Source organism: Oncorhynchus clarkii, chromosome 30 (assembly GCF_045791955.1).
Source record: "Oncorhynchus clarkii lewisi isolate Uvic-CL-2024 chromosome 30, UVic_Ocla_1.0, whole genome shotgun sequence".
Classification (NCBI taxonomy): Eukaryota; Metazoa; Chordata; class Actinopteri; order Salmoniformes; family Salmonidae; genus Oncorhynchus; species Oncorhynchus clarkii.
Genome location: NC_092176.1, coordinates 13790320 through 13861613, shown reverse-complemented (window position 1 = coordinate 13861613; position 71294 = coordinate 13790320). Strand labels below are relative to the sequence as shown.

At 42.6% G+C, this 71294-nt stretch overlaps 4 protein-coding genes across 7 annotated transcripts; 2 read left to right on the top strand and 2 right to left on the bottom strand.

Annotated features, from left to right (window-relative positions):
* The first annotated feature begins 14731 nt into the window (after window positions 1-14731).
* On the top strand, window positions 14732-17119 carry LOC139389939 (rho-related GTP-binding protein RhoF-like). Its single transcript, XM_071136976.1, has 5 exons — window positions 14732-14866; window positions 15140-15227; window positions 15569-15678; window positions 16019-16153; window positions 16620-17119. Exons 1-5 carry the CDS (start codon window positions 14732-14734, stop codon window positions 16773-16775), a joined length of 624 nt encoding a protein of 207 aa, XP_070993077.1. The 3' UTR covers window positions 16776-17119.
* Window positions 17120-17220: 101 nt separating this feature from the next.
* Window positions 17221-31839, bottom strand: LOC139389790 (calcium release-activated calcium channel protein 1-like). Its single transcript, XM_071136737.1, has 2 exons — window positions 31588-31839; window positions 17221-20107 (listed from the first exon to the last, which is right to left on the bottom strand). Exons 1-2 carry the CDS (start codon window positions 31699-31701, stop codon window positions 19550-19552), a joined length of 672 nt encoding a protein of 223 aa, XP_070992838.1. The 5' UTR covers window positions 31702-31839; the 3' UTR covers window positions 17221-19549.
* Window positions 31840-34129: 2290 nt separating this feature from the next.
* Window positions 34130-57207, top strand: LOC139389271 (lysine-specific demethylase 2B-like). 3 transcript variants are annotated; one of them, XM_071135842.1, is made up of 10 exons: window positions 34130-34299; window positions 50208-50432; window positions 50917-51060; window positions 51875-51961; window positions 52392-52682; window positions 52860-53659; window positions 53811-53974; window positions 54110-54271; window positions 54522-54740; window positions 55004-57207. In XM_071135842.1, the coding sequence occupies exons 1-10, from the start codon at window positions 34246-34248 to the stop codon at window positions 55183-55185; spliced, it is 2328 nt and encodes a 775-aa protein (XP_070991943.1). In that variant the 5' UTR covers window positions 34130-34245; the 3' UTR covers window positions 55186-57207. The 3 variants fall into 3 exon arrangements, with proteins under 3 accessions (XP_070991943.1, XP_070991944.1, XP_070991942.1); XM_071135843.1 differs by having other exon boundaries at window positions 51875-51963; window positions 52385-52670; XM_071135841.1 differs by having other exon boundaries at window positions 51875-51963; window positions 52385-52682.
* Window positions 57208-57600: 393 nt separating this feature from the next.
* Window positions 57601-70332, bottom strand: LOC139389270 (E3 ubiquitin-protein ligase RNF34-like). 2 transcript variants are annotated; one of them, XM_071135839.1, is made up of 8 exons: window positions 70177-70332; window positions 67685-67903; window positions 65868-66245; window positions 61692-61754; window positions 61316-61517; window positions 61148-61177; window positions 60807-60851; window positions 57601-60088 (listed from the first exon to the last, which is right to left on the bottom strand). In XM_071135839.1, exons 1-8 carry the CDS (start codon window positions 70180-70182, stop codon window positions 59901-59903), a joined length of 1131 nt encoding a protein of 376 aa, XP_070991940.1. In that variant the 5' UTR covers window positions 70183-70332; the 3' UTR covers window positions 57601-59900. The 2 variants fall into 2 exon arrangements, with proteins under 2 accessions (XP_070991940.1, XP_070991941.1); XM_071135840.1 differs by lacking the exon at window positions 60807-60851 and having other exon boundaries at window positions 70177-70311.
* Window positions 70333-71294: the final 962 nt, after the last annotated feature.

Here is a 71294-nt window from a genome sequence, read left to right as displayed (position 1 = left end):
TTAGGAGTCTCTGCTGATTACAGAGAGGCGGCTAGGAGAGGAAGCTAGAAAAGAGGAGCACCACTGTCCTCTGTGAAGAGGCCACACTAAGAAAAAATGGTTCCAAAAGGGTTCTTTGGCTGTCCTCGTAGGAGAACCCTTTTGGGTTTCATATAGAACCCTTTTTGGTTCCCAGTAGATCCCCTTTGGGTTTCATGTATAACCATCTGTGGATAAGGTTCTACATAGAACCCCAAAGAGTTCTTTTTGAAATTATTTTTTATAATTTTACCCCTTTGTCTCCCCAATTTCGTGATATCCAATTGGTTGTTACAGTCTTGTCCCATTGCTGCATCTCCCGTACAGACTCGGGAGAGGCGAAGGTTGAGAGCCATGAGAAAATAGCCCTGCCAAGCCGCACTGCTCGCTTAACCTGTAAGCCAGCCGCACCAATGGGTCGGAGGAAACACTGTACAACTGACGAACGCAGTCAGCTTGCAGGTGCCCGGCCCGCCACAAGGAGTCGCTAGAGCGCGATGGGACAAGAAAATCCTGACCGGCCAAACCCTCCCCTAAAGCAGACAATTCTCCCGGCCGGCTGTGACACAGTCTGGGATCGAACCCAGGGTTGTAGTGACACCTCAAGCACTGTGAAGCAAGGCCGCAGACCGCTGTGCCACTTGGGAGGCCTAACCCCAAAGAGTTCTACCTGAAACCAAAAGGGTTCTACCTGGAACCCAAAAGGATTCTTCAGAGGGTTTTTCTGTGGGAACAGCCGCATAACTCTTTCAGGTTCTAGATAGCGCTTTAGAAAAAAAGGTGCTATCTAGGGGGAATTTCTTGTGTTCTCTTGGTCGGGATTAAGTCCCTCCCGGGTGTCCGTGGGGTCTAGGGAGCAAGAAGGATATCAAAACATTTCTGCAGCATTGAAGGTCCCCAAGAACACAAAGGAACTCTGGAGCTTTGTAAGAGTGAGCATCGGGTTCTTGGTCACCTCCCTGACAAAGGCCCTTCTCCCCCGATTGCTCAGTTTGGCCGGGCGACCAGCTCTATGACGAGGCTTGGTGGTTCCAAACTTCTTCCATTTAAGATTGATGGAGGCTACTGTGTTCTTGGGAACCTTCAATGTTTTGGTAGCCTTCCCCAGATCTGTCAACTGTGGGCCCTTATATAGACCGGTGTGTGCCTTTCCAAATCATGTCCAATCAATTGAATTTACCACAGGTGGACTCCAGTCAAGGATGATAAATGGAAACAGGATGCACCTAAGCTCAATTTCGAGTCTCATAGCAAAGTGTCTGAATACTTATGTACGTAAGGTATTTCTGTTTTCTTTTTAATAAATGTGCAACAAAAAAATATATGTTTTCACTTTGTAATTGTGGAGTATTGTGTGTAGATTGATGAGGAAAAGATTTCATGTAATACATTTTAGAACAAGAGTTACATAACAAAATGTGGAAAAAGGGAAGGGGACTGGAATACTTTCCGAATGCACTGTACCTTGTCAATTATGAACTCCCATCAGTCAGTCTCTGCAGAGGATTGGTGTCCTGAATGTAGAGACACAATATGTGTATTAAACAATGTCTCTTGTTTCATAAACACAAGATTGAATTCTCTGTTGGAAAAATACTAATGAACATAGTAGTAGAGATGTATCATTTGCAGACTCTCAGTTTTGGAGGGTGTGCTCATCACTGCCCACTGGCAATGTCCAAGGGCTGTAAAGTCCACCAACAAGGAGCCGGAAGTACAACATTTTGTTTTCTCCTGAGCATAAGAGTCAGATGGAGCAACCTCCTGGTGAATAAACACTCCAGGGTTCCCGTAATGTAGGATACATAAAAAGTCAATTGAAAATCCTAAATCCTAATCTTTTATCACATTTATTGATAGTAGTTACCAATCAATCAATCAAATGTATTTATAAAGCCCTTTTTACATCAGCAGATGTCACAAAGTGTTAGGTATGCATAACTGGCTGTAAGGGAGTCAGGAGCAGGAGAGCAGAAGTTGGGTAGCCAAAGGAGCCTTTTATTTCGGCGAACAAAACACACGGCACTAAGAACATTAAACACAACATGGGTTGACATAACCCAGCGCAAACCAGTCTAGCGTGCACATACACGAAACAACAAACAATTCCACCTACAGACATGGGGGGGAACAGAGGGTTATATACTGTACATGTCTAATACTGAGGGAATTCAAACCAGGTATGTAGGAAGACAAGACAAGACAAATGGAAAAATGAAAGGTGGATCGGCGATGGCTAGAAAGCCGGTGACGCCGAACAAGGAGAGGCACCGACTTCAGCGGAAGTCGTGACAGTACCCCCCCTCCCACCTTGAAGCGCAGCTGCAGCACGCGGACCACCCAGAGGGCAAGGTGCAGGGAGGTCCGGACGGAGACGGTGGAACTCCTCCCAACACGTCCTCCACCGGAACCCAGCATCTCTCCTCCGGACCGTACCCTTCCCACTCTACGAGGTACTGAAGGCTCCCGCACCTCAGACTCCTGGAGTGGGCCAGCCACCACCGGCCTGAGGAGAGACGCATGGAACGAGGGGTTAATACGGTAATCGGGGGCGGTAACCTGTAACACACCTCGTTCAGTCTCCTCAGGACTTTGAAAGGCCCCACAAACAGACCCAGAATCCGACAGGGCAGGCGGAGGGACAGGTTTCGGGTCGAGAGCCAGACCCGGTCCCCTGGTGCGAACACCGGGGCCTCACTGCGGTGACGGTCTGCACTGACTTTCTGGCGCAGCACGGCACACTGAAGGTGAACATGGGCGGCGTCCCATGTCTCCTCAGCGCGCTGGAACCAGTCGTCCACCGCAGGAGCTTCGGTCTAACTCTGATGCCAAGGAGCCAGAACCGGTTGGTACCCCAGTACGCACTGGAAGGGGGAGAGGTTAGTGGAGGAGTGGCGAAGCGAGTTCTGGGCAATCTCTGCCCAGGGCATGAACGCCGCCCACTCCCCTGGCCGGTCCTGGCAATAAGACCACAGAAACCTACCCACATCCTGGTTAACTCTCTCCACCTGCCCGTTACTGTCCGGGTGAAAACCATGAATGCCCTCCAGACCCTCGAAGTGAACTGGGGACCCAGATCAGACACTATGTCCTCAGGCACCCCGTAGTGCCGGAAGACGTGCGTTAACAAGGCCTCCGCAGTCTGTAGGACCGTAGGGAGACCGGGCAGAGGAAGGAGACGGCAGGACTTAAAGAAACGATCCACAACAACCAGGATCGTGGTGTGAAGAATACGGATGTGGAGGTCCTAGGCTGGCGTGGTTACACGTGGTTTGCAGTTATGAGGCCGGTTGGACATACTGCCAAATTCTCTAAAACGATGTTAGAGGTGGCTTATCGTAGAAAAATGAACATTACATTCTCTGGCAACAGCTCTGGTGGACATTCCTCAATTCAGCATGCCAATTGCATGCTCACTCAAAACTCTGTGGCAATGTGTTGTGTGACAAAACTGCACATTTTAGAGTGGCCTTTTATTGTCCCCAGCACAAGGTACACCAGAAATGCTCACTAACAGGGATTTTAAACAAATTTGTGCACAACATTTGAGAGAAGTAAGCTTTTTGTTCTCATGGAACATTTCTGTGATCTTTTATTTCAGCTCATGAAACATGGGACCAACACTTTACATGTTGCAATAATATTTTTGTTCTGTGAATTTTCTAATTGCCCGAGATTGACATAGCCTATTTATTGTGGTGTTGAAAACAAAGGGCCCGAAGTCGGTATGCTTTGTTTGTTGGTTGTGTGGTGCATTGGCATAGAAACCTGTTGGTGGAAAATTTGTTGCAAATATTTTATATAATTATAAATATGGCCTCAAAATGTTGGAAATCGGATTTCCCCCTAGCTGATCATTGTCTGCAGCCGGCTCTGATCTGTAGTAAAACAGACAGGAAGAGTGAGTTTGTCTGTGGTGGTCGGCGAACCCTCAACCTTCTGGCCTGTAGCCTCATGTGGCATCAACTGTTCCACAAAAGCATGCTGAAGGGTCAAATTCGATGTCCACGTTTATAAACGCTGGGTCTGTACAGTTATTTATGTGTGGTCTTAAACATTATTTTGAGTTAATTATTTGAGGGGGAGGGTGTTCAATTTATTTTACAGTACCAGGGGATGGTCATGTGAACATATTTTTAACAGTGTGGAGGCGGGGGAATTATCGATCTGTCCTTTACCTGGCTGGTCTTGACCATTCCCATATCTACTACCTCAGTTGAAAAGACATTCTCCGTCCTGAAACATATTAGGACCGACTGTCAGCCTTGGCTTTGATCTCAATTGAGAAAATAAGCCTCAGTATTTTTTCTGTTGCTATTTGCTAATAATCTTTTTGATATAATGCGTGTGAAACATTGTTGCATTTAAACTTTAGATCTCAGGTTATTTTGTGTGCTGATCTACTGGTTTATTATTTGGTGCTGAAATAGCGGAGGCAGCGCGCCTGTTTCCTTTGCTCTGGCTCGCAGTTAGTGGTCCTGAATCAATAGTTAGGCCTACGTGTGGTTGAATTTATTCTGCCACTGTGTGAGTGTGACTGTTGTCTTCTGGAACTGTGAAACAATGTATGGCATTTCGGCCTCATATCACAGTGGCTTATGAATGCATTTCTAATGGGATTATAGAGTAGTCTAAACAACACAATTATCACAACATAACACATTGTAATATGGCTTTTTTTCCTGACTTGGTTCCCCGGTGATCTACACGCACCGCTACTGTTGATGTGTCACTGTTGTGTCTGTGTGCTGTCTCTGTGTGAGCTGCAGCCCGAAGCACAGCTCAGGCCTGTTTGATTTTGTCATCAAAAAGCATTGTTTCTAAACTGAAGGCCAAGGTCTAAACTGAAGGCCAAGGTCACAGTTTGCCACTGCAGGTTAACATTCACAAGGCCGCTGCGCCAGATGGATTACCAGGACACATACTCGGAGCATGCGCTGATCAGCTGGCAACTGTCCTCACTGATATTTTCAACCTCTCCCTGACCCAGTATGTAAGACCTACATGTTTCAACCAGACCACCATAGTCCCTGTGTCCAAAAACACCTAGGTAACCTGTCTAAATGAATATCCCCCCGTAGCACTCTGTACACATCTGTAGCCATGAAATGCTTTGAAAGGCTGTTCATGGCTCACATCAACATCATCATCCCAGACACCCTGGACCCACTACAATTTGCATACCACCCCAACAGATCCACAGATGACGCAATCTCTATTGCACTCCACACTGCAAACTTCCAACTGGACAAGAGGAACACCTATGTGAGAATACTGTTCATTGACTATAGCTCAGCATTCAACACCATAGTGCCCTCCAAGCTCATCACTAAGCTCAGGACCCTGGGACTGAACACCTCCCTCTGCAACTGGATCCTGGACTTCCTGACGGCCGGCCCCAGGTGTTGAGGGTAGGCAACAACACATCCACCACATGGACCCTCAACACTGGGGCCCCTCCGTGTTGTGTACTTAGTCCCCTCCTGTACTCCCTGTTCACCCACGACTGCATGGCTCCAACACCATCCTTACGTTTGCTGATGATACGACGGTGGCCTGATCCCCTAAGACGATAACATAGCCTATAGGAAGGAAGTCAGTGACCTGGCAGTGTGGTACCAGGGCTACAACCTCTCCCTCAACTCAACAAGACAAAGGAGCTAATTGTGGACTAATAGAAATGGAGGGCGGAGCACGCCCCCATCCACATTGACAGGGCTGTAGTGGTGTGGCTCGAGAGCTCTTTTGATTCATCACATACGCTGCTGCTACTGTTTATTATCTATCCTGTTGCCTAGTCACTTTAACCCTACCTATACAGTGCCTTCAGAAAGTATTTACACCCCTTTACTTTTTCCACATTTAGTTGTGATACAGCCTGAATTTAAAATGGATTCAATTGAGATTTTTTTGTCACACAATACCCCACAATGTCAAAGTGGAATTATGTTTTTGAAATGTTTGCTAATTAAATAAAAAGGAAAAGCTGAAATGTCTCAACCCCTTTGTTATGGCGAGCATAAAAAAGTTTGGGAGTAAAAAGGTGCTTAACAAATCATATGATAAGTTGCATGGACTCTGTGTGCAATAATAGTGTTGAACATGATTTTTGGAGGACTATCTCTGTACCCCAAACATACAATTATCTGTAAGTTTCCTTAATCGAGCATTGAATTTCAAACGCAGAGACAGAGTTTTCCAACCAATGCCTTGCAAAGAAGGGCATCTATTGGTAGATGAATGATACCATTCCACTTATACCAGTCCATCCATTACCATAAGCCCGTTCTCCCCAATTAAGGTGCCACCAGCCTCCTGTGGCAATACACCCAGTCACTACAAAGATACAGGCGTCCTTCCTAACTCAGTTGCCGGAGAGGATAGAAACCGTTGAGGGATTTCACCATGAGGCCAATGGTAACTTTCAAACAGTTACAGAGTTTAATGGCTACTCATAATTACAGGAGGCCTGTACAGAATAAAACATATTCCAAATACAGCATAACACATCCATATTTTCAAGCACAGTGGAGGTTACATCATATTATGGGTATGCTTGTAATCATTAAGGACAGGGGAGTTTTTCAGAATAAAGTTAAGCAGAGGTAAAATCCTAGAGGAAAACCTGGTTCAGTCTGCTTTCAACCAGACACTGGGAAATTAATTCACCTTTCAGCGGGACAATAATTTAAAACACAAAGCCAAATCTACACTGAGATGCTTACCAAGAAGACAGTAAATGTTCCTGAGTGGCCGAGTTAAAGTTTTGATTTAAATCTACTTGTAAATCTATGGCAAGACCTGAAAACGGTTGTCTAGAAATTATCAACAATCAATTTGATTGGCAAACGTTGCACAATCCAGGTGTGGAAAGATTTTAGAGACTCACCCAGAAAGACTCAGCTGTAATTGCTGCCAAAAAGCGTTTTTACAAAGTATTGGGAGTGTGAATATTTATGTAAATATTTTATGTATTTCATTTTCAATACATTTTCCAACATTTCTAACAACAAATGTTCACTTCGTCATTATAGGCTATAGAGTGTACATGGGTGAGAAAAATGTCTCCCATTTTGAATTCAGGCTGTAAAAACAAAACATGGAGTAAGTCAAGCACAGGAGGTTGGTGGCACCTTAATTGGGGAGGATGGGCTCATGGTAGTGGCTGAAGCAGAATGGTATTGTAACAAGTGCGCTAAGAGTCGGGAAGATAGTTCAGGGAGTGAGTGTTTCAATAAATAAACCGCAACTAAATACAAAACAAGAACCACAAACATTTTTTTACCTTTATTAAACCAGGCAAGTCAGTTAAGAACAAATTGTTATTTTCAATGACGGCCTAGGGTTAACTGCCTGCTCAGGGGCAGAACGACAGATTTGTACCTTGTCAGCTCGGGGGTTTGAACTTGCAACCTTCCGGTTACTAGTCCAACGCTCTAACCACTAGGCTACACTTCCACATGACACTGGAACAGAAGCAGTGATGCCTGGGAAAGGAACCAAAGGGAGTGACATATATAGGGAAGGTAATCAGGGAAGTGATTGAGTCCAGGTGAGTCAGATTTTTTTCCCCACCTTTATTTAACCAGGTAGGCCAGTTGAGAACAAGTTCTCATTTACAACCACGACCTGGCCAAGATAAAGCAAAGCAGTGCGACACAAACAACAACACAGAGTTACACATGGAATAAACCAACGTACAGTCAATAACACAACAGAAAAGTCTATATGCAGTGTGTGCAAATGAGGTAAGATTAGGGAGGTAAGGCAATAACGTATTGGCGAAGTAATTACAATTTAGCAATTAAGCACTGGAGTGATAGATGGTGATGATGATGCGCAGGTGTGCGTAACGATGGTGACAGGTGTGGGCCATAACGAGCATCCTGGTGACGTAGAGGCCGGAGAGGGAGCACACGTGACAGGTATCAAATACATTCCATTCGCTCCATTCCAGCATTTTATTATGAGCCTTTCACCCCTCAGCAGCCTCCACTGAAGTCACGGGGTAAGAATACTTTCTGAAGGCACTGTATTAACTATCAACTATTAGGTGGTTAATGTATCAACTATTAGGTGGTTTTCTGAGCTCTCCTTGCTGTGCTGTTGAGGAACTAAAGAAAACACTTTTTTTCTTTTAAACACAGCTCTGCATCCCTGCCTTTTACACAATTACTGTTGAAAAAAACAGTCCATTAGAAATTGCAATCTGGATCAGGGCATAGTTTGAAAGCTCGTTCTATTGCCAACATCCCAGAAAACGTGTCCTGAGGACATTCGGCAATGTTCCCATTAGGTCCCTTAAGGGTTTTGACGCAAAGTTATCCCACTGACGTTCTGAAAACATTCTAAGAACGTTGCATGATGGTCCCAAGGGAATGTTCACTGTGGCACCTTATAGAAATTTCCTGTAAATTACCAGGATGTTACTGAGGACCCTGTCATGACCTTTTTATAGGACATTCTCAGGACTTTAATTTTACTAGTCCTCCAGACGTCGCGTGATGGTCCCAGGGGAGCGTTCTTTGGGAGACCTTTGTCTAGTTCCCTGTACATTTCCTGGACATCACTGAAGACCACGCCAGGACCTTTTTAGGGACGTTCTCAGGACTTTCATTTTACTATTCCTTGGGACGTCACGTGATGGTCCTAAGGGAACGTTCTCTGGGAGACCTTTTTATAGTTCCCGCTTTGTCCCCTGAACATTCTTGTGACGTTGTGTCATGGTCCCCTGGAGGTTTTGTCTCTTTCCTGGTTTGTCCCGGGGGTGACTAGAGGACGTTCTTGGGATGTTGTTTAATGGTCCCCTGAATGGTCTTGGGCCTTTTCATGGTCACCTCAAGGTTTTGTGTAGTTCACGGTTTGTCCCTGTGACGTCCCCAATGATGGTTTTAGGATGCTCTTGGGACATTGTGTAATGTTCCCCTGGAGGTTTTTGTCATGTGGTGGTCCTAGGTGTCCCCTACAATTTTATAAGTAATGAAATGGTATGGGGGGGTTTAACGTTAGTGGTACGCTGTTCAACTAAAATAGAGTTCATCTTTCATCAATGACAGTATGAATACATGATCACTTAGTACTGATTTTTCAATATGACCACACCTGGGATTTGAACTCATAACCTGTGGATTTGGGGTATGCTTTTCTTAGTGCTGTGCCACAAAGTCTGTAAAATTTCAGAAGTCCCCTACATCATTACCTATAATACGTCTCTGCACTTAGCACTCTTTTGCTACACTACATGACCAAAGGTATGTGGAAACCTGCTTGTTGAACATCTCATTCCAAAATCATCAGCTTATGGAGTTGGTCCCTCCCTTTTGCTGCTATAACAGCCTTCTGGGAAGGCTTTCCACTACATGTTGGAACATTGCTGAGCGGACTCACTTCCATTCAGCCACAAGCGCATTAGTGAGGTCTGATGTTGGATGATTAGGCCTGGCTCGCAGTCTGCGTTCCTATTTATCCCAAACGTATTCGATGGAGTTGAGGTCAGGGCTCTGTGCATTGCAGTCAAGTTCTTCCACACTGATCTTGACAAACCATTTCTGTATTCCTGTGCATTGTCATGCTGAAATAGGAAAGGGCCTTCCACAAAGTTAGAAGCACAGAATTGTCAAGAATGTAACTGTATGCTGTAGCATTAAGATTTGTCTTCACTGGAACTAGCCCAAACCATGAAACAGCCCCAGACCATTATTCCTCCTGCACCAAACTTTACAGTTGGCACTATGCATTCGAGCAGGTAACATTCTCCTGGCATCCGCCAAACCAAGATTCGTCCGTCGGACTGCCAGATGGTGAAGCTTGATTCATCACTCCAGAGAACGGGTTTCCACTGCTCCAGAGTCCAATGGTGGCGAGCTTTATACCACTCCAGTCGACACTTGGCATTGTGCATGGTGATCTTAGGCTGCTCGACCATGGAAAATAATTTCATAAAGCTCCCGACGAACAGTTATTGTGCTGACGTTGCTTCTAGAGGCAGTTTGGAACTTGGTTGTGAGTGTTGTGTGGCCTACCACTTTGTGGCTGAGCTGTTGTTGCTCCTAGAGGTTTCTACTTCACAGGGCAGAAATTTGACGAACTGTTGGAAAGGTGGCATCCTATGACTGTGCCACAGTGAAAGTCACTGAGCTCTTCAGTAAGGCCATTCTACTGCCAATGTTTGTCTATGGAGATTGCCTGGCGGTGTGCTCAATTTTATACACCTGTAAGCAACGATGTGTCTGAAATAGCCAAATCCAAAAATATAAGGGGTGTCCACATACTTTTGTGTGTGTATATATTTATTTATGTTAGTAATCTGACTATTCTCTCATTTGCTTTCATTAATGTATGTCAGCTGTGGTGTAAAGTACTTCAGTACAAATACTTTAAAGCACTACTTATGCAGTTTTTTTGGGGTATCTGTACTTTACTATTTAGATTTTTGACTACTTTTACTTCACTACATCCCGAAGGAAAATAGTGTACTTTTTAATCCACACATTTTCCCTGACACCCAAAAGTACTCGTTACATTTTGAATGGCTAGCAGGACAGGAAAATGGTCAAATTCATGCACTTATCAAGAGACCATCCCTGGTCATCCCTATTGCCTCTGATGTGGTGGATTCACAAAACACAAATGCTTTGTTTGTAAATTATGTTGGAGTGTGCCCTTGGCTATCCATAAATGAAAAAGCTAGAAAATGGTGCTGTCTGGTTTGCTTAATATAGAGCATTTTTAATTATTTTTACTTTCAATACTTAAGTATATTTTTTTAGCTATTACATTTTGATACTTAAGTAGTTTTAAAACCAAATACTTTTAGACTTTTAGACTTTTACTCAAGTAGTATTTTACTGGGTGACTCACTTTTTACTTGAGTAATTTTCTATTAAGGTATCTTTACTCAAGTATGACAATTGGGTACTTTTTCCACCACTATATTTCAGTTAGTTTTCAGCATATTTGTCTACTGTTGGTGGGGCATATTATTCTCTTTTAATGATACTCCTGAAACACTGTCTATGATACATTTATTTGTTTTTATTCAGTGTGTTTTAACAGAGCTGAGATTTACTTTGAAATGCAAAGTGTAGGAATAGGCCTATAGGTGAAATCTGTCAGTGATGGACATGGTGGTGTAGCAGGAAGATTGCCATGCTGTGAACCAAGAGATTGTGAGTTCAAATCCCAGGTAAGGACATGTAAACAAAGCTGATTCAGTGGTTCACCAATCAGGGCCTTGATAGTCTTGATGACAGTAACGAGGGGTGATGTGTACTAGGATGTGCGTGCCCTGGTTATAACTTTTTTTAATTTTTTTTGGTGGGGGGGGAGAATGTTTCTTTGTAACCATCAGGTGACGTCCCTGGGACAAATCGAGAACTAGACAAAAACCTCCAGGGGGTCATGACAAAACATCCCAAGAATGTTCAGGGGTCATGATGACATAACATCCCAAGAAAGTCCTAAAAACCTCCCCAAGACAAACCAGGAACTATACAGAACCTCCAGGGGACTGAGACACAACATCCTGATGACTTTAGGTGACCATTTAGTGACGTCCCGGGGACATCCTGACTCATTATTGTTTGCAGGGAAGACGAGCTAAATTCAAAAATACGATTTTAAAGTGCTAGGCTTTCACAAGGCAATTCAGAGAAGCAGTTCATAATTTAGGTGCAAATAGAATGGAGTCATGAGAGAATTCAGATGCGTGGAAGTGGCGTAGGTGCGTATCAGTGTCCAAGTCTGAAATTTTCAAACCACATGGGCTACAGAATAGGACTAAATCAAATTTTCTTCACCATACTACAAACAGGCTCATTCTGTTCAGGGAAACCTAGGGTATAACCCCACGTCATCTTGTAACTGTACATCAAACATAAGCGATCATAAACGTTGATATGCATTGTCGGAACTAGAAGCACAAGCATTTCGCTACACTCGCATTAACATCTGCTAACCATGTGTATGTGACAAATAAAATTTGATTTGATTTGGGACGTGCACATTTGGACTCGCAGGGGTTTGGCTTGCTTGTATGACATCAAAGTGGTATTTATTATAATCGTCAACGTCATCTTTCAAAATACATAGATTCCTCATAATTTACAACATTTTTCCTCACTCAGACAGCAAACATTTAGCAAAAGTTGGCCAATTAACGGGAGGGATGGTAACTTCTTGTCATGAACGGTGCTCAAATTCAGAACTGCTGTCAGTCAAAAAGAGTACAGAACTGTGAAGCGCAGAGCCTGAGCTCTGGCATTACATATAGCATGTTACTGTGCTCCAATTTAGGAGCGAATTAGTGTCCAAGTCTGCCATTTTCAACCCATATATGGGTATGAGTGTAAAGGGCTACAGAATAGGAGTAAATAAAGTTTGACTTGATCCGGTCCTATTCTTTAACTTTGATTCTAGGTTGAGATGGCGACGTGAATCCAACATAAATTAATAATTTGTAGACAAACTGGATTTTGTTGACAACCAAACACAATTCAAAATCACTTTTGCAATAGAGTAAATAGCCTATTAACTTGTTGACAAGTTAACAAATGACAGGCTGTTGGATTCAGGTCTCCAACTAAACCAAACATAAAAGTTGAAGAATAGGATCAAGCCAGTGGCTCAGATGAAACTATCCAAGCATTAGATATCCTTTAAAGGTCCATTGCAGTCAAAAAATTTGATGTATCTTTCCACACTATGAGGTTGGAATAATAGTGTGAAATTATGAAAAGGATTCATGATAATACCCTTTTAGTGTAAGAGCTGTTTGAAATTACATCTTGAAATTTTAGCCTGTTTTGGTGGACAATAATAGCACATTTTTAGTTTGCCCCTCTCCACTCAGACCACTCCCATACAATCCTAACAAAATTATTGATTGAGAAATTGCTTTCTTTCTATGAAGATATTTTTGTTTCTTTTTGACCATTTTAATTGTTTTAAATCGCAGTAAGGTACTTAATTGTTACCAATAAATTATTTTATATTGAGATAAAAACAGCTACATTGAGCCTTTAAATGTTTATTTGATTGTGTTGTCAACCAAAATAATATTTTTGTAATATATTTTAGAAGCTAATGTAACATTAATTACTCAACCTTAAAATAAGTAACACATCCACAGCTACATTGAGGCCTACTGTCTTTAAATATATTTTTATGTAGTCATTGACAGCATGCTTGTTCAAGATAGCATGCAAAGGTCACAGGTCTGTCGATCTTCCCAACTGCTGTAATAATCTGAACAGCATTGATCACTTGCCCCATGTACTTTTAATTTAATCTCAACTGCAATCCAGGTAATTTGGTTGTGCTATTAGATGAAGCACAGTGATAACACTAAGTTGTTGTATAAATAGAAAATATCTCACATTGTATTCCAATTTGAATGTTGTTGTGTTTTAAAATGGTTGAAAGCTCAGTGGTAACACATTTAGATGACAACTAAACCAAAAACAGACATTTTTATTCCGTTGAATATCAACCAAATACTACCCAAATTTCCAAGTTGAAATTGCCCAGTGGGTCGATACTTTAAACAGAATAAAATAATATCATGATTCTGTCCATATAGGCCTACATTAAAATGTATACAGCTAGGCTAGATGGAAAGTAATATAACATTAGAAAGTGTAGGATCTAGATAGTTGGAGAAAGTACATAAATCGACTATCAAGTCAAACTTTATTTGTCACATGCACTGAATAGAACAAGTGTAGACTTTACCGTGAAATGCTTACTTAAAAGCCCTAATCCAACAGTGCAGAAAATATTTACCAAATAAACTAAAGTAAAAAGTAACACAGTAAAATAACAATAACAAGGCTATATACAGGGGGGTACCTGTACCGAGTCAATGTGTGGGGTACAGGTTAGTTGAGGTAATCTGTACATGTTGGTGGGGTAAAGTGACTATGCATAGATAATAAACAGCGAGTAGCAGCTGTGTACAAAACAAATGGGGGGGGGGGGGGGGGGGGTCGTCAATGTAAATGGTCCGGTAGCCATTTGATTAATTGTTCAGGAGTCTTATGGCTTGGGGGTAGAAGCTGTTAAGGAGCCTTTTGGTCCTAGACTTGGCGCTCCGTGCAGTAGCAGGGAGTAGCAAAGTTTGGATTATTGGATTCTACAAACAAGTACACTATGCATTAGACATTAGCACATAAAGGATCTACTATCTGAATAATGTACGTCATCCTTTAACATTTGATCCACTAGGTGACATAAATTCAATCTGTTTTGAAAGGGAGGAACAGTGCCAATTCTACCATATAGCCATAATGCTACTTGGCTGGTTTCCAGGACATAGATTAAGCGTTTCCATTTGTTCACTCTCCTGCTAACAGTTGATTTAGTTCTGCAACTAATGAATAAGAGATTGTCAGGTAGATAGGATAATCTTCTTTTTAATTAAATCTTTTCTGGCTTTTGTGTTCCTTGATGAGGTGTTGGTAATGTGTCCATTCAGGAAGGGGGGTTTCTTTTATAGGAGGGGTAGGTACTCAATCAAGAGGAGCCTCCTTAAAACCACTGGTAGAAGGTGACAATGGACCGGTAGTCCAGTGCTAGTAACTCACTAGGTTAAGCTAGTTTTCTTACTCAGTTTTTTTGTGCCATTTATTGTTATCTGAAGTGTCTGCCTCCATTATCTCCTTCAACAAGTGGAGGCTCTTTTGCCACATTTTCATCTAGCTTCTCAGAGAGAAGCATGCTACAGAACATGTCAGGGGTGAGCAGTGGGCATACCAGGAGGCGAGAGGAGTTTAAGGTTGTGATAGTAGGTGATGGTGGATGTGGGAAAACCTCCCTACTCCAGGTTTGCACTAAAGGAGACTTTCCAGAGGTAAGACAACTGACAAAGCCAGCTCATCAGCTGGCTGCTTCTCTTCTCTACACTTTTCAGGGAAAAGGCCATCTATTTACATTATTTATTCAGGTACTGTTATTACTCTGCATGTAGACAAATTACTGTGAGGAATGTAAGTGACAACACAATTTATATATGCACATGATGACAAAAAGAGCAAAGTTAAGTTCAACCTTTTTAGCTACCATCTCTGAAATAACATTTTTTTTTAAAACTGGACTTGAAACTCAATTTTTGTCTATCTTTCAGAAATATGTACCATCTGTGTTTGAAAAATGTGTCGCCAACGTGAGGTACAGAGGCGCTGAGTTTCGTCTGAACATCTACGATACTGCAGGTCAGGTCTTACATATCCATGCTTTTGAGAGCACCAGTGCACTAACACTTGGCTGAACAGGTATCCTGAGTCTTTAGTGGGCGTGTGGTGCTCATAAGTAGTCAGATCTACAGTATCTTAGAAATGCAGTAACAGACACGCTCTGGTTGTTAAAGAATCATCATAATGTACTTTAAGTGAGAGTGACTCAGGAGAGTCATAGTAGATTTTAAATCAAGATAAAGGAATAACAGATGAGGCTGGCATTGATTTAAGTAGCCAACTAGTTTTTATTTTATTATTAAATTTTTTGGCTATGCGATTTTCATGACAGATTAATAATACACATCCATCTATTTCAGGTCAAGAGGACTATGACCGATTACGCCCTCTGTCCTATCAGAGTGCCAACCTGATATTGATCTGCTATGATGTCACTTGCCCCTCAAGTTATGACAATTTGCTAATCAAGGTACTGCACTCTCTTCATACTTTACTGCTCTTCTGTCTGTTTCAGTCCACAGGAGGAAGAAACATTAACATACAGTGCCTTAAGTTTCATGACATCTACAACATAATTAATGTACCTGAAGATGGGTGACAATGTCAGCTGACAATCAGAAATATATTTGAATACTTGCTCAAGCAAGTATTTATCAGGTTCATGGTAAATTTGTTTTGCAAAGTAGATGCAGTCACCCTCACAGGGATTATTCTATGGACTGTACAAAGATCCCACTCACTATGCATGTATTTTCACTGCATGACATAGAATGTTTAGAATATCTAACTCTGTTTAGCATATCTTTCAGTGGTTCCCCGAGGTGCATCACTTCTGCCGTGGCGTGCCCATTATACTGGTAGGATGCAAAACAGACCTGCGGAAAGACAAGCTCTTGGCAAAGAAACTGTGGTCTTCAGGCGAGAACCCCATCACATACATCCAGGTAGAGATTTCCTACATAGCCTTATGTATAATTTATAGACATTGAATATACTGTATATCTGCCGTACAATTTACATATGTTATTAGTATTGGGTTTATTGAAAATGCAATACAAGTGGTTGAATTAGGGTGGTTTGTTGGGAAAGGTAGACTTTGATCAGAAGGGTTGAACCAAAAACACCTTCAAAAGATCAATAGCAGTGATGAGATTATGTTACTGACCGTAATGGCAATGCAAATCCCCACTCACCCCAAATCTGTGAGTGATAATCACAATTCTGAATCACCCTTTCTCCTGGACTAAATGTATTTATCTGACATTTTATTTTTGGCTAGTTTGTGTCAGGCAGGGAACCTTTTCATGTCATGCAATATATTCCATTTGAAATCAGAAACTCAATAGTTATGTAATGTCTTGTTGGCGCCTCTCAATTAAAAATATCACTTTTCTTTTTTCCTCTGAGCAGGGTGAAGAGACCAAAAGGAAGATCAACGCTGACCTCTACTTGGAGTGTTCAGCCAAATACAAGGAGAATGTGGAGGACATATTCAGAGAGGCTATCAAACGAGCCATTGCAGCAACAAGGAAGGCAAAATGGAAAGGATTCTGTGCCTTTCTGTGACCCAAGAGATAATGCTATCCCCCACCGTGAGCTCCTGATACAGTGCTCTAGCCCTATACTCTCAGGGAAAACACAGATGACTCCTCCCTACGACAAGTCCTCTTACACTTTTGATGCGTGTCCACTTCATTTTACTCTGTGCTAACCCCACTTCCTTTGTGTGGTTTTCCTTCCTGCTAACTCTTGACATATCTTCTAAATGTATTTCTTTAAAAGAAATGGACAATGCCTTCAAGTTATAGACCCACAAATAAGGAAATTCGGTCTTCAACAATTTGAGCAGACATGAGCAGGACATTGCAAATAATTGAAGGTACCATTGTTTTCCATATTGATTCATTCAAAAGAAGGTTGACTCTTAACAGTAATTCAAAGTACATCTCGTATAAGTATTTAAAAAAAATAAATAATAATAATATGAATAAATTAAGCAACATAAGATGGATTTTCTTATATTATTCTTTATTCAGTAGGCATAGGGTTGTTATGCATAACGATTGTCTAATAAAGAGGTCATATCAATCCAATCCTCTGCCCTTTGGAGTCTCACCACAATGTAACAAATTTACAGTATAAGACAATGATTTGGCACCAGACAATGCAGTGTAAACATAATTGTGTGGGGTTTCATAAGCCCCAGCCACTCAAAGACCTCTTACAAATATTGGCCTCAAATGGCATTTAAGGGGGATGTTACAATCATCATACAGTATACACAGTGTACAAAACATTAAGGACTCCTTCCTAATATTGAATAGCCCCCCCCCCCCTTTTGCCCTCAGAACAGCCTCAATTTGTTGGGGCATGGATTCTACAAGGTGTCGAAAGAGTTGCGGGTTGACTCCAATATTTCCCACAGTTGTGTCAAGTTGGCTGGATGTCCTTTGGTTGGTGGACCATACGAAAGAGAACACTTCACAATTGACTCATAAATAATAAAAACAGAAGATCATGTGCCATTATTTGATGAAAGTAAATATGTGCACTTGGATCACATTAAAAGGTCGAAGACAGATCTGAATATATTGCCTCCATAAAAATATATTTATTAATTTGCCCTCTAGTTTAGAAGAAGCTACTTGTGATTTGTCATAAATGCAAAACAAACAGCTTTACAATCTCTAAGAAAAGTACTTTACATTGAAGGTGGTATTCCAGCCTGACATGAGGAACTGGGAACCATATCCCAACCAACCTGTCTAATAATTACATAATGTAGAGGAAAAGCTTAAACAAATACACTACCGTTCAAAAGTTTGGGGTCACTTAGAAATGTCCTTGTTTTTGAAAGAAAAGCACATTTTTGGTCCGTTAAAATAACATTAAAAAGATCAGAAATACAGTGTAGTGTAGGCCAGCATCCCGGAGTCACCTCTTCGCAGTTGAGGCTGGTGTTTTGCGGGTACTATTTAATGAAGTTGCCAGTTGAGGACATCTGTTTCTCAAACTAGACACTAATGTATTTGTCCTCTTGCTCAGTTGTGCACCCACTCTTCTATTCTGATTAGACAATTTGCGCTGTTCTGTGATGGGAGTAGTACACAGCATTGTACAAGATCTTCAGTTCCTTGGCAATTTCTCACATGGAATAGCCTTCATTTCTCAGAATAAGAATAGACTGACGAGTATCAGAAGAAAGTTATTTGTTTCCGGCCATTTTGAGCCTGTAATCGAACCCACAACTGCTGATGCTCCAGATACTCAACTAGTCTACAGAAGGCCAGTTTTATTGCTTCTTTAATTAGCACAAGTGTTCAGCTGTGCTAACATAATTGCAAAAGGATTTTCTAATGATCAATTAGCCTTTTAAAATGATAAACTTGGATTAGCTAACACAATGTGCCATTGGAGATAATGGGCCTTTGTACGCCTATGTAGATATTCTATAAAAAATCTGACGTTTCCAAGTCATTTACAATGTCTACACTGTATTTCTGATTAATTTGATGTTCTATTTAAAATGGACAAATTAGCTTTTCTTTCATAAATAAGGACATTTCTAAGTGACCCCAAACTTTTGTACGGTAGTGTACATTTCAAATTCCACACTTGTATTTGTCTATGTAACAGTAGCGTGCTTAAAATACATTAACTCATCAAATGACCATCAGAGCAAATCTGATCAATTGTACTGACTTTGAAATGTTAAAATATGAGGTATATATTCCAGACGGACTAAAAATCTAAATTCTGCTTTTCCCTTGCACCAGCACTATTTCAGCAGTTATTACATTATGCTCTGACCAGTTTTCCTTTCATGGAAATTGGCCGGTTATCATTTTGTTAAATTAAAATCCAACTACTTCACAAAATTACAGTATGTTCGTCCCACACTTTGTGTTTCCCAGCCACCTTAGACAGAACTTAGTGTAGTTGTATGTGACATAACTACAAATATCATCTATGTAATGAAGATGTACAAAACATTTAAAAACCAATTTCACACAGATGCTCACTCACATTCAGCTATTCAGATCTGTTTCTGAAGCCATAAGACAATAGACATGCAGCAAAGTAAAAAAAAAAGTGGCTTGAGTCCAAACTCGAACAATACAAAGCAAATTCTTCTGACCTCTCCCCAACTATTTACACAAGTAGAAAAATGCCTAAAGCAAAGTCCAAATCCCAATACAAAACATCTGAAGAAATATGATATTACTATATAAAGTATCCTTTCTCATGGTGCTCATGCAAATAGATACAAAAAAAACAAGTCAATAATACATTTCTTACAGCTGTGTACTGCTCCAACTCCCTACTTGTGTGTGCTCCCGTTAGGGGAAGTCGACGGAGGCGGGTTGCAGGCTGGTTGTCTCCGCCCTGTAGTCCAGCTGGTTCTGCAGCCGGGTGATATTGGACAGCTCCTCCAGCTCCTGAAACTGACGGTCAGTTTTGTGACTCACTAGAGAGCGGTAGAAGTGCACAGCGAACACAATAAAAACCAGTCCAAACGGCACCATAATGGAGGTGGAGACAATTGCTGCCGCCCTTCCATAATTGTCGGTGCTATTTTTAGCAGTTGAGGGACTGAGGGGCAGGAACTTGACCCAGCACAGCAGAACCACCTCGGCCAGGAAGAGAAGGGTGCCGATGACAGTGGAGAAGGCCCAGGCCAGCTCAATGTAGCAGTGCATGCGCTCATGGGGCGACTCGTTGATCGAGTTCAAGTTGTGAACATTGCTGACGGCCTCCAGGTTTGGCAGGATGCAGGTGCTGATCATCAGGGCGAAAAGGTGCACTGCCACAAGGACAGTGGTGCAGGCGCTGAAGGCTATCAGCAGACCTTGGGGATACACATGATCTTGTTCCAGCTGCACCTCCACCATAGCCACCTGAAAGAGACACGATTTCACACGGTTATAGCTTGACTGAAAGAGCGACGTGCAAACAGGATGAGGAATCAAAACAATCTGAACAAAGACAATGATGTAATTTAAAGCTCAACCACTGCATGTGACAATTCCATGTTTCTCCTCTATAGAGAGGTTGCAGTTGTTACAAATCACGTAGCAACCACACAGGGCACCATGTTGGAAGACCAGTCAATCTGGTGGAACTTTGTTGCCCTGTGTCCCCCAATCGTCCACATGGCTGGCTGTGTTTTGCTACCACCGAAAAGCAATTCAGGAAGATTTCCCATTAGTTTTTTTTCCTAAGCACCCAGAATACAGAGGCAGTGGAAGAACCTATTCACTTTAGTAAATATATTTAGAAAATTATTAAAAAAATGTATATTATTAGCTAGTTAATTTATCATACTGAATAGCTAGCTAGCTAAGTGAATTAAATATCGCCACCCAGCTAGCTAGCTAAATTCGTATTAGCTAGCTATCTTGTAGCCAACCTTTGCCTTGACAGCTTTGCACACTCTTGGAATTCTCTCAACCAGCTTCACCTGGAATGCTTTTCCAACAGTCTTGAAGGAGTTCCCACATATGCTGAGGACTTGTTGGCTGCTTTTCATTCACTCCGCAGTCCAACTCATCCCAAACCATCTCAATTGGGTTGAGGTCGGGTGATTGTGGAGGCCAAGTCATCTGATGCAGCACTCCATCACTCTCCTTCTAGGTCAAATAGCCCTTACACAGCCTGGAGGTGTGTTTTGGGTCATTCATTTTTGGGAAAAACAAATTATTGTCCCACTAAACGCAATGGCATACGCGGGATGGCATATCGCTGCAGAATGTTGTGGTAGCCATGCTGGTTAAGTGTGCCTTGAATTCTAAATAAATCAGTGTCAACAGCAAAGCGTCACGTGGGAACCACACATGCAGAGATCATCAACTCACCTACTCTGCGTCTCACAAAGACACGGCGGTTGGAATCAAAAATGTCAAATTTGGACTCATCAGACTAAATGACACATTTTCACTGTTCTAATGTCCATTGCTTGTGTTCTTGGCCCAAGCAAGTCTCTTCTTATTATTGATGTCCTTTAGTAGTGGTTTCTTTTCTGCAATTCAACCATTAAGGCCTGCTTCACACAGTCTCCTCTGAACAGTTGATGTTGAGATGTCTTATTTAACTCTGAAGCATTTATTTGGGCTGCAGCAGAGGAAACTGGGTCTTCCTTTCCTGTTGAGGTCCTCATGAGAGCCAGTTTCATCATAGCTCTTGATGTTTTTTTGCGACTGCACTTGAAGAAACGTTCAAAGATTGACATTTTCCGGATTGACTGACTTCATGTCTTAAAGTAATTATGGACTGTCATCTCTTTGCTTATTTGAGCTGTTCTTGCCATAATATGGACTTAGCCCTATTTGGTAAAAGACTATCTTCTGTATACCACCCCTACACAACCGATTGGCTGAAATGCATTAAGGAAAGAAATTCCACAAATGACTCACCACCTGGTTTCGGTCTTATGTAGCAGAATTTGTTGTATTTTTTACATTGGATAAAAGTAGACTCAGAATTACAAAATGGTATTTTAGACATAGCATGCTTTTTGGAACAATGGGAAAGTAATTTTGCTTTGAATGTTGATACATTTGTTAACTCACTTTTGAGAAAAGGGCCCTTGAATGTTTTGGTACCTACTGAGAGCTCTCCTTTGTCTACGCCCATTCAGCATTGTTCACACCCTCTTAAGCAAGCTCCGCCCATCTCTTTAAGGATTCACAAGAGGTAATGTGCTAAACAGTGAGTAGTGTAGTAAAGATTAAGACTAAAAATGGTGGTAGCCTACAAGGAAAAATTCCAGGTAAACATTAAGTGTCCAGATAAAAATAGTTTAAATATTAGATGATGCTTACCCAGACACACTTGTCTGAATTGATGGGTCATGTGAAAGAAATGCTGTAACACCCAGCCACATCCTGGTGGAAAAAGTACTAAATTGTCATACTTTAGTAAAAGTATAAATCATTTCAAATTCCTTATATTAAACAAGATGGCACAATCTCTTTTTTTTTATAAAAAAAAAATGTTTATTGAAGGATAGCCAAGGGCACACTCCAAAATTGACAAACAAAGCATGTGTTTAGTGAGTCTGCCAGATCAGATGCCGTAGGGATGTTGTCTTGATAAGTGTGTGAATTGTACAATTTTCCTGTCAAAATATAACAAGTACTTTTGGGTGTCAGAGAAAATGTATGGAGTAAAAAGTACATTTTCTTTCTGAATGCAGTAAGTAAAAGTTGCCAAAAATATAAATAAGGTACAGATAGTAGTTTTACCTAACTACTTTTGGCCACTGCCCAAATGCCTTCACACCAGTACATTAGCATACTGTTACACATGCACTTATCACATAGTATCCCATACATAAGTGAAGGCCATGCAAACTGAGTTGAAACCTGAGTGAGGTGCACATGTACAGTACATAAACAGATGCATGCGCCATATTTATGTGGATGTGCCATGTGTGTGTGGTGGACACTTGATACCGCAACGATACGTGACCGTATGTCACAAAATCATGTTACGACTACATAACAATATTCATTTTTATATATACAGTTGAAGTCGGAAGTTTACACACTTAGGTTGGAGTCATTAAAACTCGTTTTTCAACCACACCACCAAAACTATAGTTTTGGCAAGTCGGTTAAGACATCTACTTTGTGCATGACACAATACATTTTTCCAACAATTGTTTACAGACTTATTCACTGTATCACAATTCCAGTGAGTCAGAAGTTTACATGCACAGTCAACTTAGTGTCTTTAAACCTCATTGGAAAATTCCAGAAAATTATGTCATGGCTTTAGGAGCTTCTGATCATTTGAGTCAATTGGAGGTGTACCTGTGGATGTATTTCAAGGCCTACCTTCAAACCAAGTGCCTCTTTGCTTGACATCATGGGAAAATCAGCCAAGAACTGAGAAAAAAACAATTGTAGACCTCCACAAGTCTGCTTCATCCTTGGGAGAAATGTCCAAAATCTTGAAGGTACCACATTCATCTACAAACAATAGTACACAAGTATAAACACCATGGGACCACGCAGCCTTCATACCGCTCAGGAAGGAGACGCGTTCTGTCTCTTAGAGATGAACACACTTGTGGGAAAAGTGCAAATCAATCCCAGAACAGCAAAGGACCTTGTGAAGATGCTGGATGAAACAGGTACAAAAGTATCTATATCCATAGTAAAACGAGCCCTATATCGACATAACCTGAAAGGCCGCTCAGCAAGGAAGAAGCCACTGCTCCAAAACCGCCATAAAAAAGCCAGACTACGGTTTGCAACTGCACATGGAGACAAACATCATACTTTTTGGAGAAATGTCCTCCGGTCTGATGAAACAAAAAAAGAACTGTTTGCCCATAATGACCATCGTTATGTTTGGAGGAAAAAGGGGAGGCTTGCAAGCCAAAGAACACCATCCCAAACGTGAAGCATGGGGGTGGTAGAATCATGTTGTGGGGGTCCTTTGCTGCAGGAGGGACCCCCACACACTTCACAAAATAGATGGTATCATGAGGAAAGGAAAATTATGTGGATATATTGAAGCAACATCAAGACATCAGTCAGGAAGTTTAAAGCTTGGGTTTTCCAAATGGGCATACTTCTAAAGTTGTGGAAAAATGGCCTAAGGACAACAAAGTCAAGGTATTGAGTGGCCATCACAAAGCACTGACCTCAATCCTATAGAAAAATTGTGGGCAGAACTGAAAAATCATGGGCGAGCAAGGAGGCCTTGCTCGCACTGCGCCCGGCCCGCCACAGGAGTCGCTAGTGCGCGATGAGACAAGGAGATCCCTACCGACAAATCCCTCCCTAACCCGGACGACGCTAGGCCAATTGTGCGTCGCCCCACAGACCTCCCGGTCGCGGCCGGTTACGGCAGAGCCTGGGCGCGAACCCAGGGACTCTGATGGCGCAGCTGGCGCTGCACAGCACCCTTCACCATGTATGTATAATTCTGACCCACTAGGAATGTGATGAAAGAAATAAAAGCTGAAAGAAATAAAAGCTGAAATAAAGCATTCTCTACTATTATTCTTAAATTTCACATTCTTAAAATAAAGTGATGATCCTAACTGACCTAAGACAGGACATTTTTACTAGGATTAAATGTCAGGAATTGTGAAACTGAGTTTAAAACGGCTAAGGTGTATGCAAACTTCCGACTTCAACTGTATATCAATATCAAAGTCTTGCTAAGTGGATGGGTCTCTACAGAAGGTATAAACGGTACAGCCAAATGGTTACTTGCATAGTAGCAATATCAGAAATAGATAGTCAAAAAAATATACAGTATGTACAAGAACAATATCAATAACGATATCAGTGATAGACAAGGTAGTTACACACATACAATCAGGGGTAAAGTGGTGGAGCAGCAGGATGACAAAAAAAATAGGAGCAACGTGTGTGTTAGGAGAGAGTCATGTGAATAGAGGCACTGCAGATAGTGCCGATGACTGGTCCGCCTGAATCACGCCATGAACAAGGGAATCTATAGTCGGAGAGCCTGTTTCTGTTCTGCCGTTGACTTTGGTGCAGGGCATGTGATGTCCATAGCCTCTTCGTCACAAAACTCCCTGATCTTCTCAAAAAGATAAGATTGTCTAGCTGTGTCCAGTCCAGGTGGTGCTTGTACAGGCAGACCTTCTATGGGAGGAAAGATGTCAGCGTTGCTGGTCGTGACAGTCATTGCTCTTTGGCGACAACACCAGGCTCCAGAGCATCGAAGCTGTAAAACAGGGAAATACTAAAAAAAAAAATAATAATAAAAAAAATCAGAGACATTACAACCCTTTACAACATCAATTCACCTCCCAAGAAGAATAACCTCATGCAATACAATGAAAATGACTTTCAGCTGAAGTGCTGGTACTGCTTGATCTGTGGCAGCGGCCTGAAGTACGGAGTCAGATGTTGCCAGCCATAGCTTTCCACCAGCACCGTACCGTCCTCCAGTCCAACCAGCTGTTGGATGTTGACCCGTCACAGTGCTGTCCTTCACAACACCAGCAATCTCAGACAAAGTGTTCACTGGTCTTTCTGAAGCCCTGCTTGATGAGGCCGAAGCACCAGTTAGTCGGGGGCAAACTTTGTGTGGCCCGTGATCAGGAAGTGAAGGTCCAGACTGTGATGGAGTTTGTGCATGGTCTGCCAGGCACAATTCCAGAGCACAAATGTGTTCTTGTTTTGGCCACTGCAGTTATCACAATTCAGGTCCACACGTGTTTCCCCAACTCTGTAGTTGGTGAAGAAATGGTGCATGTAGTTGATGACTGCGCTGCTGCCTTTGCTTGCTTGGGCCAGCTCTCTTTTTGATGGGAGGCATTAGACCATTCTCCTTGTGTGACTGGTGGAGGAGAGGCAGTCGTGTTCTACTTATGCTAAAAAACAAATTCCAGAAAAAAAATATTTTAGCATTATTCTACAATAGATGCGAAATGGCATTCTGATATATCACTACACACAGTTCATACACGTAATGTTAGCTAGATAGCCAGCCATCTAACATTAGCTGGCTAGCTAACAGCAAGCTTTAACTAGCAATACAAAACCGATTGTCATAGCTACCTAATGTTAACCAAATAGGTTCAATGTTAGCTAGCTAACATTAGGCTATAACTAGCAATGCGAAATGGCATTCTGGAGATCACACAATTCATACACATAAATTAATGTCTGCTAGCAAGCCAGCCAGCTAATGTTAGCTAGCTAAAAATTGAACTATAATCCCAATTCAGAGTAACATTACTAGCAAAACAAACCGATTGTCATAGCTAAAGTTAGGTTCTAGGTTCAATGTTAACATCAGCTAGCAAGCCAGCCATCAAACTCCAGCTGGCTAGCTAACAGCAAGCCTTAACTTGCAATAAAAACAACTGACAAAATTAGAAACGTATAATAGCTGAAACTGTAGCTAGATTCTTACCCATATACATGGATGAAAGCTTCATGGCAGCCTGCAACCCCTTTGATTAAATAAAAGACATCCTGTGTTTCCGTTTAGTTTGCACAGCTTGTTTGGCCCGTTGTGTTCCACGGATTTCAAAATTTGGTCAACTTCTTCCGTGACAACACTGTTGATCGCTGTTTCTTCCCCATCACCGTCATCAGAAGACTCTACAATGTCTTCAACTGAAAATGTTTTTACCTAACATCAGGGATTTCCTCATCGTCTGATTCATTTTCAGAGTCAGAATGGCACAATCGTCATCCAGAAAGTAGTCCATCACAATTTTTTCCCACTGACCTTTGTCGATAGCGCCTGATAGATTCAGGGCAGCAATGTTATTGAGAGCAGAAGCAACATATTTGCCGTTCTCCATTGCTAACGTTCTCTCTTTATAAAAAAAAACTGCAGTAGAAAGAATTATCTACGCATAACGAGCAGCTCATTTTATAGACAAGATGCTGCGCTGCTGAACAATCTGAAACTTCTCTCGGCATGTCCAGGCCACTCATTATCTCAGCCAATCATGGCTAGCGAGAAGGTTACTGTATTTTTCTTTGGCTAAACCAACTAGGCTGGTAATTTAACTTCTTTATTTGTATTTACAGATGGCATAAAAACTTGTGAACTTTCAGGTGCCTTTTAATAACATGTTCGAGAAGGCATTTCTGCCCAAAAAAACAACATTTTGATAAGAAAATATTTTTTACGTTCAAACAGCTCTCCTGTGAAGTCGTGACTTGCGACATACACCTAGTTTCCTGAAATTGGGTCACAAATGAACTTAAGGCACACCTGTTGATTGAAATCCATTCCGGGTGGCTACCTCATGAAGCTGGTTGAGAGAATGCCAAAAGTGTGCAAAGCTGTCATCAAGGCAAGGCACACAAAATGTTATAAAAGCACATTTTATTGGTCACATACACAAATTTAGCAGATGTTATTGCGGGTGTAGCGAAATACTTGTGTTCCTAGCTCCAACAGTGCAGTAGTATCTAACAATTCACAACAATACACAAATCTAAAAGTAAAATAATGGAATTAACAAATATATAAATATTAGATTGAGCAATGTTGGAGTGGCATTGACTAAAATACAGTATATTGTTATGAGATGTGTAAAGCAGTATGTAAACATTATTAAAGTGACTAGTGTTCCATTATTAAAGTAGCTGTCTATGTATATAAGGCAGCAGCCTCTAAGGTCCAGGGTTGCGTAACCGGGTGTTAGTCGGCTAGTGATGGCCATTTAAAAGTCGCCTTGAGATTGAAAAAAAGCTTCTGTCTCTCAGTCCCAGCTTTGATGCACCTGTACTGACCTCGCCTTCTGGAAGATAGAGGGGTGAACAGGCCGTGGCTCAGGTTGTTGATGTCGTTTTTGGCCTTTCTGTGACATTGGATGCTGTAGGTGTCATACAGGGCAGGTAGTTTGCCCTGTCTATACAAGGTCCCACAGTTGACAGTGCAAGTCAGAGCAAAAACCAAGCCATGAGGTCGAAGGAATTGTCCGTAGAGCTCCGAGACAGGATTGTGTTGAGGCACAGATCTGGGGAAAAGGTACCAAAACTTTTCTGCAGCATTGAAGGTCCCCAAGGACACAGTGGCCTCCATTTTTAAATGGAAGAAGTTTGGAACCACCAAAACTCTTACTAGAGCTGGCTGCATGGCCAAACTGAGCATTCAGGGGAGAAGGGCCTTGGTCAGGGAGGTGACCAAGAACCCGATGGTCACTGACAGAGCTCCAGAGTTCCTCTGTGGAGATGGTAGAATCTTCCAGAAGGACAACCATGTCTGCAGCACTCTACCAATTAGGCCTTTACGGTAGTGGCTAGACAGAAGCCACTCCTCAGTAAAAGGCACATTACAGACAACTTGGAGTTTGCCAAAAGGCACCTAAAGACTCTCAGACCATGAGAAACAAGATTCTCTGGCAAGCGTTCACATCTGGAGGAAACCTGGCACCATTCCTACGGTGAAGCATGGTGGTGGCAGCATCATGAGGTGGGGATGATTTTCAGCGGCAGGGACTGGGAGATTAGTCAGAATTTAGGGAAAAATGAACAGACCAAAGTACAGAGAAATTCTTGATGAAAACCTGCTCCAGAGCGCTCAGGACTTCAGACTGGGGTGAAGGTTCGCCTTCCAACAGGACAACAATCCTAAGCACACAGCCAAGACAACGCAGAAGTGGCTTCGGGACAAGTCTCTGAATGTCCTTGAGTGGCCCAGCCAGAGCCCGAACTTGAACATGATCAAACGGCTCTGGAGAGACCTGAAAATAGATGTGCAGTGACGCTCCCCATCCAACATGAGAGAGCTTGAGGGGATCTGCAGAGAAGAATGGGAGAAACTCCCCAAATACAGGTGTGCCAAGCTTGTAGCGTCATACCCATGAAGACCTGAGGCTGTAATCGCTGCCAAAGGTGCTTCAACAAAGTACTGACTAAAACAGGGGTGGGCAACTCCAGTGTCACAGTTTTGCCCCAGCTAACACATCTGACTCCAATAATCACCTAATCATGATCTTCAGTTTAGAATACATGCTACTATTTCTAAAAAACAGTTTTTACTTTGTCATTATGGGGTATTGTGTGTAGATTGAGGGGGGGGGGACAATGAATCAATTTTGGAATAAGGATGTATCGTAATAAAATGTGGAAAAAGTCAAGGGGTCTGAATACTTCCCGAATGCACTGTATTTATCATCATCATCATCGTTGTAAATTTTAAAAAAACTTGAAAGTCATTTGTAGCTAGCTAGCTAACAGCCATGGCATGGAAGAGGGTAAAAGGATTAACGGCACCAGCTGTCAGAGGGATAGAGAAGGCTACTCTGGATAGGGTATGTACTGTTGTAGGTGGACATTATGAAAAGATTCGAGTTCCAGTTCCTAGCGAGAGAAACTGGGGAAAGAGAGATATAGAAACATAACATTCAGTGCCGTCTTATTTGAGTATGATTAAGCCTGTTTCTTTGTGATGTTTTCTGTCGTCAGATAAAGCAAGCTGTGAAAACCTGTATGCAGATGAAGAGGTCCCAATGAATGTCCCAAGAGAATAAGGGTACATCCTTGTATACCATGTGTTGCGTGTAAATGTTGTAAATAAAGTTTCAAAAAAGTCAACAATTAATAAACCTATTACAATTGGAGCAGCCAACCCTTCTATTCCAGCCCAGCACTAATACACCTGATTCAACTTCTCAAACCAAATTAGTTGATAATCAAGTGTGCTTTTGCTGGGCTGGAATAGAAGTCTGCTCACCAAGGAGATTAGGGATCAGTGGTGTGAGGTTGGCTACCTCTGGTATTTACTTTTTTGTAAAGATGAAATTATGCTTTCATAAAAATAGCCTAGGTACTTGTTACTAAAATGTCTAAACCTTTACATACGAGTTAGCTTCCCCATACACTTTTTATTTCATATAGTCAAAGTATTGATTCTTCAAAGTGAAGTGTTTAAATGTAACTTAACTATTATACAAAATGAACTAGTGTCAGTGTTAATTAACCACAGATCACAATCCTGCAATAAAGAGGGGAAGGGAATCTGTCTCTGACTTGTCTGTGTTGCTGTGTTGTATTCTCAAATGAACATGACCTTTTTGATCAGTTGTAAGCACCCCAAATAGTTTTATTTGATTGATATCCAGAGAGAGTGACAGCCATGTGAACCCATTTTGCAGCTGATGATAATGGCTATGTCAATGCAGCCATAGGCCTACAGCAGTGTTTCCCAACTCCAGTCCTCGAGTACAACCCAACAGCACACATACCTGATTCGGACAAACATACTTGATTCAACTCATTGAGGGCCTGACGATTAGTTGACAAGTTGAATCGGGTGTGCTTGTTCAGGACATCAATAAAAAGGTGTACTTTTGGGGTTACTTGAGGACTGGAGTTGGGAACCACTGGACCATCAGTATGATGACATTAGCCTTATGGGCATTTGCAATGGCCCCTTGGCATTGTGCAACTGAAGCAGAGATTAGCTTATTCCAATGATGAAATGATCAGAGCAGCTCCTGTACTAACAGCTGTCTGAGTTCAGATGGGAAAAAGGTGTCTCTGCTTTTTGACAGTTCTTGAGTCTTATCTCCTTGGTGTTTCATGATCTGTAAAAATATTTTTTCACGTCGTCTTTCCGGCCTTGTTAGAGCAGCCAAATACTGCACAATAATTTACCATGGTGTTGAATTAAGTCGTTTTAGACACTGTTATCATGCAGCTTGGGGTAGACACTCGGCTGTTATTGTCAAAAGAACTGATGCAGTGGTCTTCCAAACATGGCCTCCAGGAGGCGTCGTACATCACCTAGCAACCCTATATTGGGTGCAGGACTGTACAGGAAGATGTAGCCTGGCCTAGCGTTTTTGACCAGCTTACAACTGGGTCCAACTTTCTGTTGGGTGAGCGACTGTCAGATATGCTGCAGTTTATTTGTGGTAGGTTAAGGTTTAGATATGACTCACTAATGCCATCCTTAATTTGCATCTGGCCTTGCATAGTGGTTTAACTTGCAGAAACACTTAAATGCACTCAACTATGCATATGCAAATCTATGCATCAAAATTGCAATGTAACCAGTTTCATACAGAAATACATTTAATTGTAGGCCTAATGCATATCGTTAAATATGTTTGCTGGTTATTTTCAATCAAAACAGTCTTGGTTTATCCAGCATTGTAGTCAAATACTGGTAGGATGCTGCAACCTGGACTCATGGGTAGACATAACATAGTAAACGTAAATCGAGGACGATCCAATTAATGTTACGTTTCATATGGTATGTATTAAAATTTGTGTCTGTCCATCATACATTTCGTATGATATCTCACAAATTACAATTAGTATAATATGTTATGAATTTGCAAACCTAAGATATGTTATTAATTCAAATGTGTTATGCTATGTTAGCCACCTGCCTAACGTTAGCCACAACAAATTGGAATAGGTGCTAATGTTAGTTAGGGTTAAGTTTAGGTGTTAAGTTAAAGGGTTAGCTAAAAAGGTTAGGGGACGGGTTAGTTAACATGCTAAGTAGTTGCAAAGTAGTAAGTAGTTCAAAAGTTCCTAATTGGCTAAAATGCTAAAGTTGTCCGTAATAAGATTTGAACTTGCGTTATACACCCACCCATCCAACAACCCTACTTTCATTTTTGCCTTAGGTAACCAGCTGTCTTATAACTATACCAAACATAACACATCATACGATTTTGAATGTCTACTATTTTACTTTGACTATATTACATCTAATCTGAGACCAGGCTGCAAATCATACTAATTGGAGTTTCTAGAATAAACGTTTACTATGTTACGTCGTCTATGAGACCGGGCTGGTAGGATAGTCTACCGGTAGGTGTAGTTTTAAGAAATAGTGCGTCATAACTACATTTTGTCAAAGTTGTCATCCGCTCCAATCCATATGACTGGGTCCTGGTACTCACCATTGCGAAACCCGACAGGAGAGCTGAAGTTCTGCTCGTAGCCTTCAGCTTTGCTCGACTCAAGTAAAGTTTTCTCCAAGACAGAGCTTGCAACGAATGCTCGTTCAAACTCATTGCTGGCTACTGGTAATAACTTTTCAAGCAGTCAACCTGTAGTTCTTCCAAGTTGAAGAGTCGATTAAAAATACACGCGCTGCGGACTCATGCGACTTGACATACAATTGTACTTCTAAACTAATTCAGGAAATGACACGATACTACCCACAATCCAATGCTGTTTCTATTTGCCTTCTTGCGGAAGTTGTAGTGCGCCTATGAACATTCCTTTGTGGGTTGTGTGTCTAGTCTAGATCTGTATGGGTGCATGTTTGAATAGCCCTCGTCAACTTCGTCTAAATAATGCAAACAATGTGTTAAATACAATGGGATGATTATATTTGTTTGTCCAGCCATAGTCTATAGAATTGCACAAATGTATAACATATATTTTCACTTCTTGCATTTCAGCCATAGAAGATTGACAAGATTCTAGTACCAGAATTCCATCTGCAACAGTTCGATGCATCTGTGACTTTGGACGTGTTGTAAACTGTCTCAATGTGCTATTGGCTTGGTCGTGTTCATTAGTGCACTTATTATTAATGTTTTATCCAATTACTGGATTTGATAGGAAACATGCTATTGAGCAGCCATCTTTGACTCCCACCTAGTGGAGGCCATATCCTATATTATGACAAATCAATGAAGCCTGAGCATGAAGGCTTAGAAATAATTTTGTAAGGACTGCTTTTTTTTCAAATACTTTTAATGTGTTTAACTCATCTTTATTGGTCTTCCTTTTTAAGCTATTTGGTGTGCACATTTATACTAGTGCAATGTGTTCTTCCCTTTTATATTGCTTTGATTGTATGTGCTCTCTCACACCCATCTTTCCCCTCACACAAGTGCTGCTGCTGCTGCTGGCTTTGAGAGTATCTGCACAGTTAAAATGATTCTAATTGGTTTTGGTGACAGGTTTATGCACTGACCAAGTACTCAAGAAAAGGTGGGTGAGGACACAATCATGTAGTATGTCCCTGATGTCAGAGAAGACATGGCTCAATTAGGCATGCAGAACAATCTTATTGTATCTGTTATTGCCTGTTGTTGGGGCCAGTCTGCAGCCAGTCAAACTCAGTGTTGAACTAAATGTCCTGGCAAAGCTCCTAGAAACAGAAAGTAGATGAAGTCCCTTGTGACCAGAAAAGGAAAACAGCATATACTGCCTCATTTTCAAGAGTTTCACATGGACTTATTCAAAGAGTGTGACTGATGGCTATGGCAGTAAATGTGTCATTTCAGTCTCCTATGACAATAAATGTTTCTCAACAAACAGATGAGAAAATCAAAGGCTCGTGAGTCTGTCTCACCTAAACTAACTCTTCAGAGGTGTGTAGAATCGTTTTCCAGTATAATGCGCATTGCGCAGTAGTTTCTATTTTGTGGGGCACTCGGTGGGAGGGGGGGGGGGGGGGGGGGCGTGTGCAGCTGTCTCTTTTAATCTAACAATTGTACTATAATATTCCATTTCATTTGTTCATATGCACAGATGCAAGAAATGAATTGAACAACAACAAAATAAGGTTATGGACATTATTAGAACAAACTTACAGTATAATGATGATGACACACTTTTGTGAAATTGGTAATACTTTTGCAGCAATTCATTTAATTATTCCAAAGAAAGTACTCAATGTCCTACATTAGTACTTACTGGAACACCAAGAAATCACGAGATAGTCAGAGGAGCAAATGGCCTGTAGACACTAAGAAAGAGCAATCAAACCCAGAGCAGCTGATGGCTTCCTGTATCTGTCACCAAGTAAAATACATCCTCAATCATTATGAAAAATATTGTCTGAGAACATGCAACCGCCCTCATCATTCCCGACGACCCAGATGTCTTACCCTTGCCCCTGTCTTCTCTAATGACCCTCGGTCTGTGCTATTCCTGACCATTCCCTCCCTACCCCCTCCAGTTCCACCACCATTTCTGACTCTGCGCGCCGGACAGTAGACAATGGACCTGATCGGACAGCTCAGAGCTTCTGCTCTTTTCTGTCCATAAGAAACAATTCGATTGGTGGAAGAGGCAGGGCAGGCCAGGAGCAAGGAAGGAGGGTGTGGTCAAGCAAGGCATCCCCGAGGCTGGATGCCCTAAGGTTTTTATCAGAACGGGTGTAGATTAGTTTCGCCTTTTTTTTCTTCCCCGAGATGAGTTTGTGGTGTTTACTTTAAAAATAAAATATAAATAAAAAACAAGAGATAAAAAAAATCATTACAATTATAGCTCACAACTGTGCAGTGGGAGAGGGGTGGGGGCGCGAAGGAGTGCATTCACATATATCTACACATTTAACCGAATGCCATCTGTCTGTCTCTCCATTGGCTTGGCCTGTTCCCCCTGACCTTCCCAACGCATATGCATGAGGCTTCCTGCCGCCTTGTGTGTGCCTATGCAGCTGCCTGTTCCTGTGTGTGAAGAGAGGGAGAGGGGGGCGACTGAGAGAGAGAGAGAGAGAGAGCGGTGAATAGAGAACAGAACAGCAGCCGGGCTGGAAGCTTCAGCCATGTCAGTTTTCTCTAAAACGCTGGACAGACGATGAGAAGAGAGGAGCTATGGCCTTGTCACTGAGTGCAGATGAAGAGGATTATGAATCAGAATCTGAACAGGTTAGACAACAGAACATTGACACTGAACACATTGGGTTTCTAATCGGCATGCTGTTGTTTTTCTTCAAGAGGGGCTTTGCTTTAGAGCTGTAATCGTGAGTAGAACGTATTTTCTCTCCCCCCACCGTCCTCTTTTCTCTCGATCTTTGCTCACTTGCCATCATGAGCAGGAATAGGGTAGTAATTTGATTAGGGGAATGGAGGGAAAAGGGAAACATTTTGTTTCGGTAACTAATCCACTGGGCAAGAGCTAGCTTAGCTATTTCACAGGTTTTAGACATACGCCTTCTCCTGTCTCTGGCTCTTGTATCCAGACGACTTGTGTCAGACAGACCCAAGAAAGAAAGGAATGAGCTACCCACCAAAGTAGTTCTTTGATCTCCATACTTGATTTTCTTATGTGATCCAGTAACCTCAGAGCTCAGTTTTTGTGTTTTAAATAAAACCTGAAGAGGACACAGTGAATATACATGGTCTCTTTGACTACTAGATGTTTTTGTCACACACTGACCTGTCAGATTGTGTTCTTGGTCAAGCTACTGTGATTATGGAAAATTATGGGCCATTGTGACTGGTATTTTTGTGTGAACAGTGAGGGTGTGGGAGAGTAGTGTAGGAGGCAGCATGGCTGTACATGTGGGGCCTTTCACTTCACTTAACCTCAGGCTTGGTTTGTTACTTAAACTAAAGTAAATCGATTACCTTACCTCAGCCCATGCCAGCTGAAGCTCCATTATGTCACATTCAGGTTTAGCTCGCTTTACACACATACATATTTCTTCCATGTCTCAACTATCTGGATCACTAAGAAAATACCTCATATCATGTGAATTGTACTCACATAACATGATTTTCTTGACCCTCATTGCTCATATAACTCAGGCCTCACCATGCTCTGTGCCTTTTAAGAGGGGTTTGGGAGAGGGAACAATGAGCAGTCAGTGTTTACCCTCTTAATTTAGCAGAGGCGCACCGCACATAAACAAAATATACATTTTCGGGACAGAAAAAATGCTTTCAGTGTAAACTTGAATGACTCAAACCACACAAAGTATGTCGAAAAGATCATTCTCAAAGTGTATTCACACCCCTTCACCTTTTCAGCATTTTGTTACGTTACAGCCTTATTATAAAATGTATTAAATTGTTTTTTTTCCTCAACAATCTACACACAATACCCTATAATTACATAGCAAAAAACGGTTTTTAGAATGTTAGCAAATTTATAAAATAAAACGGAAATATCACATTTACATAAGTATTCAAATCCTTTAATTAGTACTTTGTTGAAGCACTTTGGGCAGCGATTACAGCCTAGTCTTCTTCGGTATGACGCTACAAGCTTGGCACGCCTGTATTTGTGGAGTTTCTTCCATTTCTTCTCTGCAGATCCTCTCAAGCTCTTGTCAGGTTGGATGGGAGGTGTTGCTGCACAGCGAATTCCAGGTCTCTCCTGAGATGTTAGATTGGATTCAAGTCCGGGCCCTGGCTGGGCCACTGAAGGACATTCAGAGACTTGTCCCGAAGCCACTCCTGCGTTGACTTGGCTGTGTGCTTAGGGTTGTTGTCCTTTTGGAAGGTGAACCTTTGCCCCAGTCTGAGGTCCTGAGCGCTCTGGAGCAGGTTTTCATCAAGGATCTCTGTACTTTGGTCCGTTCATCTTTCCCTCGATCCTGACTAGTCTCCCAGTTCCTGCCGCTGAAAATCATCCCCACAGCATGATGCTGCCACCACCATGCTTCACCGTAGGGATGGTATTGGCCAGGTGATGAGCGGTGCCTGGTTTCCTCCAGATGTGATGCTTAGCATTCAGGCCAAATAGTTCAATCTTGGTTTCATCAGACCAGAGAATCTTGTTTCTCATGGTCTGAGAGTCCTTTAGGTGCCTTTTGTAAAACTCCAAGCAGGCTGTCATGTGCCTTTTACTGAGGAGTGGCTTCCATCTGGCCACTCTACCATAAAGGCCTGATTGATGGAGTGCTGCAGAGATGGTTATCCCATCGTCACAGAGGAACCCTGGAGCTCTGTCAGAGTGACCATCGGGTTCTTGGTCACCTCCCAGACCAAGGCCCACCCTTCTCCCCTGATTGCTCAGTTTGGCTGGGTGGCCAGCTCTAGAAAGAGTCTTGGTGGTTCCAAACTTCATCCATTTAAGAACGATGTACTTCGTGTACTTATGGACCTTCAGTGCTGCAGAAATATTTTTGTACCTTTCCCCAGATCTGTGCCTTGACACAAACCTGTCTCGGGAGCTCTATGGACAATTCCTTCGACCTCATGGCTGTTTTTTCTGACATGCACTAATAACCATGGGACCTTTTTATATAGACCGATGTGGGTCTTTCCAAATCATGTCCAATCAATTGAATTTACCACAGGTGGACTCCAATCAAGTTGTAGAAACATGTCAAGGATGATCAATGGCAACAGGATACACCTGAGCTGAATTTCTAGTCTTATAGCAAAGGGTCTGAATACTTGTGTAAATAAGGTATTTGCATTTTTTTTTATTTATACATTTGCTAAAATGTCTAAACCTGTTTTCACTTTGTTATTATGGGGTAGATTGAGGAAAACAACATGTACTTTAGAATAAGGCTGTAACGTAACAAAATGTGGAAAAAGTTAAGGTCTGAATACTTTACAAATGCACGGTATTTGCATGTACAATCTTTGAGAATTAGAAATCACTAAAATAAAAGCTTAACAGTCAGGGAGAATAGAAATGTCTAAAAACAAATGTAGGAGTATTTCTGGCATGACTGGATTACTGACGGGGCAAGCAGGGTACATGCCCAGGGGCCCCGATTGGGTTCCCCATTGGTTTTGTTATGTTTGAGCACAAGAACACAGAAATAGCCATGCCCAAATATGAAGAATTGCAGGAATTAGATTTCAAATGGCAAAATTCTTTAACTCCAAGGAAAATGTGTGGAGAAAAAAACAGCAATTACTTTTCTCTCTGCCGCCAATTCCGTAACCGATTTACCCCTTTTTACAGAAACTGTTAGCTCTTACAGCACTACTTGACCGCTCTTGCCTGTTTGGCTACTTTTCGTTGTAGGTTACCCCGCAAGCAGAAAATACACGCTAGACCAGTGGGATCCAGGACCTTATGGAGGAAGATGTAGGATTGTTTCACTGAGTACTGATTCAAACACAACCCAGCTTCAAACTCCTTGCTCTTTCAGCTTCAATTAAAAGACAAATGGTGGTTTCCTGGGGGGCTATGAGTTAGGAAGCACAATACATTAAAGAGAAATGTAAAGAGAATTTAACTTCATATTCATCATCTCCAGCACCACACCAACATTAACATATGTGATGTAGTAAAAACAATAAGAGGAAGATAATTATTTCCAATGACATCAACCAATTAGTAGGCAATGCCTACTTAGAATTGGTTAAAATCACATGATGCCCATCGACATCAATGGAAACATTTCTCTTCCTCCATCTTTTTTAACACAAACAGAAACGCACCCTTTTCACATGGTTGATTTTGGGGTGGTGCTGAAGATGATGATGAATATGAAGTAGAACAATTTTGACATTTCCCTTTAAACACCCACTCGCACAGTCATTGTTCATGAAGGAGATGATTTCAATCTTATACTTTTGGCACAGTTGTAGAGATGTCATAGGCTCCCCCCCCTCTTTGTGTTGTGTGGCGTCCTGTGGCCCACTGGAGCTAGGCAGATGGTGAACCATGTGACTTCCTACCATAGCACTGATATCCACAGTGAAACTGAGTCAGAGGGCCTTACTCAGACCAGGCCCCCATCTAGGCCTAGTGTTTGAGGGCCTCAACAAACTTACCTAACATTCGTAGCAAATTAGTCAGCCAAGTTACAGTAAGTGCTGGTCCGTTGTTTTGTTTCTGTTCCTTGTCTGGAACTATTAAAGCTCAAGACTCTGTAGACAAACACATTAGTCTTCATATTTTTGACTAGATTCTGTAATATTTCATACCAGCGAGACCACTTTGGTTAAAAATACTATAAAAGGGTCTTAAAAGCCAAATGCAATAAAATAATTGTTATTTTGTTTCTTGAATTAGTGGTCAAAAGGAAACAAAAATTGCTTCTTAGCCAAGAGCAATTTCTCAAGCAAGAATTTTGCTAATGTATTAAAAATAAACAAATGCCTTATCTACATAAGTATTCAGACCCTATGAGATTCAACATTGATCTCCGGTGCATCCTGTTTCCATTGAATATCCTTCAAATTTTTCTACAACTTGATTGGAGTCCATCTGATTTGGAAAGACACACCTGTCTAGTTGGTACAACAGCTGTTAGTGCATGTCAGAGCAAAAACCAAGCCATGAGGTCGAAGGAATTGTCCGTATAGCTCAGAGACAGGATTGTGTCGAGGCACAGATCTGAGAAAGGGTACCAAAAAATGTCTGCAGCATCGCAGGTCCCCAAGAACACCGTGACCTCCATCATTCTTAAATGGAAGAAGTTTGGAACTACCAAGACTCTTCCTAGAGCTGGCCACCCGGCCAAACTGAGAAATCAGGGGAGAAGGGCAACACCCACCCGTAGCACGTGCTCCAGCAGGTATAGCCAGCCGCCTTTACGTCCAGTTCTCTGCTGCCAATGACTGGAACGAATTGCAAAAATCAGAGACTTATATCTCCCGCTCTAACTTTAAGCATCAGCAGTCAGAGCAGCTTACTGATCACTGTACCTGTACACAGCCAATTTGTAAATAGCACACCAAACTACCTCATCCCCATATTATTACTTACTGGGGTGCAAGAGGGTATCTCTACTTGCACATCTATCTCTCCAGTATTAATGCTAGATTGTAATTATTTCGCCTCTATGGCCTATTTATTGCTTGCCTCCCTAGTCTTCTACATTTGCACACACTGTACATAGATTTATTTTCTATTTTTATTTTCTATTGTGTTATTGACAGTACATTTGTTTATGTGTAGCTCTGTGTTGTTTTTGTCACACTGCTTTGCTGTATCTTGGCCAGGCCACAGTTGTACATGAGAACTTGTTCTCAACTGGCCTACCTGGTTAAATACAGGTGAAGTAAAAAAAGGGACTTGGTCAGGGTGGTGACCAGGAACCCGATGGTCACTCTGACAGAGCTATAGAGTTCCTCTGTGGAGATGGGAGAACCTTCCAGAAGGACAACAATCTCTGCAGCACTCCACCAATCAGGCCTTTATGGTAGAGTGGCCAGACGGAAGCCACAATATCATTAAAAGGCACATGACAGCCCGCTTGGTGTTTGCCAAAAGGCACCTAAAAGACTCTCAGACCATGAGAAACAAGATTCTCTGGTCTGATGAAACCAACATTGAACTATTTGGCCTGAATGCCAAGCGTCACGTCTAGAGGAAACCAGGCACCGCTCATCACCTGGCCAATACCATCCCTACGGTAAAGCATGGTGGTGGCAGCATCAAGCTGGGGGGATATTTTTCAGTGGCAGGGACTGGGAGACTAGTCAGGATCGAGGGAAAGATGAACGGACCAAAGTACAGAGAGATCCTTGATAAAAACCTGCTCCAGAGCACTCAGGACCTCAGACTGGGGTGAAGGTTCAGCTTGCAACAGGACAACGACCCTAAGCACACAGCCAAGACAACGCAGAAGTGGCTTCGGGACAAGTCTCTGAATGTCCTTGAGTGGCCCAGCCAGAGCCCGGACTTGAAACCCAGTCAAACATCTCAGGAGAGACCTGAAAATAGCTCTGCAGCGACGCTCCCCATCCAACCTGACAGACCTTGAAAGGATCTGCAGAGAAGAATAGGAGAAACTCTCTAAATGCAGGTGTGCCAAGCTTGTAGCGTCACACCCAAGAAGACTCAAAGCTGTAATTGCTGCCAAAGGTGCTTCAACAGAGTAAAGGGTCTGAATACTTATGTAAATGTGAGATTTCAGTTGTTTTTTTTTTATATACATTTGTAAACATTTCTAAAATCCTGTTTTTGCTTTGTCATTATGTGGTATTGTGTGTAGATTTGATGATGGGGGGGGGGGGGTACAGTTTAATCCATTTTAGAATAAAATGTGTGAAAAGTCAAGGGGTCTGAATACTTGTCGAATGCACTATATTCGCCTATATAAACACATTGAAGAACAGATTCACTACTTGGAACAGATAGTCTCATAAGGAAGATTGTTCTGAAGTGTCTCTCCTACATCAGAGAGATATATGAAAGACCAGAAAGCATTTGTTGCAACACTACCGACATGTTCATGAGCGTCTCATCCTTCCATAAGACTGTGTGGGCCAAACCGTTCAGGCGCTACAAATCAAATCAAAGTTTACTTGTCACGTGCTGAATACAACAGGTATAGATCTTACAGTGAAATGCTTACTTACAGGCTCTAACCAATAGTGCAAAAAAGGTATTAGGTGAACAATAGGTAAGTCAAGTTATTAAAACGACAGTAAAAAGATAGTGAAAAACAGTAGCGAGGCTACATACGGACACCGCTTAGTCCGGCTGATTGTGGTAGTATGTACAGTCATGGCCAAAACTTTTGAGAATGACACAAATATTAATATTAGTCTGCTGCCTCAGTTTGTATCATGGCAATTGGCATATACTCCAGAATGTTATGAAGAGTGATCAGATGAATTGCAATTAATTGCAAAGTCCCTCTTTGCCATGCAAATGAACTGAATCCCCCAAAAAATATTTCCACTGCATTTCAGCCCTGCCACAAAAGGACCAGCTGACATCATGTCAGCGATTCTCTCGTTAACAGGTGTGAGTGTTGACGAGGACAAGGCTGGAGAATACTCTGTCATGCTGATTGAGTTTGAATAACAGACTGGAAGCTTCAAAAGGAGGGTGGTGCTTGGAATGATTGTTCTTCCTCTGTCAATCATGGTTACCTGCAAGGAAACGCGTGCCGTCATTGTTGCTTTGCACAAAAAGGGGCTTCACAGGCTGCGGGATCGGGGCACCACCAGTACAGAGCTTGCTCAGGAATAGCAGCAGGCATGTGTGAGTGCATCTGTATGCACAATGAGGCGAATACTTTTAGAGGATGGCCTGGTGTCAAGAAGGGCAGCAAAGAAGCCACTTCTCTCCAGGAAAAACATCAGGGACAGACTGGTATTCTGCAAAAGGTATAGGGATTGGACTGCTGAGGACTGGGGTAAAGTCATTTTCTTTGAATCCCCTTTCCAATTGTTTGGAGCATCTGGAAAAAAGTTTGTCCGGAGAAGACAAGGTGAGCGCTACCATCAGCCCCATCATGCCAACAGTAAAGCATCCCGAGACCATTCATGTGTGGGTTTGCTTCTCAGCCAAGGGAGTGGGCTCACTCACAATTTTGCCTAAGAACACAGCCATGAATAAAGAATGGTACCAACACATCCTCCGAGAGCAACTTCTCGCAACCATCCAGGAACAGTTTGGTGACGAACAGTGCCTTTTCCAGCATGATGGAGCACATTGCCATAAGGCAAAATTGATAACTAAGTGGCTCGGGGAACAAAACATCGATATTTTGGGTCCATGGCCAGGAAACTCCCCAGACCTTAATTCCATTGAGAACTTGCGGTCAATCCTCAAGAGGTGGGTGGACAAACAAAACCCCACAAATTCTGACATACTCCAAGCATTGATTATGCAATAATGGGCTGCCATCAGTCAGGATGTGGCCCAGATGTTAATTGACAGCATGCCAGGGCGGATTGCAGAGGTCTTGAAAAAGCAGGGTCAACGCTGCAAATATTGACTCTTTGCATGAACTTCATGTAATTGTCAATAAAATTATTTGACACTTATGAAATGCTTGTAATTATACTTCAGTATTCCATAGTAACATCTGACAAAAATATCTAAAGACACTGAAGCAGCAAACTTTGTGGAAATTAATATTTGTGTCATTCTCAAAACTTTTGGCAATGACTGTACATGTAGATATGGTTAAAGTGACTATGCATATATGATGAACAGAGAGTAGCAGTAGCGTAAAATAGGGGTTGGTGGGTGGCGGGACACAATGTAGATAGCCCGGTTAGCCAATGTGTGGGAGCACTGTTTGGTCGGACCAATTGAGGTAGGATATACATATGTACATGAATGTATAGTTAAAGTGAATATGCATATATGATAAACAGAGAGCAGCAGCGTAAAGGGGGGTTGGGGGAGGTGGGCACACAATGCAAATAGTCCTCGTAACCATTTGATTACCTGTTCAGGCCTCTTATGGCTTGGGGGTAAAAACTGTTGTAGTATTTTTGTTCTAGACTTGGCACTCCGGTACCGCTTGCCATGTGGTAGTAGAGAGAACAGTCAATGACTGGGGTTGCTGAGGTCTTTGACAATTTTTAGGGCCTTCCTCTGACACCGCCTGGTGTAGAGGTCCTGGATGGCAGGCAGCTTAGCTCCAGTGATGTACTGGGCCGTACGCGCTACCCTCTGTAGTGCCTTGCGATCGGAGGCCGAGCAATTGCCATACCAGGCAGTGATGCAACCAGTCAAGGTGCTCTCGATGTTGCAGCTGTAAAACATTTTGAGGATCTCAGGAACCATGCCAAATCTTTTTAGTTTCCTGAGGGGTAATAGGCTTTGTCGTGCCCTCTTCACGACTCTCATGGTGTGTTTGGACCATTCTAGTTTGTTGTTGATGTGGACAGCAAGGAACTTGAAGCTCTCAACCTGCTCCACTACAGCCCCGTCGATGAGAATGGGGGCGTGCTCGGTCCTCCTTTTCCTGTAGTCCACAATAATTTCCTTAGTCTTGGTTACGTTGAGAGACAAGTTATTATTCTGGCACCACTCCGCCAGGTCCTCCCTCTAGTTTGTTTCGTCATTGTCTGTGATCAGGCACAGACAATCACTGTTGTGTCGTCTGCGAACTTAATGATGGTGTTGGAGTCGTTCCTGACCATGCAGTCGTGGGTGAACAGGGAGTACAGGAGGGGACTGAGCACGCACCCCTGGGGGGCTCCAGTGTTGAGGATCAGCGTGGCAGATGTGTTGCTACCTACCCTCACCACCTGGGGACGGCTAAATCATGAATAAAATGCAGAAACAAAGAGCACCACATATTGGTCATTGGTCTCTGTTCCTATAGGAACAATCAGCCCAGGTCAAATCACTAAGTCAAGGTCAAATCAGGAAGTCCAGGATCCAGTTGCAGAGGGAGGTGTTTAGTCCCAGGGTCCTTAGCTAAGTGATGAGCTTTGAGGATACTATGGTGTTGAACGCTGAGCTGTAGTCAATGAATAGCATTCTCACGTAGGTGTTCCTTTTGTCCTGGTTTGGAGAGGGTGTGGAGTGCAATAGAGATTGCATCATCTTTGGATCTGTTTGGGCAGTATGCAAATTGGAGTGGGTCTAGGGTTTCTGGGATAATGGTGTTGATGTGAGCCATTACCAGCCTTTCAAAGCACTTCATGGCTATGGACGTGAGTGCTACGGGTCTGTAGTATTTTAGGCAGGTTGCCTTTGTGTTCTTGGGCACAGGGACTATGGTGGTCTGCTTGAAACATGTTGGTATTACAGACTCAATCAGGGACATGTTGAAAATGTCAGTGAAGACACCTGCCAGTTGGTCAGCACATGCCCCGGAGCACACGGCCTGGTAATCCGTCTGGCCCCGGAGCCTTGTGTACGTTGACCTCTTTTTAAAGGTCTTACTCACGTCGGCTACGGAGAGCGTGATCACACAGTCGTTTGGAATTGCTGATGCTCTCCTGCATGCCTCAGTGTTGCTTGCCTCGAAGCGAGCACAGAAGTGATTTCGCTCGTCTGGTAGGCTCGTGTCACTGGGCTGCTCGTGGCTGTGTAGTCTGTAATAGTTTGCAAGCCCTGCCACAAGACGAGTGTCGGAGCCGGTGCAGTATGATTCAATCTTAGCCCTGTATTGACATTTTGCCTGTTTGATGGTTCGTCGCAGGTGTCGTGTCTTTGGCATCATAAAAATAAGTCTTCAGTTTAATCAAATAAATTCTCTGTAATTATTATTACGTGATTAAACTAACTAGGAAGTCGGGGCACCAAGGGAAATATTCAGACTACAAAGATATAATTTTCCTAATAACTTTCAGATATTTTAATATCTGATCAATTGGTCTTCTAGTTAATGAATTATTCTTTACCTCACGTTAGTCTCATTCCATACGTCGTAAATTGTTGGTTATCTGCACGAACCCAGTCTTCACTATGAATCCTCCATACTTCAATTGTCTCAGTTAATAAATAAATGATTAACTAAATAATCACAGAAATCTCTGTTGGAAAGTTTGTTTCTGTTGTAGAGTTTGTCCGCCCTCTCTCTCTCTGCCGTGGTTAGAATGGATAGTTCAGAGCAACATTCAGCAATGTTGTTATAGAATAGTTGTTTCGGCGGTTGTCTGCCTTCGCATTCACGGGTACATCATTTCTAGCTGCAGACTAGTAGTTTGTATCGAAGAGTAGCTCTTATTCTGTCGGATCGATCGTCTCAGAGTTTAACCACGTGGTATGGTTAAAAGATTCAACAATCTACTCAAACCTTAACTCCCTCTGTGATGAGGTACTGGTCTGAAACCTTAGCCCTCTCGTGGTAATCGAGGTAAGCTGGTCTGAAGGGAATTCTTCCCGGTGGGGGTTATATTCGTAACAGTAGAAAGGGGCTGTCCCATGACGCCAGATCAATGTCTGTGCTCATGGGGCGGGCCAATGATTTAGTTAAACTCCAAAGGGAATGAGAGTTTCCTTCATTAAACAGTTTAAAATAACATTACATAATTTCACAAATAGTTTCATCTTTACTCATTAATTTTTATACAACAATCAGATGCAAGCCTCACAACTGATACTCTTGTATAAACAGAGTTATGGTAACATGGCTGTATTGTCTCTCATGAGTTTCATAAAATTGTACAAAACGGACCAGTTCGTAGCTGGCTACTTCACCGACCGTTTATACATTCTCCACAACATGAATATTGTTCAGTTCTCAAGTTCTGTGATGTGGAAGAAGTTCCTTTGTTCTCTCTATGAAAACTCACTCTCTCTTATACTCTGGCCATGAGGAGAGAACTCCTCAAGGAATGTATGACCTGCCTAACAGAGCCTGTTGGTAGGGGGTGAGAGAGGGGGATGGTACTCGCTATCCCCAAAGAGGGCAACGCCATGACACAGGGCGTAGCAGGATTTCTTGTAAGCTTCCGGGTTAGAGTACCCTTTAGCTCAGTGCAAATGTTGCCTGTAATCCATGGCTTCTGGTTGGGGTATGTACGTACAGTCACTGTGGGACGACGTCCTCGATGCACTTATTGATAAAGCCAGTGACTGATGTGGTGTACTCCTCAATGCCATCGGAATAGCAAAACAGTCCTGTAGTTTAGCATCTGCTTCATCTGACCACTTTTTTATAGACCGAGTCACTGGTGCGTCCTGCTTTAATTTTTTTTTGTAAGCAGGAATCAGGAGGATAGAGTTGTGGTCGGATTTACCAAATGGAGGGAGAGCTTTGTATGCAAGTACAGGTGATCTAGAATTGTTTTTTTTCTCTGGTTGCACATTTTAACATGTTGATAGAAATTTGGTAGAACTGATTTAAGTTTCCCTGCTTTAAAGTTTCCGGCCACTAGGAGCGCCACCTCTGGGTGAGTGGTTTCCTGTTTGCTTATTTCCTTATACAGCTGACTGAGTGCGGTCTTAGTGCCAGCATCTCTGTGGTGGTAAATAAACAGCCGCGAAAAGTATAGCTGAAAACTCTAGGCAAGTAGTGTGGCTTTCAATTTATCACAATATACTCTACTATCATGCGAGCAAAATCTAGAGACTTCCTTAGATTTCGTGCACCAGCTGTGGTTTACAAATATGCACAGACCGACCCCCTCGTCTTACCGGACTGTGCTGTTCTATCCTGCCGGTGCAGCGTGTATCCCGCTAGCTGAATATCCATGTCGTCATTCAGCTACGATTCTGTGAAACATAGGATATTACAGTTTTTGCTGTCCCGTCGGTAGGATATTCTTGATCGTACCTCGTCTAGTTTATTGTCCAATGATTGCACGTTGGCAAGTAATATTGACGGTAACGGCAGCTTTCCCACTCGCCTTCTGCTAGCTCTGTTACCTTTTCAACGCAGATGCTGAAGTGAGACATCGGCAGATGCGGTGGACTGAGACGCACCGAATGCAAAAAACAGATATTTATCTTAAATTGATGGATTTTTATGGGGCTTTTTTTTATTATGCTAATTATGTATACCGCCTGGTGATGTTGCCAGGCAGGCCAAGACTCTCATCAAAACAGACTAAAATTTCAGGTGGTCTTTTCAAACAGCTCTTACACTAAAATGGCAATATAATCATTTTCGCAGTATTAATCCAACCTCAGTGTGGGTCTACACTGAACAAAAATATAAACGCAACACGTAAAGTGTTGGTCCCATGTTTTCATGAGCTGACATAAAAGATCGCAGAAATTTTCCAGAAACACAAAAAGTTTGTTTCTCCTTTGCCAAGATAATCCATCCATCTAACAGATGTGGCATCTCAAGAAGTTAATTAAACAACATTATCATTACACGGGTGCACGTTATGCTGGGGACAATAAAAGGCCACTCTAAAATGTGCGTTGCACAGTCCCTCAAACTTGAGACAATTGGCATGCTAACTGGAGGAATGTCCACCAGAGCTGTTGCCAGATCATTTAATGTTACTTTCTCTAGCATAAGCCTCCTCCAACTTCGTTTTAGAGAATTTGGGTATGAGTCCAATCGTCCTCGCATCCGCAAACCACATGTATGGCGTTGTGTGGGCGAGCAGTTTGCTGTTGTCAACAGTGCCCCATGGTGGGGTTATGGTATGAGCAGGCATAAGCTACGGACAATGAACACAATTGCATCTTATCAATGGCAATTTGAATGCAAAGAGATACTGTGATGAGGTCCTGAGGCCCTTTAAAAAAATATATATATTTTTTAAAGGTGTCTGTGACCAACTGATGCATATCTGTATTCCCAGTCATGTGAAATGCATAAATTAGGGCCTAATTAATTTATTTCAATAATTTGTTTTCTTTATGTGAACTGTAATTCAGTAAAATCGTTGAAATTGTTGCATTGTGTGTGTGTGTGTGTGTGTGTGTGTGTGTGTGTGTGTACAGTTGAAGTTGGAAGTTTACATACACCACTCAGTTTTTCACAATTCCTGACATTTAATCCTAGTAAAAAATGCAATGTCTTAGGTCAGTTAGGATCACCACTTTATTTAAAGAATGTGAAATGTCAGAATAATAGTAGAGTGATTTTATTTCAGCTTTTATTTCTTTAATCACATTCCCAGTGGTTCAGAAGTTTTACATGCACTCAATTAGAATTTGGTAGCATTGCCTTTAAATTGTTTAACTTGGGTCAAACATTTTGGGTAGCCTTCCACACGCTTCCCACAATAAGTTTGGGGAATGTTGGCCCATTCCTCCTGACAGAGCTGGTGTAACTGAGTCAGGTTTGTAGGCCTCCTTGATCGCACACACTTTTTCAGTTCTGCCCACATATTTTCTATAGGATTGAGGTCAGGGCTTTGTAGACCATACTCACCCACTTGTTAGGTAAGTACTCATTTTGTTTGTTTTAACCAAGACAAACTCATGCCCCTTTGGTAGAACAGAATTGTGTAGAACGTTGTTTATTTACATCAAACACAGAAGACTTTGTCAAGCATTTTGTCATGCTGACGCTGTTGCACACAACGCTTGCCTATTTGGAGTAAGAGAGTATCAGATACTTTACTCAAGGACTCTGTCAGGGTGAAGATGAGAGTGTCCCAGGGGAAAAGAGGTCATGCAGCACACATGGGATTTTAGTGGGCCTACACGTTGATCCTGTCTGTCTATTAGGGCCTTTTTGATGTTAAGGATCTGTTGTGTTGGATACCATTTTGTAGAGTTCTGCTCAAAGGTCTCTCAAAATGATCTGTTTTTGGAAGTTCAACAGTTCAAGACAATGCCAGGAATATGTTGCAATCGCACTTGAATGTTGTGCAATGCTGATAGTCACAGTGTTTTTCTGATGTCTTCACACACACTTATTGGTCAATCATATTTATTCTGAAAAGCATTGTAGTCTGTGTTTCCCAATCCCTGTTAGATGCTGCGTCGTCAACAACGGTATATGTTTGAGAACCTCAGTTTGGATCTGGAAAATGCTTGAGGATGGCCAAAGATGAAATGTCATCAAAAACAACTCTCTCTCTCTCCAAACCTGAAGAAAAGCTTCCTGATAGAAAATGTTCTTGTGGCATGTCTCCCGTCCCCGGTGAAATGTTATTTTGGTATTCATGAAGGAACACTTTGTTCTCAATGACCCTGTTGTAGTGTGTGTGTTTTTTTTTTCTCTCTCTCTCTCTCTCTCTCTTTAAGCCCTCAGTTTTAAAAAAGCAGATGGAATTATTGCTGAGGTTTTTGTCCTTATTAGCCAGGATAGTCCAGGAGGATGATTATGTAAGGGGTGACGTGTGTATCTCAGTGTTTAGTTCAGGGGTGGAAGGTTTTCACTGTTGTGGATTCATTCTTAATTGAGGAGCATTGCTAGGTGGTAAGATGTTTTCGGTGAACCTGTGTGTGTGTTGCTGTCTTGTGATTCATGTTTATTTTCATTGATGGACTTACTGGCTAATACAGTGGCAGATGTGTTTGGGCCATAAATACACAAGCATGCAGTGTTGACATGCTTACTTAAGCCTAACAAATAAGAATTTGTTCTTAACTGACTTGCCTAGTTAAATAAAGGTCAAATAAACGGTCCTCATAGCCCTCCCTGTGCCTTGAAGTTCTTGTTACTGAGCTTGTGCTATTTCATTGTTTGTTTTCTCTAATTGAAAAGCATTGATTATGTCATTAAGAGTCATGTTCTGTATGTTCAACAGAATATATTTCCTCCAAACCTCTAGATGAAATCTGGTGTCTATTTATTTTAAAGCTGTCATATTTTGACACCATGCAATTCGTACCTTTAAAAAAAAAATATATATATATATATATATAATATGTATTTTGTGTAGGTTGTTTAAATGTTGTATAGGCCTTATAGATGAGCTGTGCGGGTCACTGATGTCCTTTGCAGGAGATAGTAAGCAGGACACCATGCTCAACTGGGACTGCGGGCTCTTTGTGACAACCAGCAGATTCTACTTGAGGTGTACATCTATTCGGTTTAGTTTCCCTTCAGGGATCACTATAGGTCCATATCCACCACTCCCGATGCTATAGCCTGCCAGGGAAGGAGAATGGTCCTTTCTTAGGATCTACCTGCTATTTCACTCATCGATCCCACAACAAAGTGTTTTTAGTGCCAGTAAGAACAGCCACCAGGGGAATGAATAACCCAATTTACAACACATTCATCTCTTAACTTTTTTCCCAGCATATCTCCCATGGCCTCAAGTTGTGTACCTTACTGCTGCAAGAGGAGTCATGAAAATGATTTATTTCAAAATAATCCTAACCCCCTCCCCCCTCCCGTTAAAGTACAGTATGTCTCTGCTAGTTCCCACCTTCTCTCATTATTCTATTCAAATGGTTAGGAAAAGCAGGGGGACTGTGTTTCCAAGGAAACACTCGCCTCTGCAGCACAAAAATGCTTCTCAGTAATTGCATAGGGAATCTCTCATTTGGATGGTTTTATTTTTCTGGTGGCTCTAGGCTTGGGTGAAGAGCATTGGGAGAATCTTTTTTGTCGGGGGGGGGGACAAACGCTGATTTGCAGATTTGGCATTGTCATCTAGAAACGTTTGTGGCTCACAGCCGGTGGCCTCTGCACTACTGTCTCACTAGCTTTATGAATGTCAGAATTAGACCATACAGTACTAGATGCTTTGTGTTCAGTAATGAAGTCGAAGGTAGTTTACTGTCTTGGGCAACGGTGTCCATTAAATTTCCCACCTCAACTTGAATTGTATAATTTTTCTCTCTGCAGCAGCATGCAGCCAACCGGCCAAAGCCCAAGATGGGGACGTCAGCAGCGGTCAAGCTGCCGTCGAATCGCAGTGCGTCTGGCGCCAGACGCAGGAGAACACGCTGCCGAAAGTGTGAGGCGTGCCTCCGAACCGAGTGTGGAGACTGTCACTTCTGTAAAGACATGAAGAAGTTTGGAGGACCAGGGCGCATGAAGCAGTCCTGTATCATGAGGCAGTGCATTGCAGTGAGTAAAGCCAAAGAAACCACACAGGCTTTTCATTATCCATACTATTTAGCAGAGAGTTCAGTTAGCCAATATTGTCTTATTCAATGATGCAGTGCTGTGCCACATGCAAAGACTGTGCATTTGACATACAAACCATAATGAGAGGTTCAGGGTTTAAAACCAGGGTCAGCGTAAGAGAACCGACCAGAAGTACAATGATACAGAGCGAGACAACAGGAAGTGAGTGCTAACATTTTTTTATTTGGCACAGTGTGACTCATTCATGTGTCAATGGTCTCTAGATTCTGTCCAATCAGTGGACATTTGTCTACGGCTTGGCGTCGTCGCCAATGTCTGTTAATGATTCTCCTAAAACAGGAAACACAGAATGACCAGTTGCAACTTATGAACACCATTTCCGAATTGTATTGCACATTGGCATAGTAGACCCAATGTGTCTGAATCAATGAGTTTCACGGAATGTTGTGTTTGTCCCTTGCAGCCTGTCCTGCCCCACACGGCTGTGTGTGTTGTGTGTGGAGAAGCAGGTAAGGAGGACTCCCTAGAGGAAGAGGAGGACAAGTTCAACATCATGCTCATGGAGTGCTCCATCTGCAGTGAGATTGTTCACCCCAACTGCTTAAAGGTGAGCTAGGATGAGCATGTCAAGTCATGACTGGACACGAGGCCAAGCCTCCGCTTGATGAGTTTGATGACTCATCATTTGTGTGTGACGTTCGCCTGAATGGTTTTTATATGCTTTGTGACTCATTTGAGGGTAATACTGTATCCTGGAATGTTTGCTGCTGTACCAGTGGTAGGTGATTCACTGCGTTTGACTTTCAGACAGTTTTACAAGGCAGCTTGAGGCGTTGGTGTGGTGGGGACTTCCTGTTGTTGTTTGACACGGACTGAACCAGCTCATCAATTTCCTTCCTCCAGATTGACTTACAGAAGGCTAATATAGTGTCTGGGAAGGGGAAGTGTCCAGCTGAAATCACATGGCATAAGAATAGAGCTTTGCAGTGTTGTTGACATTGCCGGGTCGAGCCGGATGCAAATAAAATGCAAAGTGACTCATGCACCAATCTGCCAAACCATAGCATGATCTTGCTCAAACCTGTTCAAATGAAGGGAAGTTGTGACTGCCTTTGGTATTCCATGCACATAATACTCTAAAGTGATAGGTAAAGTATTGCTGAAGAATATACATTTTTCATTTTGATAATAGGAATTTGTGTGACGGTCTTTATATCAGATGCTAGAGGTTGTCGGTTGTCCAGAGATTCTCACTTTAATTGTCTGAGGGAAAAAATACGTGTTTTTAACCGCCTCACGTTAAGTGGACCCGGTCGTGCTTTCAGTTCCCGCTTTCTCTCTGTGGTGAAAACATTGTACTTTATTCTTGACTCCCTGTCTGCCCTTCTTGTCAACTAGCTCTTTTACTTCATGGTTTTCAGGTTAAGGATGCCTCTGGCGTGGTGAATGATGAACTTCCCAACTGTTGGGAATGTCCCAAATGCAACTACGCTGGGAAAACAGGAAAAGTGAGTACCTGTATGAATTCATCCTTTATCCTCAAGTATGTGCAGAAATATACAATGTACATGTTACTGGGTATATTACTGATTTCAGTTGCCACAACATATTTTGTAGTCTGGTGTTGGATTTGCATTGACTTAATAAACAGGGCTGTGAACTTTGGAAAACATTCCCCAAAGAGTTAAATTCTTTCAAGTGTGAGGCATTTCGTAATGCATTTACTTTGTGGCTTTTACTTCCTGTTCATGTACTTACTGTGCTACTTACCAATGCCCTTTCTGTTACAGGGGAAACCAACACCTAATTCTCTAGAAGTGGTAGTCACAGTCTATCTCGTTTAACTCTTGTGAAACAGTAGCTCAGTTTGTTGACAACGTTGTGATAAGCAAAAGGTATAAAGTTGTCTCCTTTTTCCCCCACCTTTTGGTCTGCAAGCAAAAAAGGGGACCAGGGTTCAAGTACGCGTCCAACCTCCCTGGCTCTCTGCTGAGGGAGCAGAAGGTGGTCAAGGAGGAGGGAGAGTCCACCTCTACGTCTACAGTCAAGAGGAAGCCTGAGAGGGATGAGACTCCCAGACACAGACCTGAGGAATGGGAGCCCCTTCACAGACAACCCCCTGTCCTGTCCCCTAGCACCCTGCCTCGGCCCAGACCTGAGGACAAACTGAGGAAGAAGAGGAAGCTCTTCGACGATGACTATGAAGAGGACTTTGATGTGAGGAAGAAGGTAGAGATACTCCGATTTTAGCATGTGGTTTGTGTTTGTTAGTATAACGTTACACTCTCACTATGGGTGGCAATTTTCATGCTATGCCAAGCAACTCCTTTTGTTTAAAGTCTGGATGCTATGTGCTCTGGTATACATAGTTGAACATACTCTCTAACTAAACCTTCCTATCTCCAGGGAAAGTCAGATGGACATCTGTTCCTTAATCAGATCAAGACTGAAGAGGAGGAGGTGGATGAAGAGGAGAAGGCCTCTCTGTACCGGCGAGGCCTGGAGAGGAGAGGGCGTTTAGGAGATACCGAGGAGGAGGCAGAGTACGAGGATGACGAGGACACAAAGACAAGCCTGCCCAGGCCTCCTCTCAAAACTCCTGTTCTAGACAGTGACCAGTCTCACTGCAGCTCTCCATGGGCTGGCCCCAGTAGTGAGGGGGGCAGTGAACCCCAGGAGAAGGGCCCACGTCCCAAAGTGTGCCGCAAACGCCGATTACCAAACAAAGAGCTGAGTAAAGAGCTGAGCAAAGCACTGAACCAGGAGATCCAGAAGACCGAGGACTGCCTTGCCAATGAGAACCGCCAGCCCCTGAAGTTGGAGCCAGAGAGTGAGAATGAAGAGCCAAAGAGGAGCTTCCGCAATGGCAGTGACCTAGGAGGGGAGCGGCCACACCTCTGGACCAAGGAAATTAACTGCACTCCCTGGGAGCTGCGCCACTTCTACCCCGGCCAAATCACCCCTCTGGGCTTCAACAGGAGCTCCCCTGGCACCCGGCCCCTGCCCCCACGCTCCCCACCCAAGTGTGTCCAAATGGAGCGCCACGTCATCCGGCCGCCCCCCATCAGCCCCCCGCCGGATAGATTGCCCCTGGTGGACGGGAAAACCCACGCGGTGCAGCGAGAGGTCTGGGTGAAGATCTTCGGACACATCACACACAAGGAGCTGTGTGTCTGCATGCGTGTCTGCAAGACATGGAACCGATGGTGAGAGCTCCATTCTACTCAAACTGTGTTACTTCACATCGCGGGCCTTTTAAAAACATAAACACTTGGTATATTTGAATCTAGGTATCTAAAACCTTCACCTGTCCATTACAAATAGTGAGTGTGTGTCTCCATTGTCTATCTCTGACAGGTGCTGTGATAAAAGACTGTGGACCATAATCGATCTGAACCGCTGTAAATCTATCACTCCCCTCATGCTGAGTGGCATCATCCGCAGACAGCCCCTCTCACTGGACCTCAGCTGGACCAACATCTCCAAGAAGCAACTAAGCTGGCTTATAAACCGCTTACCAGGTATGTACCATGGCCATGTCACACTGATCTATGAGAGAGAAATATGGTTTGGGTCGAGATTAGAGACTGTCCATCCCTCTGTGTCTCTATCTCGGCGTTGCAACTCATCTGACACTACTCCGCTCTGTCCTGCAGGTCTGCGGGTGTTGCTGCTCTCCGGGTGCTCGTGGGTGGCTGTGTCTGCCCTCTGCACCTCTAGCTGCCCTCTGCTGCGCACCCTGGATGTGCAGTGGGTGGAGGGGCTCAAAGATGCCCAGATGAGGGACCTGCTCTCGCCTCCGACCGACAACAGACCAGGTAACCACCGGCAACCGGAGGGGGGAGTTGTGTGAAATTGACGCGGCTACGTTATAACCTGGTGGTTATCCTGGGTGTGACAGGACTGTGAGGCTCCTCTTTTTAAAAACCCATTAGGAAGAAAATGTGACGGGATCTTTAGATAGTTCACATGTGTTTATTTAAAGAACCAAAATGAAGGCCATTACTCGCCATGTTTGACTGCGAGACAGGAAATTACTCATATTTTATTACTCCTCTCCACCCTCAGGCCAGTTGGACAACCGTTGTAAGCTGAGGAACGTTATGGACTTGCGTCTGGCCGGACTAGACATCACAGACGCCTCTCTGCGTCTAATTATCAGACATATGCCGGTACTTTCACAACTGGACCTGAGCTACTGCAACCACGTCAACGACCAGTCGGTCAACCTGCTGACGGCCGCAGGGACCACAACCAGGGACTCCCTCACAGAGATCAACCTGTCAGGTAGGAACCCTCAGCCAGTCAGTATGAGCAATAGGGGCAACCGCACAGAGGCTGTTTTTAAGTTACTCTGCTATTTCACTTTTTATAATGTCTGTTAATATTAGAGGGTATAGAAGAGGTATTTATTCTTAAACTGTTATCTCGATTTTATAGTTAGTTAGTTTATAGTTTAACTATAGTCTTTGTTGTGGTTTAGCGTACATAATATTCAATCCGGCTCTGTACACGTTTCCTCATGCCTGATGCCTTGTCTCCGCCTCCAGTTTGTAATAGGGTGACAGACCATTCCCTTACCTTCTTCAAGCGCTGTGGAAGCATCTGTCACATTGACCTACGCTACTGCAAACAGGTGACCAAGACGGCCTGTGAACAGTTCATAGCTGAGATGTCTGTAAGTGTACAGTTTGGCCTCAAAGAGGACAAATTACTGCAGAAACTCGGCTAGTTCATTGAGGCACACTGAGACAGGCCAAAATGTACACAACATAAGAACTACCTTTTGCACTAAATGGAGCAAGACAAGGTTTCCCCCATCAAGCCTGGACTGGTTGGTTTTGTATGTTTATTTCCTCTTCAGTGGAGAATATACTGTGTTAGATTTCTGAACGAACAATGTCACATGAGTTGAGGAGAGAAGCAGAGGTGTGTAAATGGACTGGGCAGATTTTGTTTGCAGCGATCTTTCTGGATGTTGTAGAATCCTTGTGCTGAAAGGGGAAGATGTAAAGCTACTGGACAGAAGGAGATGGTGAAGGAAAACAGCCTGCATGAGTGTTTCTTTTTGTGTTTGTAAAAAAATGTTTTTAAGGTTTGTTATATTAAATTTGTTGGATTTTTTCTACTATTTAGGTTTGTTTTATACAACAATTCATGCATTGGGCAAAACATTTTTAAGTTTCAGTGAAAGTTACACTCCAGATTTCAACCTATGAACAGACCCCAGATGACATGTCATAGAACTGAATATTGACCTACAGATCCTTTATATCAGTTTGCCTTGACACCGATGGTAATATATATTTTTGGATGCTGTGTTTTACCTGATATCATGTGCCAATTTCTGAAGTTGACATTACAGTTTAACGGTAGTTACTGACTTGGACTGGATTTACTTTACATAAAACATGAAAATAAAACCATGATAAAATACATGTTATAAAAGTAAAATATGTCACTTTTGGGGTGACCTGACCAATTTCACATAGAAATGTGCGTTATAGACCTGTCATTGAAAGCAAGTCTAAGAAGCGGTAGAGTTCAGTTCTTTCTATACTTCCCGTTCTTAAGTTTTGTTTTTGTCTTTTGGTTTTGTGCACCAGCCTTAAACAGCTGAAAATACAATATTTTTGGTTTTGTGCACCAGCCTTAAACAGCTGAAAATACAATATTTTTTGGTTTTGTGCACCAGCCTTAAACAGCTGAAAGTACAATATTTTTGGTTTTGTGCACCAGCCTTTAAACAGCTGAAAGTACAATAATTTTGGTTTTGTGCACCAGCCTTAAACAGCTGAAAATACAATATTTTTGGTTTTGTGCACCAGCCTTAAACAGCTGAAAATACAATATTTTTGGTTTTGTGCACCAGCCTTAAACAGCTGAAAGTACAATATTTTTGGTTTTGTGCACCAGCCTTTAAACAGCTGAAAATACAATATTTTTGGTTATGGAAAATATATTTCACAGTGGTTTAGATGGTATTCTACACTATACTTGCTTATTTTGCCACAAACTAAAATTTGGGTGAACTATTAATTTTTGCAACCAGGAAATGTCGGACGATTTCTGCATCTTTAAATAATACAGCTTGTTAAATTAGTTAAATGAATACAGCTTGAAATGAATCAGTCAACCAATATGAAGAGTTAGTCAAATGTATTTTTAAATCTCTGTGACACCTTTTGAAACAGGAAAATGCAATTTCGTGTTTCACATGTTTTAGCAAGAGCCCATAATTTTTTATTTTACTAGGCAAGTCAGTTAAGAACAAAAATCTTATATCAATGACTACCTGGGTTGCCATGTACTGTTCACCAAAGGGCATGGGGTTCAGGGGTTTGAACTTGCAACCTCCCGGTTACTAGTCCAACACTCTAACCACTAGGCTACCGCCACATAATGTGAGTGTGTTAAGTAATTGAATCATTTTTCACCCATACATACAATAAGTGGCCTCCAGACTTGGTGTGCAGTAAGTTTATTTGAAAGAGCATTTGCTCATCCAATCATTAATTCCAAGATTGACAGATCTAGTCATTATTTTACATTTTCTTTATTTATATTTGAGTAATCATCCATAATCATATCTGTGGCTTTGTGCAAATAATATAATTGTCATTATTTATGTGTTGTGATTGTGGCTGCTGTTGTGAATGCTGTTGGCCACACAGATGCACATGATGTAGTTTTATTTGTAAATCTAAAACCAAGTGCTATGATTGTCATTAAAAGTATATTTCTCTGTATAAAATCTGACTTCTCATACCATGACATTTTTTTACCCTCAGAGTATTTCCTAAATGCCAGGGTCACTGGTGATCTCGGGTGGCTTCGCTTTCAATGAGCAGGAAATAACATTGGCATGTGGACATATTTTTGGAACCCCCTCACCCAACTCTGAGATCATGTATCAACCATGCTTGTATTTTTCCATTCAGCATTTGTCACATGGAAGCTGCTCTCTGCAGCTGTCTTCTCGTAGACAACGGCATAATCTAGCACTCTAAACACTAGTTCACTCGACAGGATTGCATTAATTTTCCTGAAGCAATTTCCCATTTCTCAAATTGTTAATTGCATTTTTCAAAGGCCTGCCAAGACAAAGTGGTCTGGGCATCACAACATACCAGACAAGTAGACAAAGTCAAACTAATGTAATTCATCTTTAATTACCAAAATAAAAGGTTAAACATTCCCAAATACAAAGACCAGACCTTGCACAATTTGTTTAGCATACCCTTCCAAAGGGAAGTTCACTGTGTGATACAGTACAGTGTTTGGGTGGAGAGGTTTCCTGCTCTTAAAATACCAATCTCAGTGCCTATGTCCAAAATGGAACCCTATCCTCGGCCTATATAGTGCACTACTGTTCTAAGCCCCATAGGGCATGGGGTGCCATGTACTGTTCAAAGCCCCATAGAGCATGGGGTGCCATGTACTGTTCTAAGCCCCATAGAGCATGGGGTGCCATGTACTGTTCAAAGCCCCATAGGGCATGAGGTGCCATGTACTGTTCAAAGCCCCATAGGGCATGGGGTGCCATGTACTGTTCAAAGCCCCATAGGGCATGGGGTGCCATGTACTGTTCAAAGCCCCATAGGGCATGGGGTGCCATGTACTGTTCAAAGCCCCATAGAGCATGGGGTGCCATGTACTGTTCTAAGCCCCATAGAGCATGGGGTGCCATGTACTGTTCAAAGCCCCATAGGGCATGAGGTGCCATGTACTGTTCTAAGCCCCATAGGGCATGGGGTGCCATGTACTGTTCAAAGCCCCATAGGGCATGAGGTGCCATGTACTGTTCAAAGCCCCATAGGGCATGGGGTGCCATGTACTGTTCAAAGCCCCATAGGGCATGGGGTGCCATGTACTGTTCAAAGCCCCATAGAGCATGGGGTGCCATGTACTGTTCAAAGCCCCATAGGGCATGGGGTGCCATGTACTGTTCAAAGCCCCATAGAGCATGGGGTGCCATGTACTGTTCTAAGCCCCATAGAGCATGGGGTGCCATGTACTGTTCAAAGCCCCATAGGGCATGGGGTGCCATGTACTGTTCAAAGCCCCATAGGGCATGGGGTGCCATGTACTGTTCAAAGCCCCATAGGGCATGAGGTGCCATGTACTGTTCAAAGCCCCATAGGGCATGGGGTGCCATGTACTGTTCTAAGCCCCATAGAGCATGGGGTGCCATGTACTGTTCAAAGCCCCATAGGGCGCCATTTTGGACACAACCATACAGACTGTCATCATGCTCTGCTTCTCATTTGAGGACAGATCACTCAAGCAAACCAATGCAGTAACACATTTCAATCCACCGGACAGTGAAACCTTACTCTTTAATAAACTAATCTGAGGGAAATCTTCAATTCAATTACACATTCAAATCAAATGGAAAAAAATAGATATGTACATCTCATACTGATATGAAACATTATATGCAACTGTACAGCAAGTCACTTTTCCTCAATATACTTTATATTCCACAAGTGGCAGTTAACTTGCAGCTATATATTTGATTAGTTGTGTTAACTACAACAATGTATTAATTAAAAAGACAATATTCCCTCCACTTCCAAGAAAGAGAACTGAAAATATTCTAAGCATATTTTTGCTGTCTGATGGAATTACGTGCTCATAATGCTTCTTTTTTTTAAACATTTAGTTGTGTTTTTCATCTATTGAAAGCAGTAACTCCCCTCAATGTTGTACTCTGAACATTTGACTCTAGGACCAAGAAAATGTATTCGAAATAGCTTCTGAAGTTTCATAATTGTATTTTCGTTAATGGGAAAATATGGTCATTTCCTGATGTTTTTTTGGGGAGATAAGGTTTTCAGACAGTGACGATATCCACAATTTTAAGTTAGTATACTAACAAACGGAAAACATGTGAACGTATTTAGCACCCGTTTTCTTATTCATCTTAACATTCAGTGCTAAGATGTTATGACAGAATTAAAACAAATGTGAGACTTCCTTCCAAATCAAAATAGACCTCTCTATATGGGCAGACATTACATGATACGGTTTGGTCATTGGGACAGTCACAATTAGTGGTTCACTCTGTAGGTACCTGGGAACGATGGTACGCACACACAGCTCACATTCTTGTTTAAAAGTCAACATAAGTAAGCAAAAGCATAACACAAAAATACGGTAGATGAGAAAACGTCAAGGATGTGTTTAGAAATGGAATGGGTTAATATAAAGGGTAGACTGCTACCCTCCTTTTCATTGGTCAAACACTGATTCGTCCCAAGAAAGAAATGAAGTGGGAAAAAATGAACACACTGCATTTCTCAAATTCATGATCAAGTTTACAAATAATGTAAGCGTTTCAGGGGATAACAGAACACACACAACTGGGACAGAACAACACAGATCTGTTTCTCTGGAGGTGAATGTTTTGAAGATGTGACATGGTGGAAGTGGTGGGTTGAGACATTAGGACTTGAAGACGTGCACGGCTCTCACGACGTACTGCCTGCAGATGGGACACTCGCTCATCCGCTTGCCGCACTTGGTGCAGGTGACCATGTGACCACACTCCAGGAGGACGCAGTCGATCACGGAGTCCATGCAGATCCTGCACAGGTTGTCATCCACGTTGGTCAGCTGGGCCTTCTCCCCATCTGGAGGAAGACAGAGGGGAGGAATCAGAGAAGAACAGGACATTCCATACAGATCAGAATGGAGGAGAGCAATGATGATGTCAAGCCCTGAAGAGGTAGAAGAGACTGGCACTGCCAGTGAGAGAGCGCACTAAAATATCTCCTCGCTCTTGTATCCAGAGTGCCTTATCTTAGGAAGATCATGGCTGGTATAAACCAGAGGGCAAGCATCATACAGGGTCCTGGAAATGTTCGCTATGAGGGGTTTCCATGACAATGAGACCCCCTTCATCACTTGACGGTGTATCAGTGAATTCAGACCCCAGACTTCTTGCAGCTGTATAGATTTAGCTTTATTAGAAATGTGTGTGTGACGTTATTAACAGACATCTTGGCTTTCTAGGTAATAAACTTAAAGATGGCACATGGGTGACTGGTTCTTACTTGGCAATGAATAGGGGCATTGAGAACCTCCAATAACTAGACATGCTCAGATGGCATGAATTTACCTTTGGTATGGATAAGATACAGAGACAGCATGATGGATGTGCAGTAGTAGTAGTAGTAGTGGGACCACATGTAGTAAGTAAGGTGATACTTCCTGCATGCATGACTGAGGGCTGTGTATGAGGTTGGATGCCTGTGTTACATGCAGGCTGAGAGGCCATGAGATGGTAGGAGTGACCAGGTCAACAGTAAGAGAGACCAGGGGAAAATGTGCCCTTTTCAGATACCTTACCTCCAATCCCTCCATTGCAGATGGGAGGAGGGGGCAAGGCCACCACTTGTGTGGAAGGAGTAAAGCAACAGTCAGTAAATACTGATTATGTTATTTTTGTACTACAGAAATCAACTCAGCATCTACCCCTGGTACAAAGCATTACAGGAATAATGGGATACAGGAACTCTGATGGTACAATATTACAATATTACAGTACAGTAATGAAGATACTGTACATCCTGAGCTAGAATATCATTGACGAGGACTGAAGGGTTTACATGTCAAGTAGCTGTACTTTCCATTCCTGTTCCACAGACTAAATATCATCACAAAAGACAGACAGAGGAGTGACATTTTACCTGCAGTTATAGCTGTGTTGACGTTTTCCACTGAAGGAAAGAAAGAAAACACATTTAAATAAAATAACTACTGCACACCATTTTGTTGGGCAAACATGGTGTGGTAGTGGCCATAGCAGTTGGCAAGCCAGCTCAAACAGATCTGGAACCAGGCTCACTGCTACTCACATGACTTCATGTTCTCCTCCGTCTCTCTGTACAGGCGGCTGACGCGCTCTACCAGCTCCCACTTCTCACAGCAGCCTGAATAGTTGACAAAGTTCCTGGCCAGGATCTCCTTCAGCTGTCTAACGGACAGGCCCTCGATGTCCCTCAGGCTGGAGATGTCTGAGAGAGAGGCCCGCGCTCGCGGCCGCGTCTGAGGGCTCACCTGCAGGAGAGAGTGGAGAGTCATAAGCCATTACATACATGACATCTACTGCACTGAAAAGAAAGGGTCAAATAGAACAGGAGAATGTTGCACCCCTCTGAATAAGCTCCAGATGCTGTGAGAGGACATATTTCTACAGTTAGCAGCCTACTAGGAGTGAGGTTTATCATTTACCTCTGGTGTGTGCTCACTGGGTGCCAGGTTCAGGAGGGAGAGAGACGTGGCGTCGCCTATATCCTGTACACACAAAACAAACATGACTCAGACAGAGGGCCGTGGCGGTCGTTACACTTTGTCAGCCGGTTATTGTCATGCAATAGACTACCAGTCTCACGGTAATTGACCGTCAATTAGCATAAACACGTTTAGCATCTCCAGGCATACAAGTCACTGGTGTGCGCCTTTGGAACATCTACATTTGAAAAAGTCTAATCTATTTAATATACACTATCACAATAACTCCACTATTTTAGGCAGGCCTAAAATGGAAGAAGAACAGAATACGAGTTGGCCTACTGTATGTTATCTGGCTTGGTCTGGCTTGGTCATTTACAGTGCCTTGCGAAAGTATTCGGCCCCCTTGAACTTTGCGACCTTTTGCCACATTTCAGGCTTCAAACATAAAGATATAAAACTGTATTTTTTTGTGAAGAATCAACAACAAGTGGGACACAATCATGAAGTGGAACGACATTTATTGGATATTTCAAACTTTTTTAACAAATCAAAAACTGAAAAATTGGGCGTGCAAAATTATTCAGCCCCTTTACTTTCAGTGCAGCAAACTCTCTCCAGAAGTTCAGTGAGGATCTCTGAATGATCCAATGTTGACCTAAATGACTAATGATGATAAATACAATCCACCTGTGTGTAATCAAGTCTCCGTATAAATGCACCTGCACTGTGATAGTCTCAGAGGTCCGTTAAAAGCGCAGAGAGCATCATGAAGAACAAGGAACACACCAGGCAGGTCCGAGATACTGTTGTGAAGAAGTTTAAAGCCGGATTTGGATACAAAAAGATTTCCCAAGCTTTAAACATCCCAAGGAGCACTGTGCAAGCGATAATATTGAAATGGAAGGAGTATCAGACCACTGCAAATCTACCAAGACCTGGCCGTCCCTCTAAACTTTCAGCTCATACAAGGAAAAGACTGATCAGAGATGCAGCCAAGAGGCCCATGATCACTCTGGATGAACTACAGAGATCTACAGCTGAGGTGGGAGACTCTGTCCATAGGACAACAATCAGTCGTATATTGCACAAATCTGGCCTTTATGGAAGAGTGGCAAGAAAGCCATTTCTTAAAGATATCCATAAAAAGTGTTGTTTAAAGTTTGCCACAAGCCACCTGGGAGACACACCAAACATGTGGAAGAAGGTGCTCTGGTCAGATGAAACCAAAATTGAACTTTTGGCAACAATGCAAAACGTTATGTTTGGCGTAAAAGCAACACAGCTGAACACACCATCCCCACTGTCAAACATGGTGGTGGCAGCATCATGGTTTGGGCATGCTTTTCTTCAGCAGGGACAGGGAAGATGGTTAAAATTGATGGGAAGATGGATGGAGCCAAATACAGGACCATTCTGGAAGAAAACCTGATGGAGTCTGCAAAAGACCTGAGACTGGGATGGAGATTTGTCTTCCAACAAGACAATGATCCAAAACATAAAGCAAAATCTACAATGGAATGGTTCAAAAATAAACATATCCAGGTGTTAGAATGGCCAAGTCAAAGTCCAGACCTGAATCCAATCGAGAATCTGTGGAAAGAACTGAAAACTGCTGTTCACAAATGCTCTCCATCCAACCTCACTGAGCTCGAGCTGTTTTGCAAGGAGGAATGGGAAAAAAATTCAGTCTCTCGATGTGCAAAACTGATAGAGACATACCCCAAGCGACTTACAGCTGTAATCGCAGCAAAAGGTGGCGCTAGAAAGTATTAACTTAAGGGGGCTGAATAATTTTGCACGCCCAATTTTTCAGTTTTTGATTTGTTAAAAAAGTTTGAAATATCCAATAAATGTCGTTCCACTTCATGATTGTGTCCCACTTGTTGTTGATTCTTCACAAAAAAATACACTTTTATATCTTTATGTTTGAAGCCTTAAATGTGGCAAAAGGTCGCAAAGTTCAAGGGGGTCGAATACTTTCGCAAGGCACTGTATCAGACAAGATAAGTGCTGTGCCATTATTTCCCATTCTGGAGCGAGTGTGCATATAAAGTGGCTATGTTGAGCTTAAAAGTTGTCGTTTGAAACAGGTCCTATATATGCTAGGTTTAGAGTTATTTGGCAACCTTATTTGAGAATGATACAAATGTATTAGAAATCAAAACATATATGGGCTGCATGATGCAACTACAGTCTATTGATGATTTGAGAAAGTCACAAAAAAAAGCTTGTGCTCTGTTCCTTGCCTCAGGCTGCACACTGCTGTTCTCTCATCAAGTGATCATATTTTCACCCATCAGACTATTCTCAATTTAATTTTGTCTTCAATATTATGTCAAATTTGTTTCAATTTACAATGGCTCATTATCAAATGGGCAGGAACACGAGCAGGTGAACGAATACATGTCACCTGTATGCACTCAAATGCATTTTTCACTCATGCCAGGTAAGATACTCTGGTGATTTCATCAACCACTGTTTGAGGTGCATGCAGCCTCTCGCTGCATGACAGGTGATATTCCCCCCAAACTCTATGCCATGTGCTCTCTAACCCTGTTCGTGCAGCTACCCAGTGGTTAAATTTGGGAAACCAAGTGAAATCTGTTCGGGAACATCAATAGTAACAAAACATATTTCATTAAACTGTTGAAACCCCGACTCTGCTCGCTCGAGAAGGTCATGGCTTGTATAAACAGGAGAACTAGCTCCAAAACAGGCTCCTGGAAATGTCCCAGTCTGATAAAAGGCTTCGCTGTGAGGGGTTTCCATGACAATGAGACCCCCTTCATCACCAGATGGTATATCAGTGGAGGTTTGAGATATTCTGTAACTAAAGGTAATAGGTCAGCCTATTGATTATAAAAATCCCTAATACTAAGCTATTCAAAATCAAATACAAATTCTCTACAATTGTAGGCTAACTCTGTAAGCCACCCTGCACAATCAATGAACCAACGGCATCGCCTAGGCATATATGTTCTCTCCCAGACTCATGGATAGAAAGATTGGAGTGTAGCATGAGGTAACCAGTCTATCCAGTATGCATGATAATACAGTCCACACTCAAAGGGGATTACTCATTTTAGAGTATAGGCTGGACCAATTACATAAAATAATTTCGTTTTTCTGCCATGCGTAATATGCGGTAGGCTATTAGGCTATGTATTGTATAATGGCACAATAATTTTTTTAATTCAGTGTTTATTTTCAGGCTTGGGCTCATACAGTATATAGGCCTATGAGTATGCATCAGCTCTAATATGCGTATGGGTGTTTTGAATTAATCGTCACCTTAGAAAGCACTGTCCATTTCGTTGGCTTTGAAACAACATCCACAACAAACAAGCCCTGAGTACCAGGCCAGGGGACCTGATGGAGGGACAATAGAGCCCTGAGTACCAGACCTTTAGGACCTGATGGAGGGACAATAGAGCCCTGAGTACCAGGCCATTAGGACCTGATGAAGGGACAATAGAGCCCTGAGTACCAGGCCATTAGGACCTGATGGAGGGACAATAGAGCCCTGAGTACCAGGCCGTTAGGACCTGATGGAGGGACAATAGAGCCCTGAGTACCAGGCCATTAGAACCTGAAGGAAGGACAATAGAGCCCTGTGTACCAGGCAATTAGGACCTGATGGAGGGACAATAGAGCCCTGAGTACTAGGCCATTAGGACCTGATCCCAGGAGGTTGGTGGCTCCTTAATTGGGGAGAATGGGCTCGTGGTAATGGCTGGAGCAGAATCAGTGGAATGTTACATCAGCAGCCTCCAGTGGACCTGATGGTCGTTAGTGAGTTGGGTACTCCCAATGCAAGTCCTGAGTGCATAAGAGGAGATTACCATGACTCAACGGTCACGTGGAATATTACGGCGGTAATGTCTGCCGGTAATATAGTCACCGCAACAGGCCTACTCAGACAGAAACCTCCACAGAGCACTATAAATCCTTCCAGTCCAGGCAGGGATTAGGATGAATCACCTGCTGTTTAGTCCACTGATACCTTGGGGACCACTATGTTCCCATTCATAGTAAAGCTTCTACTGCTCTCTGCACCAGCTGAGCAGGCAAAGTACAGGTATTTGTAGCAGTCATCTCTTAATTTAGACCTCAGTCACTGTCAGAGCACACGTAACACCTTTTACACTCACTCTCTACCTGCATCACATGTACCTGGTTGGTTGTCCCTGAGCTGTCGCTCCTGCTGAGAGCTTCCCCCTGAGAGGCGGAGACTGAGAGCGCAGACAGTTCGGAGGTGGAACGTGCGGCGGAGGGGGGCGGGGTGTAGAGGGGGTTGTCGGGGTCCTCCTCCCCCTCTGTCCCCTGGTGACACAGCACCAGGTCCACCAGGTCCTCCTTCTCCCTGCAGGTGTCTGTGGGGACGTTGCGTAGCAGCAGGTACTGCCGCAGGTCTTTGACCCTCAGCCGCATCAGCTGTGGTCTCTGGAAGGCCGTCCCCTTCAGCAGGTGACATGTGGCACATATACGCAGGTTCTCCTGAAGCACAGAGCACAGAGTGCAGAAACTCTTCTTACAGTCGCAGCAGATATGCTGGGGGAGAGAGAGATAGAGTGTGCGCATTAAGCAGGTGGAGAGACAGGCTAAGTGACATGAACACAGACTAATGTAGGCACCAGGGCACACTGTGCCTTAATAAGATCCACAAAGCCTGCCCAGTACTCTAGGCTAACAATATCCTGCATGTAGAACTTGTCTCCACTAAAACATTCATGCAGATGGAAGATTAAATCATGTCTCGTTCAATTATTAAATGATGCAAACATCTCCCTCTATACACCTTGAATGGTCGTTTGCTCTGAACAAAGCAACACAGATTCTGAAATCATCAATAGAACCTTCACAGGCTATGTTGGACAGATGAGGAATGTGGGATATTGGAGCCCAAAATAAGCCATGAGGAAGCAGAAGGTCGATGTCTTTTTTCCGTTACTGCATTTTTTCAATCATGTGCATCTGTTCCCCTCCCTCTCCAGACAGTCGCACGGGAGGCAGGCAGTTCTTCATTTCATGTCACAAACATCAAACAGTAATAACACGCAAGCGGCATGATTAAGCGCTGTGTTGGCATGGTGACGCAGAGCAGCAGAGGGACCAGTTCAGACAGAGTAAAGGAATTCAACCCAGCAATATGGAGACGTCGTCTCCCTCTGTCATCACAACAGACCCCCTTCCCCCTGCCATTTGATGAATTCTGGTTAGACCTTTGATGAGGCACAGTGCTTACCTAGAAATTCTCCAAACAAACTTCAGACCATAGCATTAGCATGCACCCCCCCCCCCCCCCCCCATGTACATATTACCTCAATTACCTCGACTAACCTGACCCCCACACATTGACTTGGTACCGATACCCCCTGTATATAGCCTCGTTATTGGTATTTTATTGTGTCACTTTCTTTCTCCCCTCTTTAGTTTATTTAGTAAATATTTTATTATTTTTCTTAAAACTGCATTGTTGGTCTTCACCGGTTGTATTCGGCTCATGTGACAAATACAATTTGATTTGGAGTGTAGCAATTACCACTGCTGTGCCATGGGCTTGTAAGTGCAGTCTCATGACGTAACTGGCTGTATTCAGCATCTCTTATCTTGGCTCCCTCGGAGGACACATCAGATTACGTCTAAGGACGGAACTAATCAACACTGGCCCTTACTTAACATGTAGGCCTACTGTAGTAGGGTGTGCATGTTTGAATAAACATATAAGGGCTACTCTGATCAGATCTAATAAAATATCAAATAATATCAGTGCATTAAATGTTATAGTGTCTCCTCAGTCAATACCAATTATAAACTATTCTATGGCTCAAACACCCAAACAGGTTCCTTCTTGATTACCCCAAAGCCTATCAAACACACCCTAGCCATCACCCCAAAGCCTATAAAACACCCTCTAACCATCTGGGACATAGGCCATTCACACAATAAGTCTACTAGCTACCCCAATGGTCCCCAAACCCAATACCTACCTTCCTCCTGAAGACAGAGAAGGCCTGGCCACAAGCCTTACATACGAGGCTGGGGCTCCCTGAGGTTGTGGGCGGATATGTGGAATATCCTGCGCTGGGGGCAAACCGAAAGGGTCCGGCACCGGCTCCGAACCCAGGCTGCTGGCCTCTCACTGCCCCTGTGCCCATGACTTCATTCAGCAGACCACAGCATGAAGCCCACATGGACGAGGCCCCCGCCTGGAGAACACAGACAGCAGTGTTAAGAGACTGCAGAGCTCCACAGACGTGAGAAGGAGTTATCCCTGTCAAACATCACCAGCAACAGCCCTGTAGTGTCGACAAGCCTCCTCTCCTTGAGCTAGGACCCATCTGTGCAACACCAGACACCCTATAGTCATTATCACAGTGATACCTACAAACAGATTGGCTTGATGGCGCAATGTATTGCACACAGGTTATTACAAGTGTGAAAACATCTAAAAATAGAGTGGTCAAGGTAACACAGGCTATTATACTCTTAATATTGCAGCCACAGGAGAGGCTGGAGGCGTCACTTTGTTTTGGCTGAGGAAATGAAAAGCATAGCCCATAGCTCTGTGGCGACTGACGACGGCACAATAGACTAGACATGCCCAGGGACTGCATGATGACCGGTCCTAATAGACCTACATCCAACACATCCTATCAACATTTCTCTAAATGGGATACTTTTGTCTGCAGGGGAGAACGTGTGAGAAAGCGAAGGTGTGTAGTGGAGAAATGATTCATGCATCGAATAAACTAACTGACTAATTACCTCGATGAGAGGCTGCAAATGACAACTAAATATCTGTTCCCTGGCAATTTAATACAAGAGAATGCATTCCCCTGTATTAACATGGGAAGATAATCAACTAAATCAATTTCAGTTCAACTCCCATCTCTATCAATGAGGTAATCCGTTTCCAAACGTAGGCCCTGTTACATGAACAATAGTACTGTGCAGTAGTCAAATATAGGAATATATTTACTCAGGCAACACGTCAATTTGTGCATAAATTGGTGTACTACTATTGTTACCACTGTTGTAATACTGTTGTAATACTCTTGTCATGACTTCCGCCGAAGTTAGTCCCTCTCCTTGTTCGGGCGGTGTTCGGCGGTCTACGTCACCGACCTTCTAGCCATCTCTGATCCATTTTTCATTTTCCATTGGTTTTGTCTTGTCTTCCATCACACCTAGTTTCAATCCCATCAATTACATGTTGTGTATTTAACCCTCTGTTTCCCCATTTTGGTTTTCGGAGGTTTTGAATACTTATTAAACAGCTCCGTTTATACCAAGTTCATTCTCCTGCGCCTGACTTCCCTGCCACCAGCACGCACCCCATTACAACTGTTGTAATACTGTTGTAATACTGTTCCATTTTCTGCTGCTGTTGGTCTAAATATATTTTTTTAAATGTGGATGCGTTGTGGGGGTGTTTCTCTTGAAGGTGCAGTTTCTCCTGGTAAATCAGCTTGTGTACATTGACTTGTACCTGCATTGAGTCCCCTACTGATCTGAATATACACAAGGTTCTACCAATCATCATCCATTAATATCTACAAAATACCACAGCTGTCTAAATTTGAGATTGTATCATGATTAGATTAAATAAAGTATGTGTTTGTATCCTTACTAATGCATATTCATTGAAGATGGATGGTAGAACGTTAAAAAAAATGCATTAAGTGGGTAACAATCTGATAATTGTTTATGAACATTAGAACTCCCACTGTAAAGGCTAAATATTATGCCCAATGAGCGTTAGGATTTCTACAGATGCAGAAAACAAACAGCCTACAGACAACTAACATACATTCCAAAAATCAATAATTGGCCAGAAGATTTATTCCTAGGAGGGAGGATTTGAACTATCCATTCAAATCACAAATATCAGTCACAAACAAGGCAAGACAAACAGTCAATCTACTGACCGTGCTAGCTAGTAGCCTAGCGTTAGACACAGATGCAAAACATCAAGCTATTACTGTGTTACTCTCCCTTGGTGGTGGGGAACAATCATCAATACTACTGACATTGAACATGAATACTGGTTATCGAGAATTTGCCTGAATAAACTATTTAATCTAGCTAGCTAACTCATATACAGTTAAATAATAAAATCTAGCCAAGTAGCTAACTAGCTAGCCTATTTCGGCAACAAGCTGTACAAACTGTTCCTAGCTTCATACAGACAGTAGCTAATAGCTAGCTACATTAGTTACTAAGCATCAATGCTACATATAGAGATGATTGAACTCAGCTCACTCAACATAGCTAACGTTAGCTGGATATATAAAGCTAGTTAGCTATCTATTTATTGTCCTCTACCTAGCTTGTGAACAAAAAACGAACAAACAAAAAAACTGTGAGTTAGCTAGCATATTTGCTGACAGTCAAATACAGCTAGCTAGCTTGACAGCAATAACCTACTGAGAATTGAGGAAAGTAGAATTAACTACAAATATTTGGAAAATAATTGTACCTTCATAGCAACTCCGGGTTGTGGAATTTGTGGCAATAAACTGATAATCTGACCATTGCAACAACCCAGAGATCCTCACTTCATTACGTCTTCCTTCTTTCCACCAGCATCTCGAGCTTAAGCGAGACCGCGGGGGCGTTCGAGCTGATCTATTTTGTCAAGTACAGTCGTGGCCAAAAGTTTTGAGAACGACACAAATATTAATTTCCACAAAGTTTGCTGCTTCAGTCTCTTTAGATTTTTTTGTCAGATGTTACAATGGAATACTGAAGTATAATTACAAGCATTTCATAAGTGTCAAAGGCTTTTACATGAAGTTGATGCAAAGAGTCAATATTTGCAATGTTGACCCTTCTTTTTCAAGACCTCTGCAAACCGCCCTGGCATGCTGTCAAGTAACATCTGGGCCCATTCTTGCATCATCAATGCCTGGAGCTTGTCAGATTTTTATTTTTTTTGCCCATCCGCCTCTTGAGGGTTGACCACAAGCTCTCAATGGGATTAAGGTCTGGGGAGTTTCCTGGCCATGGACCCAAAATATTGATGTTTTGTTCCCCGAGCCACTTAGTTATCAATTTTGCCTTATGGCAAGGTGCTCCATCATGCTGGAAAAGGCATTGTTTGTCACCAAACTGTTCCTGGATGGTTGGGAGAAGTTGCTCTCGGAGGATGTGTTGGTACCATTCTTTATTCATGGCTGTGTTCTTAGGCAAATTTGTGAGTGAGCCCACTCCCTTGGCTGAGAAGCAACCCCACACATGAATGGTCTCAGGATGCTTTACTGTTGGCATGGCACAGGACTGATGGTAGCGCTCACCTTGTCTTCTCCAGACAAGCTTTTTTTCCCGATGCCCCAAGCAATCGGAAAGGGGATTCATCAGAGAAAATGACTTTACCAAAGTCCTCAGCAGTCCAATCCCTGTACCTTTTGCAGAATATCAGTCTGTCCCTAATGTTTTTCCTGGAGAGAAGTGGTTTCTTTGCTGCCCTTCTTTGACACCAGGCCATCCTCTAAAAGTCTTCGCCTCACTGTGTGTGCAGATGTACTCACACCTGCCTGCTGCCATTCCTGAGCAGGCTCTGTACTGATGGTGCCCCGATCCCGCAGCTGAATCAAC

Excerpts from the sequence above, each read along its gene's own strand:
- LOC139389790 (XM_071136737.1), bottom strand. The coding sequence starts at position 31,701 with ATGAGTTTGAACGAGCATTCGTTGCAAGCTCTGTCTTGGAGAAAACTT. Across the intron at positions 20,108-31,587 it reads TCCTGTCGGGTTTCGCAATG|GTGGCTATGGTGGAGGTGCA; the intron begins GTGAGTACCAGG and ends TGTCTCTTTCAG.
- LOC139389270 (XM_071135839.1), bottom strand. Across the intron at positions 66,246-67,684 it reads TCTCTGTCTTCAGGAGGAAG|CATATCTGCTGCGACTGTAA; the intron begins GTAGGTATTGGG and ends TCTCTCCCCCAG. Across the intron at positions 61,755-65,867 it reads GCTCAGGGACAACCAACCAG|GATATAGGCGACGCCACGTC; the intron begins GTACATGTGATG and ends TTGTGTGTACAG.
- LOC139389939 (XM_071136976.1), top strand. The coding sequence starts at position 14,732 with ATGCTACAGAACATGTCAGGGGTGAGCAGTGGGCATACCAGGAGGCGA. Across the intron at positions 15,228-15,568 it reads GAACATCTACGATACTGCAG|GTCAAGAGGACTATGACCGA; the intron begins GTCAGGTCTTAC and ends CATCTATTTCAG. Across the intron at positions 15,679-16,018 it reads ATGACAATTTGCTAATCAAG|TGGTTCCCCGAGGTGCATCA; the intron begins GTACTGCACTCT and ends CATATCTTTCAG.
- LOC139389271 (XM_071135841.1), top strand. The coding sequence starts at position 34,246 with ATGGCCTTGTCACTGAGTGCAGATGAAGAGGATTATGAATCAGAATCT. Across the intron at positions 53,975-54,109 it reads GCTTATAAACCGCTTACCAG|GTCTGCGGGTGTTGCTGCTC; the intron begins GTATGTACCATG and ends TCTGTCCTGCAG. Across the intron at positions 54,741-55,003 it reads CACAGAGATCAACCTGTCAG|TTTGTAATAGGGTGACAGAC; the intron begins GTAGGAACCCTC and ends CTCCGCCTCCAG.